General features: G+C 35.5%; 3 protein-coding genes across 3 annotated transcripts in view; 2 read left to right on the top strand and 1 right to left on the bottom strand.

Annotated features, from left to right (window-relative positions):
• The window catches only part of LOC121425979 (sodium/iodide cotransporter-like), a 15,430-nt gene extending 7,413 nt beyond the window's left edge, over positions 1-8,017 (bottom strand). The window contains exons 1-6 of the mRNA XM_041622108.1: positions 7,676-8,017; positions 7,161-7,226; positions 6,225-6,276; positions 2,941-3,008; positions 1,302-1,456; positions 621-758 (exon numbers count right to left, since the gene is read on the bottom strand). Coding sequence (XP_041478042.1) covers positions 621-758; positions 1,302-1,456; positions 2,941-3,008; positions 6,225-6,276; positions 7,161-7,226; positions 7,676-8,017 — 821 coding nt within the window. The remainder of the gene's footprint in view (positions 1-620; positions 759-1,301; positions 1,457-2,940; positions 3,009-6,224; positions 6,277-7,160; positions 7,227-7,675) is intronic.
• Positions 8,018-23,515: 15,498 nt separating this feature from the next.
• On the top strand, positions 23,516-49,896 carry LOC121426779 (sodium-coupled monocarboxylate transporter 1-like). Its single transcript, XM_041623177.1, has 15 exons — positions 23,516-23,864; positions 26,394-26,459; positions 27,213-27,264; positions 33,744-33,811; positions 34,496-34,650; positions 37,332-37,469; positions 38,997-39,126; positions 41,381-41,469; positions 42,113-42,225; positions 42,613-42,683; positions 43,547-43,633; positions 44,770-44,987; positions 47,275-47,375; positions 48,758-48,882; positions 49,554-49,896. Exons 1-15 carry the CDS (start codon positions 23,523-23,525, stop codon positions 49,689-49,691), a joined length of 1,893 nt encoding a protein of 630 aa, XP_041479111.1. The 5' UTR covers positions 23,516-23,522; the 3' UTR covers positions 49,692-49,896.
• Positions 49,897-58,710: 8,814 nt separating this feature from the next.
• Positions 58,711-72,089, top strand: part of LOC121425977 (sodium-coupled monocarboxylate transporter 1-like) — a 27,759-nt gene continuing 14,380 nt past the window's right edge. Inside the window, exons 1-6 of the mRNA XM_041622107.1 lie at positions 58,711-58,802; positions 59,967-60,328; positions 62,917-62,982; positions 64,603-64,654; positions 69,483-69,550; positions 70,214-70,371. Coding sequence (XP_041478041.1) covers positions 59,987-60,328; positions 62,917-62,982; positions 64,603-64,654; positions 69,483-69,550; positions 70,214-70,371 — 686 coding nt within the window. The 5' untranslated portion in view covers positions 58,711-58,802; positions 59,967-59,986. The remainder of the gene's footprint in view (positions 58,803-59,966; positions 60,329-62,916; positions 62,983-64,602; positions 64,655-69,482; positions 69,551-70,213; positions 70,372-72,089) is intronic.

Below are 72,089 nucleotides of genomic sequence, written 5' to 3'. Positions count from 1 at the left end.
GACATTTAATTTATAATCTTTGTGTTATTTTCTATTTTTAATGGCTAATTTGCATAATATGCAAATTAATTTTCAGGCATTGTGATGAATTATCATGCTTAGTGATAGTAGCAAAAATGTCTACATCAATGAAATGTTTTCAAGCAGTCTATATGAGAACAATCACAATATCTTGACATCCGGCTTGACATTTTTCCATATAAGGATGCTTATTTGCATAATATGCGAATTAGGTAGATTCGCTGGCGCTTTTGAATAAAAACATTGAATACAGTTATTTATCATTACCTTTCGCTCAAATTAAATTGTTTTGGACACTTAATGTGTAATTTTTGGACTATTTTCCTTATTTTTCTAACTTAATTTTGTGGCTAATTTGCATAATATGCAAATTTCAGAAATTTCCACTGCTTGGATTTTTGAGGACTTTTAGTATGTTGTTAAGGGGACCTTCCTGGAAATCATTGCAGTGGAAAATCAAGTGTTGCAATTAGTGGCGGGTCACCCCCCTATTCTGGCTAGATTGACTGGACTATTACTGCTTCTTCTACTATTACTGATAGTAATACTAAAAGTCTAGTCCATGTTAACCGCCGTATTTGAAGTTGATCAATACTAACTGAGCGGCTTTAGTCCGGTTACCGCAGGAGATCAACCGCTGGGCCATGATCTGAGTAATACCAAGTCTCGCCTGACCTACTGACAATCCAATCAGAACAGTCCAGACAGAGTATATAATAGTAGGATCCGGGTTAAGCCTACAGAAAAATATAGGGAATATAACTGATATCAAAACCATGTGGAAGGCGAATTCAACGCTTGATGATTTTAATGAGTTTTGTTAAAATTCGATGCCATAATCCCCTAATGAAAGAGATTGTATTCTTTAACGCTTTTCACAAATGGTTTAAAGAATTGTATACTGATACTAACATACAGTTAGTAAGCACGAAGATAGGGGAAAGTTCGAAAAAAAATTTATTCAATAACTTTGGTAGGAAGTAATTACTTTTTTGTGAGAGGAGATTTGACGGATTAAAGAAAGAATAATCTGAAAGCAGGTATATCATGGAATTATTTCTCTGAATGCATTAAAAGATGCATGTATGTGTATGAATATATTATATTGGATGGCTAAGAATGAAATATTATAAATATTCCAAGAGTTTGGGCAAAGATTTGCTCTACCGAGTTATATTTCTAGCATTCTATGAAATATTTCAATGGTATTTCAATAGTATTGAAATACCATAGGCGATTTCTGTAAGGGAATGAATGATACAATTTTGGAAAATACTTACTCGAGAAATCGTATTCTCTTTCCTTCCACCCCGCGTCTCCAGACTTCATCAATGCTACCGATATCAAAAGTTCCCTTGACAATCACTGCAACAACGCCAGCAATCATGATTACCGACTGCATTGTGTCCGTCCAAATTATTGCCTTTATCCCACCCTGGTACAATGACAGAAACAGTGTTTAGATAAAGTGTTTCATCATCCAGTGGCGTACCGTGGGTCACGGCATGGGGTGGGGAGCACCAGTAAAATTTTAGTCACCTAGTGAGCGCGCGAAGCGCGCTGAGTTGCTAGGTATGCTGACCTAATAGAGACATTTTAAGGACAGTGTCATTAAACGGATATGTATGTCACTGATCACATAATGCGAGCGCGAAGCTCGAGCTGAAAATTTTGTATATTCAGACCTTAAAAGGGACATTATAAGCAAAGTTTTGTAATTATATGTACCTGTCTCGCTAAACAAACAATGCGAGCCCGAAGCGCGAGCTGAAATTTTCGTATATATTGACCCTAAACATGGATATTTTAAGGACTATTTTTTAAAAATATCCATTAAGAGTACACATATCTCACCATAGTCATCTAATGCGAGTGCCAAGCGCATGCTTCTTTTGCTAGAAGTACACCTAAAGACATACTTTTTGTAGTCATTGTAGTCATGATTACCATACGCATCTCACTAGTCAAATATTGCGAGTGCGAAGCGCGAGCTAAAAAATTAGGAAATTCACACCATAAGAGGGGCATTCTAAGGCTTGTTTGTAGGAATTCACGTAGACCATGCGTACTCCACTAACCAAATGATGCGAGCGCAAGCTGAAATGTTTGATATTCAGATCAGAAAAGGGACATTTTAAGGACTGGGATTTTAGGAAATCATGGAGAGCAGACATATCTCACTAATCCACTAATGCGAACGTAAGTACGGACGGGAAATGAGCATAATTATTTGAAATTGATTTTATTGACCGATTTCAACAAATCCCCAAATAAGCTGTCAGAACAATATTTTAATTGTCCGCTGACAAAGTCAATGTGACTTACCATGTAAAATAGCAAAAAGTAAATTGCTTTAATTAACAGCTAAAGGCATGGTCACACCGCCCGAGCGTTATTGGAACGGTCGTGGAGCGATAGGGAAAGAGGATCGAATTTTGCTCAAAAAACTAGGGAAAAATCGAAAACAAAAATCGGAAAAAAATCGAAATCTAAAATGGTGAACGGAGCGAGCGGTGATGATTTTTTCTCTCCGCTCCACGACCGCGCCAACAACGCTCGGGCGATGTGCATGACCAGGCCGTAAGCATTGCTGCTCAGGGCCCCGCTCAGGGCAGTAAGTCTCCCTCATAGGTAATCCATATTGAAATGTATATTATTATTTTGATATATTAAAATGCCAGTGGTTGCTACTTCAACTTTTCCCGGTGATATGTTCAGATTAGAGAGTGTAATTTTGATCACTTCAAGGGATGGTCATTTAGGGAACCAACCGGTGGTGGTTTTATCACCTCAATTTTTTTTTAGAACGTTTGGTTTGCTATATAAGTCATCCACGTTTATCATGCACTGAGCGTTTAACGGAAATGGTTTGGCAAGTGTTGCAATTTATTGCACATTTCTTTGCGTGTATGAACTTACCAACGAAGTATAGAATGTGCATGCTGCTCCTGTCGTTAATATACTTGCCCACAAACTCATTCCAGTAACTTTTATAAAAGAAAAAAAATGCGTGAAAGAGAAGGGAAAGTAATTACTTATGATTATCTATTTTGTGCTTGTATATATTTACAGGCGCCGTAGAAGAGTTTTGTAAGTGGCAGTGTGGGGAGGCATATTATGCAATTCATCAGAAAAAGATGGTAATTTTGTATACGTTTTTGTACACGTTAATGAAAAATTTAAGGTATGAGGGGGAATATGACCCCCCCCTCCCCATTCGGTGGCCAACCATGGAATTCGACTTTTTCTGAAATCGTTCTCATTTTGTTATTTAAATTCTAAAAAAGGAAGACAGACATTTCATATTTTTAAGAGGTGTTAGTTATATATATATATATATATATATATACACTCACACACATTCCAAGAAAACAAAGCAAGAAAAAATGTTTGAGGAATATTCCATTTATTTTCAAGTTTACATGATATGTAAATTTGAATTTGGAATTTGTCTATTTTTAATACCCACCTGTTTTCGATATAATTAATTTGTTTCAGCTTAGACCAGAACACATCAAAATAGGAAAAATATTTAAATGTCTGCAGGTATATATATCATTTGTTTACCCAATACCACTGGCGTAAATCCGTATTGATGGGGGGGGGGGGGGTGACTGAAATATTTTGGCATTTTTTTGCAATCATGTTTTTAGATATACAAGAAATTGTCATTAATATGTCCACAGTGGCGTACCGCGCTCAGTTACCAGTTATACTGGCTCAATAGAGACATTCTAAGGACAATGACATTAAATGGATATGTATCTCACTGATCAAATAATGCGAGCGTGAAGCGCGAGCTGAAATGTTTTTATATTCACACCTAAAAAGGGACATTATAATCAAATTTGTGTAATCATTATTGGTATACCTGTCTCGCTAAACAATGCGAGTGCGAAGATTTTCGTATATTTTGACCCCAAACAGCGAGATTTTAAGGAATATATTTCAGGAATCCATTAAGAGTATGCATAGATCTCACCACAGTCATCTAATGCAAGTGCCAAGCGCTTGCTGATTTTATTAGAATTACATCTAAACACATGAAATACCTTTTTTAGTCATTGCAATCATGATCATCATGCGCATCTCACTAATCAAATATTGCGAGCGCGAAGCGCGAGCTGAATATTTTGACAATTCAGACCTGAAGTGGGGCATTCTAAGGTTTCTTTGTAGGAATTAACTAGGACCATACGTAATTCATTAACCAAAAGATGTGAGCGCGAAGCGCGAGCTGAAAAATTTTGATATTCAGATCAGAAGAAGGGACATTTTAAGGACTGATTTTAGGAATTCATGAAGAGCAGACATATCTCACCAATCCACTAATGCGAACGTAATCACGGACAGGAAATGTTTCATATACATGTATACGAAGACCTTAACATTGGGCAATCACTTTTGAGTCGTGTAAAAGAAGCATATGTTACTACATAAAACAATGATAACTCAAGTGCTAGGAAATATATTTGGTTTATATTGACTTGAAAGCGGGATTATTTTAGTACAACAGGATTATATATCTTGTTAAACAGACAATGCGAGCACCAGGAACAATGAAGACTTAGGCCCTGGGCAAATTTTGCTTCATAAAGTTATGACAAAAATGTTTCTTATGTAATGTTACATAATATAATTATAATATAACATTATAATGAATAATATTTCATATTCCCACTACGTTTCTCTTCCTTTCTCCCTCTTTTCTCCTTTTCCCCGTTTTTGTTTGTTTGTTTGTTTGTTTTTTTTGGGGGGGGCGGGGTCAGCCGATGGGGGGGGGGGGGGGCGGGGCATGTGCCCCCCATGCCCCCCCGTAGTTACCCCAATGTATGTCCATATGGCAAATACCCCTTCAATATTATTATCTTTTTACCCCATGATGGTTTAATGGTTTTATTAGAGATTATATTCAAAAATTTTTGACATTCCATCTTAATCCCTTCCCAAAGATCCCAACATTGATGAATTGGAAGAAACAGGGGTTTCACTTTGAATGTTATAATTAGGACATAAGTAGGCTTTTTCGTTTGGAAATGGTAAACTGGCTCTTTATTTGCATTTTATGATTCAATGATATTGTTTTATTTGTTAAGCGGTATTTTAGGAAGAAATTTCACCAATAGAACAATTATCTCTTGTGATTTTTTTCATTTCTTTCGTAAAAAATGGGGGGATGTTTGTACAGGCCACCCCCCCCCCGGGATTTACGCCAGTGCCCAACACCAAACATAGATTGAAGAGAGCCTTTATCGTAGGTCAATATCATATTTTCTATGCCCACATTTCAAAAACTCTACCCCAAGTTTACAAGCATGTTGACCTTGTACAAATATGTGCTCTGGAGTTTCTTCTCCCAATTTGCAAAAGCTACTGTACATATTTCAGATTCTGCAATTTTCCTTTTATATAATCTTATATTCAACAGGTAACGCAGGAGAATTAGGTTCGGTTCTTGTCTCTACTTAAATATGCTTTCACTTGCATAGTGTTCTTAAAATAGTTGTGGTGTTGTTGGCTCACGATCAAAGATGTTGAAAGTTTCCCAGATTAGATGAGTAGGTTTTTTTTTCATAAATTAGTTGATAAAATAGTTCATCGTGAGCCAAACGCGAACATCGTGTAAACGTATAGCAATACTATACGGAGCTATTTGCAGCAATGTGATTTTCCAATTGAAATTATATTTGTCACATGATCACGAATTGACCTATCGTTTATCGAGGATAATCTTATGAACATTGATACATTTTGTTTAATCTTCATCTTTCTGGCCAATCCTCTCTCTGTACTTTCTATCTATATCTCCGTTTAATTACCCTTTTCCCTTACTCACTTTTTCTGTCTGTCTCCCTATGCTTGCTTTATCCTTGCCCATCTTCTCTTTTCTAACACTTTTCATTCATGCATGTACAATGTGCCTCATTATAGTGGTTATAATTTGCATACTTAATATTTATTATGTTCAATACAATTATGATTTAATTTACTTCCAACAATTTATTTCCTTGTATTACAATAAGAAGTTCTAGTAATTTTATGTCGTTACATGTTTGTATTTAAGTATTTTTCTATTGTAAATTGTACACATGTTTTTTTTTATTCAGCCTTTGGCTGCGAGGCATGTTTTTAATAAACCATTATTGAATTGAACTGAATTGAATAAGAGGGATATGAATGTATAAATATGTTTATATTCTCACCTGCACTTATCGCAACAGCTGGGGCATAGGTAGCTATTCCCATATAGAGTCCCTGTGAGGAAAACAAATTAGGTATTTGGGTCTGTCGAGTGTAATGAATAAAACGTACTTATTCTAGAATGACTGATCTGATTGTATCTCGCGCTACTCATGCTCGTCTTCTTTAATGGTCACTGCATGTTATGTATTTATTTATTTCTTTGTTATGTATTTTTTAAAATGTAAACTCACATTGTTAGTCCTCGGACATTTTGATGAGTATTTTTTAATAAAACCGAATTGAATTTGAATTTGAATTCGTCTACCAAAAACGCCTTAACTTGCTTTGCGCCATTTGGCCTAGTTGGTATTTTTCGTTGAATAGGAATGTTTTCAATGTAAATTTTCAAAAAGTAGCGATTTCAAATTAAAAATCCTCTGCTATTTTTTTACGCCTATCGGTGCTTCGTTCCCTGTTAAATTTTACACAGGTACTTGTACGCCCTTTGATATATCGTTATTTGTATTGCAATATACTGTAGAAAATGCTTTTTGATACAGGAGTGGAAATTGTACCTCATGTAATATACCATTTATTTTCCTTTTTTCAAGTTTGTTGAAGCAACAAAATGCATCTGCCTTTTTTATATTGCTTCCCAAACATAGAATATGTTTTATGGGTTTGATATTGTGGAAGTTGGACGTCCCTATATGAAAACAACAAGAGGTGACAGGAAACAGGGAGCTCCTTGCAGGAACAAGTATATATTTAATCACGATGATTTCCTATTTAATAATAATAAGTAACAATACTTCTATCCCGCTTATCACAAAGAAGTATGAAAGAACTTAAGAAAGAAGAAAAAGAAAGGAAAAAGATCTTAACATCCAAGTGAACATGTAACTTACGATTTTATAAGTGTGTGTGTGTGTGTGTATATATATATATATACTTACGGTTGACAATAACAGGCTACAGGTGGCGAGAACCCTCAATGCTCTGTTGAATCGGAACTCCAAATACTGTCAATATGCCAAAATGCCAAAAACGGAAAATGGAAAAGTCAATTCAGTTATTCATTGTTTCATTATTGTTAATCGTATTGATTACACTGTTATGGTTCTTTTTATCCAGTCGAAACATTACACCAATTAAAATAATGGAAGAGGATACCATTAAGGCTATTTTAAATTTTAGTCTGTGCACAGAGGCCAATAATGAATCCCACAACGCAACAAATACATTGAAAAGGAAAGTACAGTGAAGTCTTTGTCGATGGTCGGTGAATCGGAACAGCAGATTCGTCCGACGTAGCAGAGCTGAGGAAAAATTGAAAATGTGTCGTTTACAGTGAGATATTTCGATTTACCGACCCTCGACAAAGACTTAATTGTGATTTGACTTTTCAACGCATTCACCGCGTCATACAGGATTCATTTTGCGCTGCTGTGCGAAAAGTCCCTATTGTTACCTCGTTAACGCTGGTAATTTGAATTCGAAAGTACAACGGTAGGAATAGAAGCGCTACGAGGATGCAAGCAGGAACATAGGCTACCAAGCCCCACATCAACATCGTGTTGTAGCTATAGATCTCGCCTGGTGTCCCAATGATTGCTACAGCAGAGATAAGCGTAGCCATGATCGAAAGTCCCACGGGGATGGGATTCAACTTGCGATTGCCCAGGATTATTTCTTCAGAGGTTCGTTGTCGTCCGTCGGTAAATGCCGAATAAACGCCGATTGCTGCCGAGAGCACGAGCATGACGCCGAACACGACATAATCCCACACGGAAAATCGGAGTACCTCGGCCATGTCTAGAACTGAAACAGAAACAATGGTTGCTTTAAAAAAGAAACCTGGAAACTGTTCATGCACCAACAATGTACTGTTGAATCGCTATTTACTTGAAGGATGTAAGACGAAATGCTCTAGAACAAAGACTGTATTCTAGTAACATTGTCGGAAATCAACCATTCTTTTCAATCTTTTGACATCACTTCGCTTGTATTACACTACTTTCGTTGACCCTCCTGTTTAGTAAGTATACTCCAAAGTTCAAATATCCACCCCTAAACCTATCAAATGATACAAAAGGAAAAACTATACAAGTGATGAACTTCCATCCTTCCTACATGCCCCTGGAAAAACATAGCTTGTGTACTATGGACCCTTTCATAGCTGCAAAAAGGACAAAATGCGAGAGTTTCTAAACATTGGGAGATTGGGGAGGGGTGGAATTGGGGTGGTACAATGCCGTATTTAAGTGGCAAAGGAACTTTAAAAAGCTAGCCAAGGGAAACCACAAGATGAGAGTGGAGTGAACACTGTTTTCTACCTTTTTTTTCTTACTTGTTTCTTTCTTTTGGTTTCTTGGCGCTATGTATATAGTCAATGTTCCAAGTTAAAGTTGACATAAAAAATTCCCACTTTTCTGTTCGAATTTGTTTAGAGTTTTATTATGGACAAGTCAACCAACTAAAACACCTGAATCGCAATACGTATACATTTTTTTAAATCCGGTTTACACATACTCACGCATACACGCACACCCACCCACCCACACATACAGATATACCTAGTTAATAAGGAAAGATGTACACCTCAATAGTTGCAAATTTCATAAAGCCCTTGTCATTAACACATAATTAGTATATTGTGTTCTGAAAGGGTATCTTCTAGCAAATTTGTTTTATGACATGAACAAAATGTTAGTTTACGATTGGATAGCCCGGTGGTATTTATGCTGTGATGTAAATTCGATTTCTGCCAAAGTAAGCCTTAGTCATCCAAAGAGATGCGATAAATTCATCGCAAACTAGTTTTCCTTAAAATTAGCATGATAATAGCATGCTACAGGCATCAAGCTAGGGTCATTCCCCATGTTAAGTTCATTGGAGGAGGCATTTGGAATGAAACCTTCTGCAACTCATTTAAGGTTATGACTTCATGAGGAGCTGGTTCATTCGGTTACAATAAGAATGCACAACACCTTCGACCCTCTACCCCCTCCCTCTCTCTCTCTCTCTATTATGTATGTACATACATACATACATACATTCATACATATATATATATATATATATATATATATATATATATATATATATATATATATATATATATATATATATATATAAATATATATGCATGTTTTTTTTATTGAGTAAAACTAACTAATACAGGCTGAGAGTTACAGCTAAATCAAGCCTTCATATACAGGAAAAGCACAAAACTTCATTGGCAGTATGTTAAAATTAATAAAAATGCACATGGGCCTGTCCATGAAGTTTGGGGAAAATTTATGACATTTCCGCATAACTCAATAATAAATATATTATACAGTTATTGTTTGTAGGCTTTACATTTGTATGAAGACCATACTGGAAATTTGGGGCCATTTAGAATAATTTTCCATGAATTTATTAAGCAAAACACTGTATAATGCTGTTTAATGGACACGGTGTCCGTGTATCATCGGGATACTTACATTTGGTCCAAAAAGCTGAATTAATGCAATTAGACTGACTAAAACTTGAAACATTATATTATTATTATTTACTTGTTAAGTCAGCTAAATACCTCAGATTTTTTGTGTATAGTTTCAGAATGTTATTTTTTATCATCGCGATGTCCATGTAGCATTGGAAAATGTCACATTTGGTGGACACCGAGTAGTATAGCGACACTTTATCAATTTTCTGTTGAAAATAGAACTGTATTCAAAGGAATCTGAGGTATTTAACAAGTAAATGACCATTTATTGTAACAAGTAAATGACAATTTATTGTAACAAGTGCTGGTCAACCTAATTGACATAATTTGACTTTTCTGACCTAATGAACATATCGAGATTCTGCACGGACACCGTGTGCCTGTAACAGTATCATTTTAAGGTTAGGGTGCATTAAAACCTTTAAAAAAAGTTGATGAACTCAATAATCACCACGGAAAAACTTTTGGATTTTGACATTACCCCACATTTCAAGGCATTGCATCTCCACGTGAACAATAATCATATCATGTAGAGTATCATTTAAAGAGAATTAAATGATCTATTCATTGATATTAATTACACATCGATATTTACTAAAAACCAAGGAGAGAAAAATCGATCAAACTCAGATTTCCAAACTTTTTAAAGATAAGATAAGATAAGATAAAAAAGATAAATGGATTTTATTCAAAACATCATGTCTCCCAGTAAAAACTGAAATGAACATGAATTACAGATTAAAACAATTACAAGACAAAAAGCAATATAAAGTATTAACATAGGAATTTAAATTAAAATTAAGGGGTCACTCTCACAGTGCACTTAATTTCGGCAAGGAGAAATACATATCCAGGCACCCCAAATGGGGTACCTGTAGAAAATTAACTTTGAATACAATCATCCAAAGTGCACCACGAAAATGACCCTGTAAATACTTGACATGAAAAAAATATATATATATAAAAATACTAAGTTCTTACTTCGGTATAACAAGGCATAAATTAAACTAGATTCGATTCATAAAAAATCATGAGTAAAGTTAAAACTATCAAAATTGTACAGAGGAAACCATTAGGACTTTACATTTATTATTAATAAAATACTTTACTACTAATAAAATAGGGAAAACTAGCATTTATATAAAACAGAATATCAAATTATATGGACCCTAATTGCACTTAAAATTAGTTACACCAGTGACTAGGCTTATTTATGTGAGATATTGCACGAAGAGAGAGAGAGAGAGGGGGGGGGAGGAGAGAGGGGGAGAGAGAAGTATTACATGTATATAAAGTCATCAAGCAATGGAAACATCTTATATAATGAATAAGTTAAAGTTATATAAGATATAATTACAATAATCAACGCCAATATTTAATTATAAATGCATTGTCAATGGTAACTTGTATTTTTTTATTATTGTTTTAATTTACATTCCATAAACCCAGTAGTTTCGCTTTTCATTTCATTGATTATATGGTAAATATGTATGTAGTAAATAAAGGATTATATATATAAATAATATGTATATATGCGTGTGTGTGTAAAGTTATACATGTTATACATGTACAACAGCTTTTGGTAACTCTTTTTTATTTAAATATTGTAAAGAAATGGATGAAAAGAACAATGGTAGGCGTAGCTTAAATCAAGGTTCCCCAGAGCTATCTAGTATACCCTAAGGAATAATTGGTGATGCCGAAAAATAATTTTTGCCGGGAATCGAACCCGGGCCCCCAGCTTTGAACGCCGGTGCCTTAACCACTAAACCACATACACGTACAACAGCTTTTGGCAACTCTTTTTTATTTATACATACATGTACTGTATCGAAGCAATAGCTTTGATCCAGCTGAGGCATGGCGGCTTGTCATCGTTCTAAACCCACCTTCACCCGACAAAGGAAATTATAATTGGTTTAGTGTCGAAAATCTGTCTATCTGACGGTCAATCGGATTGGGTTCGCCCTAGCCATTAACCCGTCTCTGTGGTCTAGTGGTTAAGGCACCGGCGTTCAAAGCTGGGGGCCCGGGTTCGAATCCCGGCAGAGACATTTTTTCGGCATATATATATATATATATATATATATATACACACACACATAAACACGATTAATCTTAATGATAATATCTATGTTCGACGAGTTTGAACATATTTGGTTGAAACAGATTAACTTACCATGCGCATCTGGGAAGAAAATGATGAATTGAATAAATCTTAAGACATTTACTGACGCGGCAGGTAGGTCTTTCTCTCTCGCTTTGAAGTCGTCAAATGAAACCTCATAAAATAAAATAAAAAATATTATAAATTCACTAAGTTACGACTGCTTACCAAATAATATTTGCAGCACCAAATTTGTAATAAAAAAAATAAAGTCATCGAAGGTGGTATCTCGCATCGGTGACTGCGTTGGCAAATAGATAAAGCTTTGATTCTATCTACACTATTCGAAATTGACGAGCTGTCAGCCCTTTTCATGAACATGATGAACGAAGATTTATAGTCTTGCTTTGGTGTAAAGACAGTAAAGTGAATTGTATCCAGTAAAACCCTTTTAAAAATGCAATAAAGCGCTTTATGGACAATTATTTAAAAAAAACACGTATACAATTGTCACTAAATTCACACTATGTTATGCGGGACTTATTTTTAGGCGTATGCACTCCGAGGTTTTTTTTCGAAGCAGACTTTGACATAGAATGTCACTAGCTTGGATCAAAAGTGACTCAGACTCCGAATGAATTCGACTTGGAAGGGTACATGTATGACATCATCTAAAAAAAATAGGAATCAGAATCGAGTCACTGAAACTTGTTAAAAAAACTTCAAAGGTGGCGCCAGAGTCAAATTTTAAATCTCAGAAATAAGAGAATATATACAAAGTATTATTTTAAACTAAAATTATAATCGTCGTCATCAATTCGCCCAGCTGAGTTTGAAACATAGAGAGGACATTAATCTTCTCTGTTCTTTCCCATCGTGTCACTCACCACTATTAACAACATTTAAAAAAAAAACTTCTAAATTGTTAGAAAGTAGCTGCAACTCCTGCATTTTATTGAGATTTCATTGATGGGTTCTGAAGCTGATGGGGTTGAAAAGTGGTTAAGTTACTATAGAAATTATACAGATCATTAAGGGTGTGTGTAAGGACACCAAGCGTGTTACTGAAATTTAGCACGATGCCATTTAATTGATTTGTTTACCAAGGTTGTCGATCCAAGGGAAATAAAATTCTTACAAAGTATTAATATTTTAGTAGGCTACCATCCTTTCCATTGAATTCATGTCATTCAACCCTTGATTTAAGAATATTCGATATCACGTATTTTGCTGGTGCGTGTTTCCGCTTTTTGTTTTCTCTCTTTATCGTTTTGTACTTTGCAATTGAAAATAGTATAATATTACAAAAGGAGGCGTTCGCTCACGAAACACAACCTTTAACGTTGATAAGAAGGAATTATATTGAGCAATGAACAGTTGCATAAACAGGATGTCCTGATGAATTGATTTATAATTCATGCGTGCTATTATTTGGAAAGTTAGTTAACAGATGCAGATAAGCGCATAACAGATCGGCGGTGTCGAACATGACATCAAAGGAAAGCAGCGTGCACACATTTCTTCGTTTATACCTCTCTGCTTTAACAATCTTACAATAGCAACAGTCGACGTGGTTTATTGAGATGAAGGCTAAACCTAATATAATAACAGAATAAAAATCACACAACTGATACTCCATCGCTTCATGATATCCCTCTACATTATTATTTAAAACACAATGCACATAAATAATAAACAAGATGATTTTTAAACTCCATCAGTTTCATGACCACAAAACTAAAATCTCTAAAGCCAGCAGAGAAACCAGGGGATATAAAAGGATAGGAAGCTACACCCTTAGGGGGAATGAAACCTTTGAAACAACGAGGCTTGTGTCAAGACAGAAAATCAAAGAATAATCACAAAGAAAGTTAAGAAAAATCGGACAAATAGTGAGAAAGTTATGAGCATTGAATACTGCAATCACTATTGCCAAGGCGATCCTCCCATTGGCAAATGCGACAAGGATGTATAATGTCACATGTGAACTACTTTCCCTTCGATGGACTATGAAATAGCCCCCAAATGTCTCTTTTTGCTTTTCTTATAGTGATACAAACTCTTTATCCATGACGTATTCTTTAAAAATCTGTATTAAATGCCCTCCTGTAGAAAGAACACATGATCTACTGACAGATATGACAAAAGAGGCAGTTTTAATGAAATATATACTAAAGTAATGGGGAGAGTTGTTCACAAGTGATTTTTCTGATTTCACACAAGCTATCTTGTTCCAAAGGGTTCATTCTCCTTTAACGTCGCGTGACGAAAATCATGATATTTCTGAAACGCAATTTCAAACAACAATTAAAGAAGTTCGTCATTGTTTCTTTTTTGTTGTTCTTTGTATTTTTTTCTTATTGTTATAAAATTATATCTTATTTTATCGCCAATGTCTTTATCATTCAGTAATTTATTTGATTTGATATTCAAAATACTCCTCATTTAGGAATTGTAACCCAATCGGATGCCATTTGAAATATTATAAGACTAACTTATTGAACCAGAATCAGTCAGTTTAAAGTCTGTATACTATCATTAGAAAACGCATAGGTTTCGGCCCCTAACCTAGTACTCCCGTGGTATTGCAAAACTTGTTATTACCAAGGAGGGGCCATTATACCCTGTCACGTGGGAGTGATTTTTTTATATTCATTTATCTACTGCTGCTCGACACCAAAATAAGGAATGCGTAAAACTGATAAATACGGTTAATAAAAGATTAAATCAAATCTCATTTATTATGTTGTGTTTCCTTTTGATTTGATAACATGTCAATAAACAATAATATTGATAACTAAATATAACTTAACTTAATAATAATAGTTGACTCGAGCCCCCATCATCTTTTCTGGCCTGACATGCCCCACGCGGCTCTGGTGGTCGGTCCAGTTCCTGGCCTCCGCCTAGCGATGTCTCACTTCCACTCGGCCTCCGCAGACAGTGCTGCCCCTTGATGGGTACAGCCTCTAGATCAGAGAGATGTGTCTTCAACGAATTAGTGGACGAGATCGAACCCCCGACGATGACATGAATTTTGACCAATCATGTCGGTGGAGAACCGGCGGCAGCTTGGGTCGTTCCCGACCTTTCGTTGGAGAACACGGACGCTTTTTTAAGACGGTTGATTTTGGAAGAGACTTCTTGGGTCCGTCATTATGGTCATAAAACTCTCTCCTGCAATGCAAATTGTGTGGCATTAGATTTTTTTTCGTTTCGCATTTGGAATATGCGTCTCGTGTGCAAAATTCTGGTTGCTACTACGGTAACAGCGATATATCCGATTGAGGACGATTTTCCAAAGCCACATTTGGCTCCTCCTAGAGCTCGAGAGGCCGCCCGGGGGCCCACTTCCATTGATTAGTGGATACCAGGAGCGACCACGCGTAAGTGGGGACAGAGTGGGCATGCATGTTACGTATAGGCCTATATAACTTTATAAGGGTATCAAAACGATGTTTAAAATACTGGAAAAATTGATATATATCCAATACTTGTAGGGTTTCACAAGTCAATTAGTTGATAAGAGATGCATTTTCATAATCTGGAAAAGACTTGCTTCCCTTTTTAGGATACTTTTCGAAACCCCATGGTCGAACCTGGCATCCACTCATCAATGAAAGTGGTTCCCCCCCCCCCCCGGAATTTGAATCTAATCCGCCATTTCTGGGGAAAGTAAAACATAATGCCCATTACATCGTGTGCAAGAGGCATATCGTTTGTGTAGGAGTAAACAAACTAAACAAAAGAAAAAAAACGCAAGTTCAAACGTATTGCGTATGTTGTGTACATATCAACGCATGCGAAATGCTTTCGGATGGAGTGGTTGAACTGTCCATGGAATCTATTGCCAGTAATCCACCAACGATCCACATTAAATGCAATATCGATTCGATGGACTGTAATGATCTATATCTAAGCCTTAATTCAGTAAGTTTTCCCTCACTCAATTATGTACTCGATTTGTTTGAAAAACCACTTTCTTATCTCCATGTCATAATTTATTTTAGGTCCTGCATTTCGAACATCTCCAGCCATCAGTCGTAATGTACTGCGTGTATGGTGCGGGTGTCGCGGGAAAGAATTTTGCACACGAAAAACAGATCTGTAGGGCCTGTAACCCCCCTGTAACACAAAGCTTAGCATTAATTTGTAGAGCAGTTTTCTACGTTTGATTCTATTGACCATAATGTACAATCAATCTTTAAAATCAAGTGTATGATTGAGCGTTGACTTTTGTGTTATAAGACCCTAATATTAGCGTCCTTGAGGATTGCGAAAGGTCCCAGTTATCTCGTCACCGACGTAATCCCTCAGTTTTAACTTCGACTGCCTACACTAACAGCTTTGATTTATTCTAACTTTGGTGGTTCTCCCTGAATTACTAAAATTAACCCCCTAATATACATTACCATTACTAGGACTAACTGTAAAATTTCTATAAAGTAATTTCAATAACAGATGAGTGCATAAAACACATTCTTATTAATAAAAGACACTTCCTGTTCATCTGAACACCTACATTAATCAATTCCAGAGCACTGTATTGGCTATTTGTGACACCTGTATGAAAATGCTTCACCTAATAAGAAATATTTCTAACATATGTACAAAATATGACATCAATCTGGTACACTTGTACTCTAAGGGGGGGGGGGTGGTATCAAACGTTTCCAACGCTTGCTTTTGAAATATTAAAACATATGTAAATGCTTGTCTATAAGCCTACCCTAATCTGGACCATGTAAATATGTTTGACACATGTTAAAACTTTAACTGAAACATATCTATATTCAAAATTCTTTCCTGATATACCCCCCCCCCCCTCGGATCTCGGCCATGGGTCGCCCGATTGCCTCAAAAATTTGCACAAGGGTAAAAAATACGTAATCTACAAACCTGTATAGCTAAATTTGCAAGGTCCTGTATTTTTTCAATTAATCAGTTTATGCTAATGTATGCGAGAAATCCTACATTTTAGTATTTATCACAAAGTAAACCCTCTGGAATGTCATTTTCTGGTACAAATGTCTATCATAACTCCCTCATCAATTCCTGAAACAAAAAGATAGGTTGTATCACGCATTTCATTGTTTTTCATTTTTTATGTATTTCTTTGTTTTCGTCAAGTTTTTTTCAGATGCGCATATGTGGGTGTGTGTGTGTGTGTGTGGCAATTATTTACACTATTTGAAACAAAGATGATACCTTACCAAAAAAAATTGTCCTATTTACATGAATTGGAAAAGCTCCTGATTTTGGTCCATATAGGGTTATACACAGTCATATGGATAAATAGCAAAATTTCAGTGACACGTGTTCGGGAAACGTAATCTGACACCCACACGGTAATTCTGATCGCCGTGAATTTGGTATCAAAATGTGCGGGAAGGATTAGAAAAAAAGTCATGACATTTTGAGACATTAGGAAGTACCGACAAAAATGACAGAAGGGATGGGGCATTTTGCCCCACGGGAATATTAGAATATTGATTGTTTGTGTTGCATGATTGAAACATTTTTATTTATGTTTATGGTTGAACGTTCATGACTGAATTTACCCTAGGCACCTTGGTTAATATCAAACCACAATTAAAGTCGCCCCTAAAACTCAAGGTGATTCGACAAGTCCCTATCGGGACAATTGAAGCACATATGGAAGAAGTTTCTATTGTTTAACATACACAAATCACTCATATGCATGAACTAGTCAACGCTCACAAAATATGTAGACAGACGGATTAATAAATCACTTAATAGAATAAGCAAACATGTGAATATTATGGTCCGTCATGTGACATTTCGTACTAAACTGAAGCCCTAATCAGTTGTCAACTCATCTTAACCAAAGCTCATCAAATGCCATTAAGATGTTGAGACTCTTAATGAGAAATCTGCACTCTTGCAGCACTCGTATTAATGACATTGCACACAACTATCTAATACGTCCAAGGTTGGAACACTGCACAGTAGTTTGGGATCCACAACACAAATCAGACCAGGGCAAATCAGAACGGGTTCAGCAAAGATTCACTTTGAACGAATACAGCAGGGAGCTTAGTGTCACCAAGATGCCACAAAAACCCAAGTGGGACACACTGAAAGTCCGCAGAAACTGAATAAGGCTAGACCGGCTGACTACCTTGTACAGAGAGACACATGGATTTGTGGCCGCCCACCTTCAATCTCAAAACACAACCAGTTGTCAAACTAGACAAAGGAAACCTTTCCCCCTTTGGCTGCTATTACTCAAGCACTTATTTTGCTTATAAATATAGTTTGCCCCTGCATTAGTTTTTCATTACTTTGTCTTATCCTTAAATTGTATTCATGTCTAAATTTTGTTATGACACTACTATAAATCTGTCACATTACAATGTGCTTTCATGTCATACTACGATTATGTTTTATGTATTGTAAATTTATTTTTACTATACAATAAATGCAGTAACTCCTGCAAAAAAACAACAACTCAAATACAACGTTATAAGCCAAGTTAGGACTGCTACCGACACTCCCAGTATCTCAAGACCATCCCACAATGGAACCTTCTTGGTAGAGATGTTTGAAATTCCAAAGACATAAAAGTATTCAAACTCAAACTTGAAAGTTTGGATATCAACACCCTTGTCTCAAAAGCACACTACCAAAAGTTTAGCGTTTGGCCCCTAAACTCAAACGTACGAGACAACCAGATGCTGGTGATTAAACGTCAAGGGACGGAAACAGATACATCTTAATCATTTTTTACACTTTATTGAAAGAAATGTACTTCCTACTACCAGCGTCAAAACTTAATTGTTTAATTTATACTTTTTGTGAGATTATTTAGGTCTTCCGCTCACATAGATAAGAAGATAAATATCAATTTTTGAATATAGGTATACATGCTCTACACGTATCATCTTTAAAGAGGGCGCTACATTGGATCTAAGTACGCGGTCAAAGAAAACCCACCACTCTCGCGGGGGGGGGGGGAGGGGGGGGGGATCAGCCGCGTATTATATTAGATGCAATTTTGTCATGTGTATTGTTCTTTATTTTTGGTCGGATGGGTATGATCTTTATCATTATTATTGTTGTTATTTTGTCATCATTGTCATTACTACTGAAACACTCATTAAAGCTTGTGTATAGTTTTGGTAAATCCACCAAAATGCACCTATCACTATTCTAATTCATTGCTAGCTAATATGAATGGATATGCCCTATAACAGTTAGGATGTGGAGGATATGAAATGAAAATGTGTTTTTACAGGATAAATTTTGCGATTTTACATGGAAATTTAACTTGATCGGGTCACCAGATCAAATTAAAATATCTGTGTGTTTTTGTCTTTCAATTAAATCCTATTCCAAATCATGGAATGGGCTGAAACTTTCAAGATATGTTCTTTGTCTGTAACTTTTAGATATCTTATCACTACATTTATAAGATAAGTGCTTGAATGCCCATTTTTTTAATTTAAAACAAGCATCGCCGAGAGAGGGCGATATATATTCAAGATTTGAATATTTGAAATTTTCTCAGAGAAGTGCAGTTGAAAAATATCTAACGGTCTCTACGCTTCAGTAAGACTGTCATATTAGATGGTATTCAATTATCAATCACATTATTAACCCTTTACCAAAGCTATACACAGGCTTTAATTTTATTTCTGTTCTATTGTTATCATTTTATCATTATTAATGTTATTATTGTCTTCATTATTATAATTGTTGTAGTTGTCCCTGTTATCATTAACACTGCAGAAGTGAAATAATATTTTTTAAGGCAGAGCTGAACCTAAAGACATTTTTTTTTATTAAAGCAGAAAGTGTCAAAATAAAATCATTTAGTAATTACCCACGGGATCCACTTCAATTTTTATCAACTCTTTTCCTGCAATAATGATTGGATTATATAAGGAAAGAGAGAGAGGATGTAAATTTGCTTACCATGTACACTTGCCACATACAGGAGAAAAAAAAAATTATTTAACACTTCAACTTTCAGGTTTCAAGTTTACTTTCTATTTTTTTAAAGAAAAACATGACGTAAATGAAAAGACTTTCGTTTTGTTTTGAAATGGCAACTAATCTCTGTCAATGTGCAAGTTCAATGCCTTCATCAAGTAGGCCTATATACGTTAAAAACAAGGTAAATGATAGGGCATCATTAAACTTCCTGCAAATCTGCAATTGAAATAAAAACAAAATAAGGTCATGGGCGAAAACTTCTCTCTTAATTCCGTTGCCCTAAATGCCACCTTTTACCTAGCCTCTTTAAAGGACTCGCGACGTGGCTCTATTCCTCGTCAATCAGTGGCTGAGACAAGACTAGTGGCAGACGAAGAGAATTGGCGATACCCGAGTGAGCGCGAGAGCGAGCGACTTAAGTCGCGAGGCCTTTTCGATTCTGGTGAAGACATGAAATGTGAGCATCCCGATGCGGCCGTTGCGCCAATCCGCACCGTCGGTAGCTATGACGTCAAGGGACCGAGTTCGTTCATTTCTGCGGCACAGGGTCGTACAGGGTTCGCTGATTGGCCGCTACCTCTCAGGTAGCGATTCGGATTCGGAAATAAGAAACCAAATCAGATTCCTATTAAAGGACAAATCCACCCCAGCTAAAACTTGATTTGAATAAACAGAGAAAATTCAACAAGCATAGCTCTGAAAATTTCATCAAAATCGGATGTATAATAAGAAAGTTATGACATTTTAAAGGACAAGTCCACCCCAACAAAAACTTGATTTGCATAAACAGAGAAAAAATCCAACAAGCATAACACTGAAAATTTGATCAAAATCGGACGTAAAATAAGAAAGTTATGGCATTTTAGAGTTTCGTTTATTTTCAACAAAATAGTTATATGAACGAGCCAGTTACATCAAAATGAGAGAGTTGATGACATCACTCACTCACTATTGCTTTTGTATTTTATTATATGAAATATTTTTATTTTCTCGTCATTGTCATGTGAAATGAAGTTTCATTCCTCCCTGAACATGTGGAATTCCATTATTTTAACATTTTGTGCTTCAGGCAAGGAGGTCCTAATCGTCAAATTCGTAAAAATTGAAACATTGTATAATTCAAACAATAAAAAACAAAAGAAATAGTGAGTGAGTGAGTGACATTATCAACTCTCTCATTTGGATGTAACTGGCTAGTTCATATAACTATTTTCTTGAAAATAAGCCAAACTTTGAAATGTCATAACTTTCTTATTTTACATCCGATTTTGATGAAATTTTCAGCATTGTGCTTGTCTGATTTTCCTCTATTGATTCAAATCATCATTTTTCTGAGGTGGACTTTATCTTTAAAGTTTCGCTTCATTTCACAAAACAGTTATATGCACATCTCGGTCGGTATGCAAATGAGGAACTGATGACATCACTCACTCACTATCTCTTTTGTATTTTATTATATGAAATATTTTTATTTTCTCGTCATTGTCATGTGAAATGAAGTTTAATTTCTCCCTGAACACGTGTAATTCCATTGTTTTAACATTTTGCGCTTCAGGCAAGGAGGTCCTAATCATCAAATTCATAAAAAATGAAACATTGTATAATTCGAACAAATAATTCGAACAATAGAAAAAAAAAGAAATAGTGAGTGACATCATCGATTCTCTCATTTGGATGTAACGGGCTCGTTCATATAACCACTTTGTCAAAAATTAAGCGAAACTTTGAATCTGATTTTGATGAAATTTTCAGCATTGTGCTTGTCTAATTTTTCTATATTGATTCAAATCAACATTATTCTGAGGTAGAATTGACCTTTAAAGGCCCTGTGACTGAGCACCAAATCGTCGTACTCAGTCGGCTTTTTGCGAATAGTCTTTTTCCAGTCGGTAGGTATGTAAAATATCACAACAGACACAAGGCCTTGTTTAGAGTCTACCTGTTACCTATTTTAATATTTTTATGATCCACCTTATCTACTGGACCATTAAAACGTATTTGATGTGGGCGTAGTCCATGCATATAAAATAAGTAACGTGTTTACATTCGATGTCATTCACGTATGAATGTAGACAATATAAGACAGGGACTGCAGCAACTTAGTCAAGAAATTCCATCGAACTGAGGTTCATCACTTGCAAGTTTTATCGTAAGTAAAACAAAATGTTTATCTTTCTCAAATTTGATTTCTTTGCACAATGGACCTATACACTCTTAAAAAGGTTGGCAAAACAAGGCCCAATTCTTAACCATCCCTGGGCAACATACTGTCCACACAACTATTGGTTAAAATCTGTCCAAATTGGGTAATAAAACTAATAATTGGTTAATAAATTAGCTCGATTGGATCATTATTTCCCAGAATTATAATCTATTTTTTTACCAACATATATTACCCAACACCGTGGAAAGTATGTTATCACACAATTAGGGCCTAATACAAGAAAAAAGGGTGATTTTCGTCTTCCAAAATTTACAAATCCTTTTTGCAAAATAGATCATTTAGATTTCAGGAAAAAAAATGAATTCTTTAAACTGTAATTTAAAGGGTACTTCGAATTACACTTCATTCAAAAATAAATTAAAGAGCATAATGATTGCCACTTGGATTATTTTAATGATTGTGATTATTTCTTTAATGTTCGTTAAATTCCTAAGTTTTCATACGACTTTTTGGTATATTTCTATTGTTATCTAGTTTATATTATTTTGTATGTAAATTTATTATATTCTCGTTGTATTTCATTATTGTTCATGTCGAGGCTTGCTTGTTTTCAAGTTTTTAACTTTTTGTTAGCAATCCTGGTATTTCATGCGCTACATTGTTTATATCAATTATTCTGTTGTCATTTTTATCTTACCAAATAAATTTTAATCGGTTAATCTGTATGTTGCCAAACATTTTAAGTGTGAATGTTTTGTACTAAAGTAGCTTACCATTATAGTTTATTGATGTTCAATATGGTGTCCTAACACTGGAAAGAACCTGTAACTCTTTTTTAGATCAGAATTGATTGCGAAAATAAGTGAAATGATTGGAATAAAGGCTGTAACCGGCTTGCATTTTTTTATTTCGATGTTACTACGAGAATCATATCATAAGTGTGTGAGATTAAGAATATCTGAACATTATATTGATGCGATTGTGTTCACGAATATGTAAATAAGTAAGCTATGTTAATCGGCGATTAGAACAAAAAATATTCGTGATAAAACCCTGAAACTTGTCAAAATATGAGTGTGAAATTTTCGACTTTTTTTCGCATGGATAAATACATCTGCTTTTCAAAAATCCTAGTTTGAACCATCCAGTTAGCATTCAAATTGATAATGATTATGCCAAACTCTCACATTTTCATCTCCTTATCAACCTGCCATTTAATTATTTTATATATTTATATTTCTTCTGTATTTTGTCTCCAGCCTTATCATTCTAGCATCATTGTGTATATCTCAGAATAAAACAATAAAGACATGAAAGTAATGATAATGCCAACTGTGATTAGGATGATGATGGTGATAATGATACCGATATTAATAGCTGCCATAAATACACCCCCCCCCCCCCCCGCCTTCTTCCTCTTCGCCAAACTCGGATAGAAGTCAGTTCTGTGCGACAGGCTATTATACAAAAGAGGGGTAGGTTAAAACCAAATTTATATAATTGAATGACTGACTGACTCCGAGCAGAACAATATCCATAATTTATATGTATATATTTGATTGTTTTCATTCCCAGTAACATATTCTTGACCTACGATGGAAACCGCACGTCATTTTGCAATATGGGATTATGTCATCTTCGGGGTGATGCTACTCTTCTCGGCAGCGATCGGCATCTATTTCGCCTTTTCCGGTGGACGCCAGCGTACGGCCGAAGAGTTCTTTCTAGGAGATCGGAAAATGGGCATGATACCAGTTGCGATGTCGGTCGTTGTCAGTTTCGTGTCTGCCATATCGGTCATCGGAACTCCAGGCGAGATCTATATGTATGACACTATGTTTGCTTGGTCACTGGTGTCATACGCGGTTTCAAACTGCCTCGTCATACGCCTCTTTCTTCCAATTCTCTTTCGTTTACGCATCACCAGTGTTTACCAGGTATAAAACTGAACAATAATTAATGGAACTATCCCCCACTATGTAGATATTGTTTCTTAATTATTGGTAAATGACAGGTGTTATATCAATTAATGTCCTAAAAATACAGTTCGCTATTTATGTATAAAGCTTATGCCACAGTAGTCCAATACGATTCCGGACGACGCTAAACTTGATTATGCCACATCGTACGATCTCCCTACCATGCCTATTGACATCGTGTCCCTTATTTTAGCTTTACATGTATTATCGCTCGACAAATTGTCGATGCTCAAAAGTCTTTTTTATATAATTTGAATTCGCTTCTTCAGTTCAATTCGATTCAGGGACGTCGATCCATTTTTCAGATGGGGGGGGGGGCAAAATCATTAACGTTCCAAAGGCGCTCGATCGTACAAAACACACACACCCACCCACACACATACACACACACACACACACACATATATATATATATATATATATATATATATATATATATATATATGACTCATCAGACACAGACACGCATCTCACCAACAAATTAATGCGAAGCGCGAACTGTTTTTTTTTTTTAGTATACTGACAGGAAAAGCGTGCCTGTAGCCCTAGTAAGTCATGAGGAGCATACACAGATAGTACGAGTGCCGAGAGTGAGCTTAAATTTCTTTATATTCTGACCTGAAAACCTGATATTCTAAGCAGTTTTGGTACCAATGATTAAGATTGGTGTCTAAATAAAGAATAGATGCGAGCGCGAAGCGCGAGCTGAAAATTTTGATATTTCGATCTGAAAAAATGACAGCTTAATTGACGTTTTTGATAAAGAACAAGATATATATCCAAGAAAAGATGCTTGCAAATTGAAGCAGGAGTTCTTTCGAGGCTTATCTGAAAATGGTACATTTACATTCACGTATTTAATCTTGAGAAGTATGGGGTTTTGCTACAGAAATAATGCGAGCGCGGCGGATATTTGATCACGATTTTAAATAAAGAACGAGTTGTGTATCTCAATCTTGCTTGCTGAACATTACATTTTTTTATGCATATTCGGAATTATTGGGGGGGGGGGCAAAATGATATGTTTGCCCCCCCCCCCCAGGTTCGACGCCTCTGTTCTTTATCATTTACATTTCCAATTTGATTGGCAGAGATGACCAGTTTAATGACCAGTTTGACGAAACATGAGACATGTTTCTTTAATAGAACCTACCCTTGATCAAAATAAATTCCATGTAAACTAGATAGGCATTGTAATTTTGCGCATGCGCTGAGTCCCTCCACCTACTTTGTTTCGTGAACGCAAAACAGACTTACTATACTTCCGCTAGTGTACGTGTAGATCGAAGTCTTGATTAACGACTTTGTCGGACTTTACTATGCAGTTTCCGCTCAGGGAGGGTTCAAGGACAAATAAAATGTATTGTCAAATGCTATTCATGAAAACAAAAACAAAACGACAGCTCTCAAAGCTTGTGTATAGTTTTGGTAAATCCACCAAAATGCACCTATCACTATTCCAATTCATTGCTAGCTAATATGAATGGATATGCCCTATAACAGTTATGATGTGGAGGATATGAAATGAAAATGTGTTTTACAGGATAAATTTTGCGATTTTACATGGAAATTTAACTTGATCGGGTCACCCGATCAAATTAAAATATCTGTGTGTTTTGTCTTTCAATTAAATCCTATTCCAAATCATGGAATGGGCTGAAACTTTCAAGATATGTTCTTTGTCTGTAACTTTTGGATATCTAATCACTTAATTTATTAGATAAGTGCTTGAATGCCTATTTTTTTAATTTAAAACAAGCATCGCCGAGAGAGGGGGCTATATATCCAAGATTTGAATATTTGAAATTTTCTCAGAGAAGTGCAGTTGGAAAAATATCTAACGGTCTCTACGCTTCAGTAAGACTGTCATATTAGATGATATTCGATTATCAATCACATTATTGACCCTTTACCAAAGCTATACACAGGCTTTAAACGATGACGAAACTAGCTGCTGTTCCGTTCACCGACTTTCGACAAAGAATTATCAGTTGTCTTTGTCATATGACAATACACTTCACGGTGTTCTTAAATCCGCCGTGCATCGCAGAAACGAAAACTTCATGATGGAGTTCTTATTTTTAATTTTGCTCAGCGACATACGGATGATTCAGGAACAATTTAGATCTATTGTGAAATGCCCATCATTACAAAGAAGTGTTTGTCGACAATTGGCGAATCCAAACAGTAGTCTCGTCCGAAGTTTCGGACAAGGACAAAACTGCTGTTTGATTCACAAATTTTCTACTGTTTAGTTGCTCATTGCTATTATTTAGATATGGTTATTGTATATCGTTATATCAAAAAGAGCTTAATATACTTTTTTTCTAATAAACATGCAACTGTAACAGGAAACAAGATAATCTTTCTCTACACGAGTATTGTCAGACTTCCTCCCCCTGTGCAGCCCATCTAGGTTTCTCGTCGAATGAAGTTCTGACCGAATTCCAGTTAATATTTCATGACATTTCTTTTCTTTTCATACAGTATCTTGAGATGAGGTTCAATCGAACAGTAAAAACTGCCTGCACAATTATATTCTCCATCCAAACAGTAAGCTACAGTCTAGGCTAAATTGGTTCTTAGATAGTTCTGTGCTTGTCCCGTATTTGTACCTTTTAGGGGTTTCCTAACATATTCTAAAAAGTCACTTTGGAACCTTAGTTTTAAGGTTCTTTCTAGAGCTATTTAAGATTCTTAAGCCCGTAGAAAATAATTTAATCCCCCTTTTTTCTTGAGGGTTCCCAATACGGGACAAGAGAGTTATAATTCGCACATCTCAGTGAAGTGTTTGTTGTTTGTCGAAAGAGCATTCAATTAGATGGCATACCCTTGTTGAAAATTTTAACCAAAATAGGAACTATTGTCTTTTCGCCTGTTTATAAATGTAATAGATAAAAATGGTGCATCATAATGTTTGCAAGGGAATGTCAATTGAATCAAGGACTGGAGTTACATTCTTGGTTGAATCCGCACAGTTGGAACAAACATCTCATGGGCTGCTTTTCAAGATCTAGTAGTACAGACAGGGTGATGGATAGCTCCTAGCATGTGGTTATCTCAATTCAAATTGTATTTTTTTTATCTTATATATATAATGATAATTGAAAATAGCTTACGGTGCGAACTCAGCTGCTATCATGGTATTTCATACCGAGGGTAACGTCCTCGTCACTTCGTCGTGAATCTGAAAGCATTCATTTCATTTATCATTGTTGATCAAATCGGTACGACAGGATGCCAAGGTCAGGTTTGATTTTGGATGAGTTTTAATCGTATTTTTTTTGGCAACGATTTTATTTGCAGGTACTCTACATGGGGATTGCAATGTACACACCCGCACTCGCGATCAATGCAGGTCAGTTGATTGAGATATTAAAGCCATAAATTAACGGAAATAAACGAAGTCGCAAAATGGATTATCTTAAAAAGGGTCATATAAAAACGACTTTGTCAAATCCGAACACCATTAGTGCATGATTTAGCATACACCATTTCGTTTTTATTGCATGTTGTTTTATTAGTGCATAAATGGCCCAAATCGCTCTGTTTAAAAACGACGGTCTCATAAATCAAACAAATCAATATCATAATAATGATATATCATATCATTTCCCTATTATGATTTCATGAGTGTCTTATGTTATTTGTCGTAAACAAAATGTTTCAAGCGCTTCCTCAGTCATGTTGCGTTTAAATTGTCTGCGCAAAGTCCACAAAGATATCTGATAAAATTTTATGACAAGAAAGACTTAAGCCCCAGTTTTATTTCCTTTTGCAGTGAAAAATATGCGAAACTTATTATGTTCTTTTTAATTTCATAGCCTACCATCTGTTGGTTTGGACTCTGTTTCGTTGGTATGACTCTACCATTAATAAAAACCAGGGTCCTGGGAAGATTGTTAATAGGGGGTGCTGAGGACTTGTTTAACAGTTAAACATTACATGCATAAAAATACAAAATTAAAAAATGCATAATTAAATAAATAAAAATGAATACACAAATAAATATATTCATAGATAAAAAAATAATACGAAATAAAAAAACATATATTAAATTTATTTAAGAGGAATAACATTTTTTGTTCTGTTCTTGTTTGTTTGTTGTTTTGTTTTGAGGGGGGTGAGGAAGGGCTTATCAACCAGTGGCGACCGCACAGAAGCGTTATTCCCGACCTTTCGTTTGAGGATGCGGACGCTAATTTACAACGGTAGTTGATTTTGGAAGGGACTTTTTGGGCCCGTCATCATGGCCGTAATACTCTGTCCTGCAATGCATATTGTGTGACATGAGATTTTTTTTTCCGTTTCGCATCTGCGACGGAAACATTCAATATGCGTTTCGTGTGCACAATTCTGGTTGCTACTATGGTAACAGCGATAGATCCGATTGAGGACGACTTTCCAAATCAACATTTGACTCCTCCTAAAGCTCGAGAGGCCGCCCGGGGGGCCCACTTCCATTGATTAGTGGATACCAGAAGTGGATACCAGTGGATACCAGAAGCGACAACGCGGATCTCATCATGTTGACATCTTTTAGAAGAGATGTTGAGATGACAAGATCCCGGATCTCATCATGTTGACATCTTTTAGAAGAGATGATCAGATGACATGATCTTGGATCTCGTCATGTCTACATCCAGTGGAAGAGATGATCAGATGTCATGATCTCGTAACTCGTCATGTCTACATCTTTAAGAAGAGATGATTAGATGACACGATCATGGATCGAAGATCTTGTCATCTCAATATCTCTTCTAAAAGATGTCAACATGATGAGATCCGGGATCTTGTCATCTCATCATCTCTTCCAAAAGATGTTGACATGATGAGATCTGGGATCTTGTCATCTCATCATCTCTTCTAAAAGATGTTGACATGATGAGATCCGGGATCTTGTCATCTCATCATCTCTTCTAAAAGATGTTGACATGATGAGATCTGGGATCTCGTCATCTTATCTTTTGCTATCAAGATGTCGACTTCCCGAGATAATTATCTCAACATCTCGGTGGCACTTTTAAGCTTCCATACCATTACATCGTGTGCTAGAGGCATATCGTTTTTGTAGAAGGCGTAAACAATAGAACAAACAAACCCGTTAGCTCAAACCATGGACCCTATAGGGTCCGTGCTTGAACGTATTGTACATGTATCTGCTGTGTACAGAAATGGTTTCGGGAAGAGAGGTTGATCTGACCCATGAAATCAGTTGCCAGTGATCCACCAACAATCCACATTAAATGCAATATCGATTCGATGGACTGTAATGATCTATATCTAAGCCTTCACTCAGTAAGCTTTTCCTCATTCAATATGTACTCGATTTGTTTGAAAAACCACTTTCTTATCCATGGCATAATCTATTTTAGGTCCTGCATTTCGAATATCTCCAGCCATCAGTCGTAATATACTGTACATGTGTGTATGGTGCGGGTGTCGCTAGAAAGGATTTTGCACACGAAAAGCAGATCTGTAGGGCCTGTAACCCCCCTGTAACACAAAGCTTAGCATTGATTGTACAGCAGTTTTCTACGTTTGATTCTATTCACTATAGTGTACAATCAATCTTAAAAATCAAGTGTATGATTAGGCGTTAATTTTTGTGTTAGGGGACCCCAATATTAGCGTCGGTGAGGATTGCGAAAGTTCCCAATTAGCGTACCAGAACACCATTAGGGTCAGTCACACCTTTCACGGGCGACCAACGCTAGAAGCATTGTTTTTACTAACAGAGCGCTAGAAGTAGGCCTATACCGGTACCGATAAACTCACAGAAGTTTAGTCGAATTCCTAATAATCTTTAGCAGAACTTGACAAACAGTGGCGCTAATGTTAATACAAATCACTAATAGTGCCAAGGGCACCAATAGTGATGATGTTAGTGAATAATTTCTCTCTTTAAAACTTGTCTCCCTTTCTTATACAGTTGTAATATACCTCGACCGAATTAAAGGGGTATTCTGAGCCTAACAATATATGAATGAATTGAGTAACATTAGATGAGGAAACAGTTGAAAATTCATCAAAATCTGGTAAAAAATACTGACAAAATTCTTGAATATTAGAAATTAAACACTGTATTTTGCAAATGATATTATTGAGCAGCATGTGGCCATGAATATGCAATGATTGAACGACAATGCCATATCCTCTAGCTCTTTCCCCTTTTCTGATTTTATTGAAAGGAACTCGTAATTGTCTCAAATGTACATGTATGTATGTCGCCCGAGTAACAAAACGATGATCTTTGAAGCAATATTCTGTGTGGACAAAATTTATTTAAACCTAACTTTGTATGAAACAACAGACCCTCATTGCAAATTCCTGGAGACATGAATTAAATTTCACCGAAATATAGGGCCTAATGCAAAATTTTAAGAATCCATATTTTTTTTTTACTAATTTCCAATTTCTATCAATTTGTCTGTGTTTTGTTTGTCTCACTTTACTGTTCAAACCGTATTTTTTTTTCAGCCTGCAGTACGCCTTTAGGAATAAGTATATAGCAGGGGATGTTGATTAGTGCCAAGATAAATGTTCTATTCAGATATTTTTCTTCCAAGATATATCATTTACTTAGGTGTTAATTGAAGACATTTTTATGAACAGAACCTTCATTAGAAAGAAGAAAAATAGCTGATGAAATTTATCGCATGATAACCATCATTTGCAAATAGTCTATCATGAGCATGATGGGTGGAAGTCTGTGAAGAGCATTTTCAAACAAAATAAATTGATAAAAAGTGGTATTGCATTTTTTTTGTACAGAATCTCCATCGTAATATCATGATAGGCAATTTTGTTGATCTTTTTTAAGCTTATTCGATATTTAAAAAAATTAAATTAGTAATACTACCTGATGCCATTTCATGTTTAATATGTAATGATAATTCAATTGTGTAGGCCTATATTATGATAATGAAAAACCTCCCTTACCCTTTCCTAAAAAAGATTTTAAACTTGTAGGATGTGCAAATAATTATAACTAAATCTAAGTTAAAACTAGATCGCTACCAAGACTACGCACAAATTATAGATTTTGCCTAACTCTAATCCCTAACAACAGCTTTCTTCGCCTTCTGTGTGGTAATTCTACCCATGTTGTTAAGAGCTGATTTGTTAATGGATAATAGTATACAGATTGTGATGTCAAGCGTTGATCTCAGATTTAAATAATGCAGTATATCCATCACGGCTTGATTACCGTTGTAACAGGGGCCGATTATTAGCGCAGTGTTGGTGAAATGTTACGCTTACAGCATTTCTGTGCGGTCGATACTGATTTCCAGGAGGTGCTGCATATTGTTGATAACACCCTCATTATCGCCTCTTCCCGCCATGATGAACACGGTGTATCAAGTTTTAATAATTGTGGCAAATACAAATAAAAACTCGATTTTTATTACACATGTAATGATATTTATGGTACTCTTTAAAATGATATTTCCCGATTTCATGATAATAATTAATCTCCATCATTTAACATGTTTAAAAAGGAGGTGAAATTGGAATTCTTTATTAGTTCCTACCCGTTGTTATGTCAGTCACGCTAACTATGCCACGAAACCTACCAATTATGTAATAAATTGTAATAATGCAATGGATTTTGGTCTTTTTCGGAGTCGAATTTGCTGGTGTTATCGTAACAAAAACAGTAACGAATTTATGTAAAGAAAATTTAAAAACCAAAAGCAAACAAAAAGTGAGCCCTATGTCCACTATTAAAAAACATTACTCTAAAATCTCAAAATATTATTGATGTTTCTTTGACATGTTGGCATTTTTCTTCCATGTTCTCTTGCATTCATAAACAAACAGAATTTTCGCCAACAAAAAAAAATGGGGAAACAAATAGCTCCAATGCAGCAAAATATTAAAATTTGCTGGTGTCATCGTAACAAAACCTTACTAACAGTAACGAATTTATGCAAAGAAAAAAAACAAAAAAAAAACAAACAATAATTGAGCTCTATGTCCACTATTTAAAAAAACCCAAAAAACTCTAAAATCTCAAAATATTATTGATGTTTCTTGGACATGTTGGCATTTTTGTTCCATGTTCTCTTGCATTCATAAACAAACAGAATTTTCGCCAACAAAAAAAATGGGGAAACAAATAGCTCTAATGCAGCAAATAGATAAAATCGGCCGATATGCACTAGGAAATAAAGGTTCATATTTGTACCCAACACCGACTGCACCATTTGGGGCGTAATCTTGCACCTTATGTAGAAAAGGTGCAAAAATACATCTCTATGATTTTTTTTATGAAGAGATGGAGCCAGGATGAATAATAATGAAGGTGATAACTTTAATACACTGTATAGCGGAGAAGCCAATAATTCGCTTGGGAATGTCTATACAATCATAATCAGTACCAATTATGGTTCAATGAAGAAATTTATATAGATTCATAGAAAACATCATAAAAATCATATTTTTTCCTTTATTTTCTCTTTCTTTTACTTTTCAGCCCCCTTTTCTCGCCAGTTTCACCATTTTCTTTTAATCCCATTTGATTTGTATTTATCATTTACTTTTAGTCACACAGCATATTTGTCTCATACTGACCCATGTTTTTTTAACATAAAATATTGAAAATTAAAGACTTATATTTGTTTAATCTCGGTCAGTTTATTTACAATTATAACAACAGCAACCTCCCAAATTCATTTAATTCAATGTTTCCAAAAAAATCAATCCATTCATAACTATCCAACAAGGCGATTGGGTGAATTCCATTTAGCACTTTTAAGAACTTTGCTGGCTCAGAACACATTTATATATGACGGACCGAAGTTATGGAACTCACTTCATAATGATATACATGTAAGAACTGCAAAAACTCTTTTAAGACTAAATTCAAATTATTTCTATTAAAATCTTATAATGTATCCTCAAATTAAATATAATTCATCAACTCTGTCAAGTCATCATTTTTACTATCAAGACTATAATTAAAACATAAATCATCTTTTTTTAATTGAAAAAAAAAATCTGACACAAGTCCTTCTCAGTTGTTCTCGGTATTGAACCTCATACATTATTCGTGTCTATCCTCATCTATTTTCTCTTTCTCTCCTGTCCGCTTATCCGCCTTCCTACCGCTTATTTATTTGCGGCATCAATCACATTTTTCGCGCATTATATTCTTTCCAGGTCATTTTATATATATTTTTTTCTCCTTTTATACACATCATTGAATCCAGTTTGCTTGAGTCCACAATGGCATGTGTTCTACCTACATTCAGCAGCACCCATCCATCTTCTCAGGGCATTCTCCCCTTTCTCTTTTCTTTTTCAGGGGGGGGGGGTGGGGAAGGGAGAATATATTTTAGGACGGGTTGTTTTGTCCTATACAAGCTATATTTGTTGATAACTTCGTATTTATTTTGTGAGTATTATTTCTCTCTCATTTATTTTTTTCTCATTTGATTACATATGTCTGTATTTGTACTTTGTTATTGATTTTGTTATCTATTTTTGAGGGGCCCACATTGTACAAGCATTGCTTTTTAGTTGGTCCCTCCATTTCCATCTTAATTTAATTTCTATTGAAAAATAGTATACTTATTTAAAACCTCCAATGTGTTGCCCAAATTGTGTAAGTGTTTTCACAACATATGTATTATTATTTTTCTTTCTTTGCAACGGATACAAATACTTATGTTTATATATGGTATACAATTTGTTTTTGTTTGATGGAAGTGAAATGAATAAAATTGAATTGAATTGAATCTCATTTGATTTGTATTTATCTAGTATCTATAATTTAATTTAAACTTTAATTTCAATTTAAAACTTAAATTCAATTACATGTACAAAATGCAGTTACTGGAATGGATCTGTGGGCTTGCGTTGTTTCTACTGGTGTCATTTGCATATTTTACACATCAGTGGTAAGTTATAAGTATTTTCTTCAGAATACACTCATGTATTTTGTATGCTTTCATACAGATCAGAAAATTAAAGAGGATTGATAAAGAAGGTAGCATATTTGATTAACTTGTGCTTATAGAAAATGTGAGTGATGGTCGAATAATCTTATTCAATTTTACTATTATGGTACTACGTTTTTAATTTCTTCTAAATTCTACTTCGTGTTCTTCCTTGTTTTCTTCCTAATGGCGCCACTCTTCTCGCTATTGTTATCATGATCAAATTATGCTTGTTCCTAATAATTCGTTTTACCATTGTAGCATTTTTGTTCGGTTTTATATCATAGATAAATATAATATCAAATTCCATGCGTATAAATGAAATCCTCATAATCACCAACATTATCATCAACAACGTTGCTAATATCATCATCTTTCTCAGTATCACCATCACTATATCACCAACAACAACAGTAATATCAGCATCATCATCAACATCATCAACATATCATCATCATTATCATCAACAACAACATTAATGTCAGCATCCTCATCAACATCATCAACAATAACAATAACAACATCACCATCATCTTCTTCATCATCACATGTTTATTTTCCTGTTCCTTATCATCACCATCATCACAAAGCCATAGCATCGTGATTATTATTGGCATTTTCCAATTTGCGTTCAATATTTACTAGGGCGGCATGAAGGCCGTGTTGTGGACCGACACACTACAGACGGTCATCATCCTGCTCGGCGTGATCGCCGTCATCGTCAAAGGATCAATCGACGTCGGTGGCGTAGGGGAAGTCTTCCGCATTGGTCATCAAGGGGGAAGGATCAAGCTTGATCAGTGAGTGTTTAATATTATATAACAAATACTTGGCCACCCCTGCCGGAAAAAAAGGCGCCGTACACGTGTTCAGTGTGTTACATGTTGGACTTATTCACACGTAATCGATACTCACTGTCAAAGGCTCGGTTCCATATACGGACGCAAAGCGGATATGAAACCTAAACAAAAATCTTACCATCCTGTGTTTACTCATTGCATACGTGTTACATGCGCTCTATCCATCGAGCATCCGTTCACTGTGAAAAAGTTTGAGCTGCACAAAAATTATGGAACGACGGTACAATGCACATCCCAACAAGCACTGGCGTAAATCCCGGGGGGATGGGGGGATATATCCCCCCCAGTTTTCGAGGAGGGTGGGATGGCCTGTACAAACATTCCCCCCCCCCACTTTTTACGAAAGAAATGAAAAAAAAATCACAAGATAATTGTTTTATTGGTGAAAATTCTTCCTAAAATCCCGCTTAACAAATAAAACAATATTATTGAATCATAAAATGCAAATAGAGAGTCAGTTCACCATTTCCAAAGGAAATACTTATGTCCTTATTATAACATTGAAGAGAAACCCCCATTTCTTCCAATTCATCAATGTTGGGGTCTTTGGGAAGGGATTAAGATGGAAGGTGAAACAATTTTTAATGTAATCTCTAATAAAACCATTTAACCATTGTGGGGAAAAAAGATGATATATTGGAGGGGTATTTGCAATATGGACATACAGTGGGGTAACTACGGGGGGGGCATGGGGGCACATCCCCCCCCCCCAAAAAAAAAAAAAAAAACCGGGAAAAGGGGAAAAGGAGAAAAGAGGGAGAAAGGAAGAGAAACGTAGTGGGAAATAAGAAGATATTATTCACTATAATGTTATATTATATTTTTATTCTGTTATGTTACATTACATAAGAAACATTTTTATCATAACTTTATGAAACATAATTTGCCCAGGGCCTACGTCTTCATTGTTCTGGTGCTCGCATTGTCTGTTTAAAGAGATATATAAACCTGTTGTACTAAAACATTCCGTTTTCAAGTCAATATAAACCAAATATATTTCCTAGCACTTGAATTATCATTGTTTTATGTAGTGGCGTATGCTTCTTTTACATGAATCAAAAAGTGATTGCCCCATGTTAAGGTCTTCGTATGTATGAAACATTTCCTTTCCATGATAACGTTCGCATTAGTGGATTGGTGAGATATGTCTGCTCTTCATGAATTCCTAAAATCAGTCCTTAAAATGTCCCGTCTGATCTGAATATCAAAATTTTTCAGCTCGCGCTTCGCGCTCGCATCATTTGGTTAATGAAATACGTATGGTCCTAGTTAATTCCTACCAAGAAACCTTAGAATGCCCCACTTCAGGTCTGAGTTATCTAAATTTTCAGCTCGCGCTTCGCGCTCGCAATATTTGATTAGTGAGATGCATATGATAATCATGATTGCAATGACTACAAAAATGTTGCATGTGTTCAGATGTAATTCTAATAAAATCAGCAAGCGCTTGGAACTCGCATTAGATTCTTATGGTGAGAAATGCATACTCGTAATGGATTCCTAAAATATATTCCTTAAAATCTCGCTGTTTGGGGTCAAAATATACAAAAATTTCAGCTCGCGACTCGCGCTCGCATTGTTTAGCGAGACAGGTAACTATCATGATTACACAAATTTGATTATAATTTCCCTTTTTAGGTGTGAATATAAAAAAATTTCAGCTCGCGCTTCGCGCTCGCATTATTTGATCAGTGAGATACATATCCGTTTAATGACATTGTCCTTAAAATGTCTCTATTAGGTCAGTATAACTGGCAACTGAGCGCGCTTCGCGCGCTCACTCAGTGATTTAAAAAGTTGCTGGTGCCCCCACTATGCCGTGACCCACGGCACGCCACTGTGGACATATCAATGACAATACCTTGCATATCTAAAAACATGATTGCAAAAAAAGCCAAAATATTTCAGTCATCCCCCACCCATCAACACGGATTTACGCCAGTGCCAACAAGAAACATTGCATGTCGGTTGTCATCTGTTAAACGTCCGCTGTATCCGCTGTGCATCCACGCAAATCAGACCCACTGAAGCTGAACCACGGAAAGAGGGAGGAAAGATGGAGGGTGTGTTGTGTGTGTGCGTGCGTATATACATACAAATGTATATACATACATACGCACACACGTACATACATACATACATATACATATAAATATATATATATATATATATATATATATATATATATATATATATATATATGGGGAGACAAAAAGAAGGGCGGCGGAGCAAAGTAGAGTAATTAAAGATTTCTGATTATGGTAAGATATATATATATATACATGTATGCTTTATTTTTCAATAGAGAGTGTAACAAGCGAGCGATTTTGTAAAATATTTCAAAATGATCTTGTTAAACTCGTACTTTTGTCAACTGTAAATAGTGCATCCTTGGAAGGTGTTGTGAGCGTGAATCGCAAGCTCAAAGAACAGGCAATGAGAAAACGAAGAGTGAGCAAAAAATAATATAAATAGTGACTCGAAACATGTGGGGGATTTGTTATTGTGCCCCCTTCCAAAAAGTAGGGGGATGCCCCACCCCTGGGGTTTTCCACCCATGGGCTTATCCAGTTTTAGGTTAATTATGAACAATTGTTACCGTTCAATGATTCTTCATGCAGGTTTAGTGTCGACCCACGAATCCGCTACTCAGTGTGGAGTATGATGTTGGGGATGTTAACAACGAATATTGGGAAAGGTGTACACCAAACCGTTATCCAGAGACTCTTTTCATGTGGATCAAGAAGGAGGGCTGCACAGTGAGTACTGTACTTTTAGGGCTGTAGGGCGTTGCATGAGATTTGCATAAAATAAAAAATATAGCCCGATCTCAATCAGTGTAAATTTACCCGGTTAGAAAGAATTACGAACTGGCTGCCCGCTGGGAACGATTCTTTTTCTCTTTTTTGTTTTGCTGCACTGCAGAAACTCCGGTGTTGATTTAACACAAGACCGGAATATATATATATGTGTGTGTGTCCACACGAGAGAAGCATTAAAACATCGCCAGTTTGGAATCAAACCGATGCTGTTTTAACACTAATTGGTGTGGTATAAACACATAGGGCCTATATGGTGTTAGACCATAACCAAATTGGTGTTGTTTAACACTTCTCTAGTGTGAACATTTTTTAACATAGATTTCAGGCTGGTGTTAAATAAACACCGGAGTTTTTGCAGTGTGATGTAAATTTGACAAGCAATCCCTCCCCCACCAAAAAAAAGTTTCACTACAAAGGAATGTTATTGTGTTCCCGAGAAATTTGACAAGCAAGAAACGGTTTCACTACAAAATGTATGTGATTTTGGTTACATTCCATCGTTTAAATCACCTACGAGAATTATTCCAGGTGTGCTACCTATGTAGAATAATATACGCGGCCGCCCGGCAAGCAAAATCTTTTTGGTACCACTTCCAAGGGCCATTACCACTTTACAGCACACTAAATTCAATGAGGCCTATATGTAGGCATCTATTTATTTGATAACATCTCCGGACCCCATGAACTAATTCCAAGTTTGGTTGTGGATTTCGATTGGTATAGTACTCTACCGAAATATGATAATGAGCATGCTGAATCGGAAATAAAAAAATGATAACGTTTTGTTTCTTAAAGGGATGATCCGGGCTGAAAATATTATCTTAATACATAGAGTAGAATTCACTGAGCAAAATGCCAAATATTTCATCAAAATCGGATAACAAATAATAAAGTTATTTAAGTAATAAATTTCATCAATATTTTGTGGAAACAGTCGTCATGAATGTTCATTAGGTGGGCTGTTGATGTCACATCTCCACTTTCCGTTTTCTTATGTTATTACATAAAATCATATTTTGTTCATTATTTTCTACTTGTGTGAATAATATGTCTCCCTTATAATGAAATGAGTTGCAGCAATAAATATCTAATGCACTAATTCAGTTGTCAATCCAATTTTTCTACTGGCTTTCTAGTAGTTCTTGGAGGAAAACATTTGAATAGACCTAATCTCATAATAATAAAATACAAAAAAACAATTGCAGATGTGACATCATTAGCCCACCCAATGAATATTCATGACGACTGTTTTCACAAAATATTGCTAAACTTTAAAATTCAATAACTTTGTTATTTGTTTTCCGATTTAGATGAAATTTTCGGCATTTTGCTCAGTGAATTCTACTCTATTTATCAAGCCATACATACTTTCAGCCCGGACCACCCCTTTAATAAGATGCAAAGTACATTTCGAATAACATATATGATGGTACATTATTAATTGTAATGTTGGATCATTCGTAGGGCGCTTATACTAGCTACCATCATCAAATTCATTACTGTGGGACTATGCATCTTCTCCGGAGTAGTTATGTACGCGTACTACGTAGACTGTGACCCCTACACACAAGGACTCGTAAAGTCAAGGGATCAGGTAGGTTTGATGAAACTGATCCTTCCTTAAATGCATTATATCCGTTTTCAATCAGGAGCCCATGTCATGAAACTTGTTATAAAAACAACTATACTACAATCATCTGAAATGCCAAGTGGAAAAATAAGTTGTCTTAAAGATTCTTTCGTTCAAGGTGGAAAAGTGTGGGTTGACCTCCATACCACTAAAAATGATTCTAGGCCACGGCGGGATTCGAACACACGACCCTCTTGAGTCCGAACCGCTATTACATCACGACGCGTCGCTTCCACAGCTCCCCTATTTTAAGAAAATATCCCCCTTCTCACAACATAAGTTACATCATTCCTATATACTTTTACATTCTTGGAGAAAAGATAAGAATAAATAAAAACAAAAAATTATGGCCTACCTTAGGCAATTTATTCATGTCAATAAAGGTCGATATTATTAGCCATTCGGGATGGACCCGTCGGAACTACAAAGGTCCTTGCTATTATAGCGGAGTCTGTATTTGGCATCACATGTTCGGTTTTATATATTCACTTAAGGCGGCTTGTCAAAGGTGTGCGTGCGTCTTTACCTTTATATTCTACGGCAACCCGCTCAGCGTGCCATTGTCCATTTTTCTTTCCTACGGGTTAGTGCTGCTGCTCTTGCCATTCAAGACGCCAGCGTGCCCTTTTGCAGCGAAAACGGAAACGTGCGCTTTTATCTTTTCTTTTGACACCCCCGGTTGGCTCTCCGATAAGATGTTTCTGCATGAGCGCCCTCTATGTCCACGATATCGGCGTCTTAGGCAAACTATTAAACGAGCGATCTCTGGTCACTGATCTGAATATCGTTGTGTCCTTGTATCGGTGTGCGCAGTCCAGTAGGGTATATATTTTCGGACATTGACGTTGAGGGACATGGAATCGCTCATCTGGAGAAACCCTCTCAAATTTCTGAGTTTTTTCCGCTCTTTCAACTGCATTTCCTCCATTTTTTTCACCTTCCTCTTATTCCATCCCAATATTATTTTCTTATTTCTCTCTGCTTCCACTTTCTTTTCTCTCCTTTTGACTTCTTAGTTTTCTTTTTCCTCTTTTCACAATCCCGTTTGGTTCCGCTTTTTTAAAACATGGAGATAAAGAAAATTTAGAGACAAGATGTTATCCTGGGGAAATGGTTGCCCGTCAAAAATTTGAAACTATTTAAAACAGTTTCTAATAATTCTTTGTAAATCTTTGATCTTTCTATGCCTAATAGCGTCAAGCTGTTCCAGTCATGTATATTTTATCATTCTATTTCCTTTTTTTTTTTAGGAGGGGGGGGGGGCTCTCGACACTTGTTTTAGATGCGAGCAATAATTAATATTCAAAGTCGACGTGATTTCTACGAATGGCTTGGGCCTACGAAACGAAAATATGTGGAATCTTATTTTCCCACCTAAAACATCATGAATTGACTCTCTAATTCCAATTGCAAAAAAGAGGCTTTCATGGTTATTGCAGCAAATTCGAAAGATAGTAACGATTTTGGACACGTGCGTGATTTTTGATTAAGCTACCGTGGCTTTATGAATGCACCCGATAGATGCGAACCACAGTTCAGATCCAACAGTCAATATGACCCGAACTCTCGATCTAACAGTCAATATGAACATGCATGATGAAGGCACACATTTGTTCTGGTCGTAGAGGGAGCTATTTAGAATAGATTATTCGGCCTTTCGACAGAAATTAAGACTTGCAGGAAAGACGAACAAAAGAACGGTGGCATTAAAGGGCCTTTGATGGCGGCCGTTCCTTTGAAGACAAGGGAACGTTGGGCGTGAAAGCCGAAGAGAAAACCCGAATGCGGGAAGAACGATGAAGAACAGTGCATGGACTTTTGACAAGCTCCCTAAATTCTACTTCTGAGAAATACATTCATTTGGCCAGATGGCCACAAGCCATTTAGTCTATTACCAATTGTTTTAAATTGACATAGGCAAATTGGGGTAGTGTAATTCACAATTTTGTGATAAATCGTGTAATTAATATTTTTACTTTGTCAAATAAACATCAAGTTCATTCAACTAACCCTTATAGAATAAATTGCGTCAAATCAAGTTGACGTGAGACGAAATAGGTATAGCCGAACTGAAATAAGTCAAAGTGCAGTAGGAATAGACCATATCTGAAGATGCACAAGCAGGCGTTGGCCCATCGGCAATGCACCACATTTTCCATGAAGTGGTCAGGTTATTTTTAAAGCACATTTTTTTTTCTTATGCCAACATCTTTCTTAGATCATGCCATTGATGGTTATGGATTTGCTTGGTGATATGCCTGGCCTCCCGGGACTCTTCCTTTCAGCTGTGGTCAGTGCTTCCATCAGGTAATTTACATCAATGCACATAGTATCTAATATCCCCCGGGGATCTCAATAATAGTGAATGTATATGCCTAATTTCATATGAGATCCACGATCGAAGTCCTTCCTATTTCCTTTGCTTACAGTGTTAATGGCAATAATATTGATATTGCTCGGTCACAAATAACGCCGTACGAACGATTTAGCCCTTTCCGCAAGATCTTTTTAAGAAGGCCGTATATACGAAACTAGTATTTGCAGACCGTCCGTAGACCTTCGTAAGTTTGCAGCTTGATCAGTCCGTGGTCTTATCCAAGATTTGTTTCCTTTTTGTAGCGTCGTGCGAAACTCTCTTGATGTAAGGCGTCCGTATGTGAACATCGTAAAGAGAACCATACAATATTATTTTTCTAGAGCCATTAAATTTCTTGCAATAATGGTAAGGACTCCTCATGCAAGCTGTTTTTAGAGGTCTCTTACGGAGTTCGTGAGAACGCATTACGAATGAAGATTCGCACGGCTCTCTCACGAATGACCCTTGGGGTCTGGGAAAAGTAGATAAATAGAAGAAAAATAGGAAAAATAAACATAAAAAGTAAAAACATAAAAGTAAAGCAAACTGAAATTTACATAGATGTAAACAATTTTTTTTTTTATCTTTTGGCAGCACGTTGTCTTCTGGTGTGAACTCATTGGCAGCTATATCCGGCGAGGATGGCGTGAAGGTCTTCTGGCCTAACATCAGCGAGACGAACTACGCCAGGGTTATCAAATGCCTCGGTACTTAAACACAGGAATAGTTTTGATGTTCCCTTACGCTCTTTTTATGTAGTTTTTTTCAACTATCATCACCATCACCATTATTATTTTTATCATTATTATTATTGTATCATTATCATTTTTTTTTATCATTACCACAATCATTATAATTATCAATATTATAATAATTAATATTTATATTATTATTATCATTATAGTATTATTGTTGTAATCATAAGTATTTCCATTTAGAATACACACGTTGAAGTGATTAGTTGTAGATGTATTTCAATTGTTCTTTTTATAAGAGATATAATTTCCTGCTCCTAAATCTATTCCAAATAATGTGCTACTTAAAAAAAACTTTCATCTTAAGTTACACGTATGTTCTTATGTCTTATGTTGCAGCTGTACTGTACGGTGTTGTGAGTATTGGATTCGCCTTCATTGCAAGTAAATTAGGACAAGGTGTATTAGAGGTAAGGAATAAAAAAACAATGATATAAAATACAAACTGTGATGTCATACAGGAAAAACAGTGTGAAGCACAAACGAATAAGCAGCTTTTCATTGCACCACCTACAATCCTTAACTCCTCAAAACTGAGTACTGTAGTCTCGTAATATATATATATATATATATATATATATATATATATATATATATATATATATATATATATATATATATATATGTATATGTGAAAAATTGTACATGTATAACAGCTTTGGCAACTTTCTTTCACAAAATATATATATTCATATTCATTGTTTGATTTTAAACAAGTGCACACCTTGTTACCATATAGCATTTCCATTTAATATAGAAAGCAGGATAAAAGAGCATTGTTGATTAAATGCCTTGCTCACGGGCAAAGGTGCCGCGGCCGGGGATAGAACCCCAGACTTTCCATGTATAACCAGGCGCCTTAGACCAATTGGCCACGGCACCTGCACAAGCTATGCCCACTTGAATGATAGCACATTATTTGAATTCATTAATCCTTAAATTCATACCTCAATGATCATGACATTAAAAAATGCCTTCTTAATCAAAACTTTTAGTTTCCATTTGGAAATAAAGATCTATGCTCATTTACTCACTCTATTATTGATAAGTATCTTTAAAAAGTATATTTGAGACTAGCTTTTTATAACATGCATGCATACACTTAAATTTATTTTCGCTGGCTCAGTGAAAACCCTTGGAATTATAGCAAAAACGTATTTAAATACAAACGAAATATATTTACCATTATTTTTTTATCATAGAACAAATAGTTTATAACATGTACTCTTAATATAATTCAATATTATTTCGTCTTTTTCTTTTCTTCTTGTAGCTGTGTCTTTCGCTCATCGGTATCACATCTGGTTCAATAATTGGAGTATTCTTACTGGGTATTTACATGCACCGGAGCAACGCCAAGGTGAACACTGATTTTTTTGGGGGGTATCTCATTTGGTTCAAAACACCAATAGATATGATATATATTCCATTTTATCGATCAAGTACATTAAAAACAAAATAAGTGGAAGGATTGAAGTATTGGAGTGTCATAAAAATGCAATCTCTGACAATAATTATAATCAAGTTTCCACGAACAAGAAGTTTAACCCCAGCAATGGATCAATTCTTTACTTGAGAAATACGATAAATTTTGACCCCCCCCCAAAAAAAAAAAAAGAGTCTGCTTAAAAATCTGATTACTTTTTCAAGACAAATGACCGAGTAAGCATGCATTAAATTGTTTAATTGTCGCAGGTTATCGGAACGCATTTAACATACTAAAATATTGAGTTTTTGTAAAGAAATATTTTTAAGCTAACGAACAATATGGGAAGGCCTATAGTACTGAATTTGATAAGGTGTTTGATGTCTGATTTCAGCGCCAAACTGCACAACTTATTCATAAGTTTCAGATTTTCTCCTGTGATTTAAGCTGATCCGCATTAGGCGGCTAATTCGAGGATAAGTAGGACGGCATGTCGCATGGACTTGAAAGCCAAGTGCCATATACCACCATTACATTTAGACCAGCAGTTCTCAACCTTTTTTTTACTCGAGGACCACCTTGACTTTCAGATTTTTTTTAGGCCAACTACCCAAAATTTTCAGATAACCTCCATTTTAATGAAAGATCGCGAAATTTGAACACAAATCTCTGAAGCACATTCGATATAACAGTTTGAGAACAAATCTGCATTCGCAAAATTAATGTCCGGTAAATGGACGACACTAATGTGCATGCACACGAGGTTCACATCAAAGTTAGATTGAAACAATCATGCATGATACCTATAACTGTGCTTTAGTTTTGTTTGACACCCGTAGACCGATCGAACATAACATGTTCGGACAAGTCTGTGAAGTATACTATAGTTTTTTCCCCTATTTTATTCTCCCTCTGGAGCTTTTCGCTGGCACTCGGATGAGAAGCGCTGCTTTAGACCACTTTTGCGTGTTATATAAATTACAAAAATAACGGCTCATTCCTAACAGCCTCCTGGATTGACTAATATTGAAAATCCACCCATCATGGTTTGCGTGTTTTATCTCTTGTAGGGTGCACTCACGGGTCTCATTACTAGCGTGCTTTTCGTCGGTTGGATAAAGGTCGGTTCCATACTTTATCCGTCATCTAGAGGAAAGAATTTCCTCTCCGTAGAAGGCTGTCCGGTCCCAAATAATACCGAGTCAATGGTTACCGGCGAACCGGTTACCATGATTACAACACAGATTACAGACGTGTTTTCATTGCAAGATGATAAACCAGAATCAAGGTAAGCCCGACGCCCACCCTCTCCCCCTCCTGGATCATTCGGCAAAGATCATTCAGCAAGATTGTGGTTCACTCAACCCAGGTGAGGTGTCGTAGTAGGAGTAGCAGTAGTAGCAGGGCAAGCAGGAGTAGTATAATTAGTGGTATAAGTAGTAGTAGGAGTAGTAGTACTAGTAGTAGTAGAATAGTAGTGGAAGTAGTAGTAAAATAGTAGTGGAAGTAGTAGTAGTAGTAGTAATAGTCGTAGAATTAGTAGACGTAGTAGTAGTAGTAGATTGAGTAGTAATAGTAGTAGTAGTAGAAGAATGACTAGTAATAGTAGTAGTAGTAGAAGTAGTAGAAGAAGTAGTAGTAGCAGTAGTAGTAGTAGTAGAATTATTATTAGTAGTAGTAGAATGAGTAGTATAGTAGTACTAGTAGTAGTAGTTGTTGTTGTTGTAGCAGAGGTCCACCTCCAGCAGAGCCCGACACCCACCCATCATTCAGCAAGATTGTGGTGCACTCATCCCAGGTGAGGTGTCAGGAGTAGCAGTAGTAATAGTAGTAGAATGAATAGTAGTAGTAGTAGTTGTTGTTGTTGTAGTAGTAGTAGTATAGTAGTAGTATAGTAGTAGTAGTAGTAGTAGTAGTAATAGTAGTAGTAGTAGAATGAGTAGTAATAGTAGTAGTAGTAGTAGCAGTAGTAGAAATAGTAGTAGTATTAGTAGTAGTAGAATGAGTAGTAATAGTAGTAGTAGTAGTAGTAGTAGTAGTAGAAGTAGTAGTAGTAGTAGTAGAATGAGTAGTAATAGTAGTAGTATTAGTAGAATGAGTAGTAATAGTAGTCGTAGTAGTAGTAGAATGAGTAGTAAAAGTAGTAGTACACTGTTAAAAAAACGTGATTTTACAGAAAATAAACAGAAGATTATGCAGAAAGCAATAACAGAATCATTCTGTAAATTCATTAAACAGGAACTTTTCTGCAATTCAACAGAACAGGTCTGTTTAAAAAGGGGAAAAGGGTGTTTTATTCAAGGAAATTTGTAAGTTTCCATACACCAAATACCAATTTCCTGTAAGATTACGCAATTCGCTAAGATTACAGGTGTTCTCGAGACTCTGCTGCAGGAACTTCTTTTATTTTAAGGATAAAATTTCTAACAGTGTAGTAGTAGTAGTAGTGGTAGTAGAATGAGTAGTAATAGTAGTAGTAGTAGTAGAATGAGTAGTAATAGTAGTAGTAGTAGTAGTAGTAGAATGAGAAGTAGTAGTAGAATGAGTAGTAGTAGTAGTAGTAGTAATAGTAGTAGTAGTAGTAGTAGTAGTAGTAGTAGTGTAGTAGTAGTAGTAGTAGTAGTAGTAGAAGTAGTAGTAGTATTAGTAGTAGTAGTAGTAGTAGTAGACTGAGTATTATTATTATTAGTAGTAGTAGTAGTAGTTATAGTAGTAGTAGTAGTAGTAGTAGTAGTAGTAGTAGTAGAAGTAGTAGTAGTAGTAGTAGTAGTAGTAGTAGTAGTAGTAGTAGTAGTAATAGTAGTTGTAGTAGTAGTAGTAGTAGTAGTAGTAGTAGTAGTAGTAGTAGTAGTAGAATGAGTGGTAATTCATCAAGCTGTTCGTTTGTTACGAATGACTTTGCGAATGACTAGTGACCCTTTCTTTTGCTATAAGATACCATCCCAGTGTTACAGTAGCTGACTGAACAACCAAGAAAATGATCCGGTGAAAGTCGTGCGTAAAGTTGTGCGTAACTTTTGCAACACCTCATTAAGGCCACCGCACACTTAACGACTGTCCTTGATCCGATTTTGGAACCAAAAGAAAATGTGAATGGAACATATCATTTTATTTGGGGTTAAAATTAATTGAAAGAATAACCATTTTGAAAGATCGCAAGCCTTTATTTTGGAGTAAATTCCAAATTGGTTTCAAATCGTAGCCAATCGTACTACTGCTATGACGTCATTACGACTAGATATTGAATTCGCTGTTAATCTAATAAGGATGAGAGCATACACTGTAAAAAAATGAAGTGCTATTTTAGTACTTAAAGTGCTTGTATAGTGACTGCACCACAAGTGCTGATTTTCTAGTTTAAATTTGAACTAAAAAATCAGCAGTCGTAGTGCAGTCACTATACAAGCACTTTAAGTGCTAAATTAGCACTTCACTTTTTACAGTGTAGTCGCAGATTTGTACGTAGGAATTCGTACGATTATTTAGAACATTAAACAGTAAGATATTTCAAGTGTCAATATTACCATCAAATTCGCTTTTGTATATAGTTCAATTCTTTTTTGTAAATAATACAGGCCCGGCATAGCTGATTTGTACGCTATATCGTTTCTTTACTATTCCATCATTGGCCTAATCATCTGCACTGTTGTAGGAGGTATAGCAAGCAAGATCACAGGTACCATTTTCTTTATTTTTCAGCTAGTTTAAAGAGGGAGCGAACTGTGTGGTCTCTCATTGACTGTGTGTGTGTGTTTGAGTTTTGTCAGACGTGTATCAATCAGAAATGATTATTTACGTTTGGGACTGACCTTTAACGTCACCATCCGAAAGACGTGACCAGGGCTCGAGCCTCTGCATCAATTTGTAACTTCCCCACAGCTTAGATTTCAGGTGCGCTACAACGCCCGGTTGTGTGTTATGAATACATAGTCTTAGAATATACGTTTTCAGATATCTTCTAATACTACAGAGAATAAATGGACCTAAAATTGTATTTGTGTGGAGAGACAAAAAATGCTTTGAGAGGAAAAGTAATTGTTTTCCTACTTGGTAACATAATTATTTCGGTATAAATGTATTGAGTAGTTAGTACGCATGTTATCATTCAAGTGGGTCTATATTGCTAGACTACACTAGCATTATGGGTCGGGAAACTGGCCAGGTATGAGTACTTGAGGACTTGAGATGGCGCTTTTGGTTCGTATCTGCTATATTAAGGTTCCAGCTTATAGTTGCTTCATTGGCTCATGCGGGAATATCCTACCACAGTCAGCACGAAGCTCTGCAAAAAGGACAGCATTCGCCGTTCTGTGGCCGTTTTAAAGGCCGTTCCATGAATAAAAAAATAACCGCTTTTATATAGCACCTTTATCATTAGGGCTACAAAACTGCTTCAGCATGGCTTCAAAAATAAATGGCTACCAAAATGGCAAGACGCCCAATATGTACAGTAGCACTTCATCTTCATAATTTTATTTTATTTTTACATTTCCTTTATATTCTTTTTATTCTTTTATTATCTAATTATAACTCATTCTTTATGGATTTTATTCATTTTTTTCCATTTATTTATTTTCGTTTATTAATTTATTTATTTATTTTTCTTTTATTAATATTATTATTATTTCTTGGGGGGAGTCACTTTTCATTTTAGGGCATCGTACATTGTACCTATAGGTAATTATGTACAAAGGCTTGATAGTGAATTATAATCATCGAATGGGGTTTCAGTGCTGGATGCGATTTGTTGCTTTTATATTTTGTAATATGTACCTAAACGGATTTCATATTAATATAATGTTGTGGGCTCCAACACAGGGTGAGTTATAACGACTAGAGTACGTTTTTGATGGGGATTGGACACGTTCTATAGGGCTACTTTAACATAACAACACCAGGTGACACCCATTGCGAGATTCATGAAAATTAGCAAACGAAAACGATTGTGTGGATTTCCAAATTCATTTTTTTTATTAAAAATTAATCCCTAAATGGCCGAGTAAAAGCTAAAGTGAAAATCGTTCTCTTCCCCCTCTCATTTCATAATTCTCCTTACAGGTTTCACTGACCCAAATACCATTGACCCAAGACTAAAGAACAACTTAACAGACGCCCTCTTTTGGTGGTTTCCAGAATCAATGAAAACTAGGATGCGATGTGGAATGGAGAAAGTCATTTATGATGTAAGCAAAGTTTATCTTTGATTCATTCTATTTTTGTCCATGCATAAGACAATATTGTGGGGTTTTTTTAACGAATGCGTTGCTCAAAGGCTCAAGTGCCGGGCCAGAAATCAAACTTCGGACATTGAGAGCAATGGTAAAGTCACTAAGGAAAACGTAAAAGAAAATTGATAAAAGTTGGTACAAATGATGCCTGAATCACTGCCATATGTTTATGAAAGAGCCATTAGGACAACGTTTCGTAGATCTATTTGCAACCATGTGGGGGTGTTTCACAATTATTTAAGTGTGCCTTAATATTCGAAATTAACTTTCAGAATATCACGATATTGGTCAGATAATACGCACAGGACACAATTACGTTTGCATTGGAACATTTCAAAAGTAAAACACGTCCTAGCTTTCTAGGAGGGCGAAATAATGAATAAATATCTATATTGGCCCCATTTAATCTTGACATAATTTCATACAATTATACAAACGTTTTATACAAAGCCAATCGTTGTGTTTCATAGTATTAAGAGACTTTTTTTATAGGCCTGTGCACAAAGCATAGTGATGAGCTCTGCGCGCATGAATTACCCTTGTGTGCCCTACATAAACTATTTTTGTTTTATCATAACAGCCAATGATTTTTGCGGTTGTCGTTGTTTTTTATTCCACTTTCGAAGGACGAAGATGACACTGAGGAAGTCAAGGATAGTGCTGACTTTAGCGGCACAAATGAGAAAATGAAAGAAATAAACGCCGATGAGAACAAAATGAGGTTCGTGCCAGATGACCGCAAACACTCCGGTACACCAGTGTAAAGCATTAGTTTTCATTGAAAACTAATATGAATTATTCATTACCAGCTGACGTCATTAAATGCAACTGTAAATTGCTTTTTTGTACATTCATCTTACTTTCTATGGACATACATCGTGGCGTAAATATCGGCTGACAAAAAAAGAGAGAAAATGAAGAGAGGAAACTAAGAAAGTGGAAAAGAAGAAATTATTGTTCATTATAATGTTATATTATAATTATGTTATGCTACCGTATATTACATAAGAAACATTTTTTTCATAACTTTATGAAACACAATTTACCTGTCTTCGTTGTTCCTGGTGCTCGCATTTTTTACTAGATATAATAGATCAAATATTTTTTCGAGACACTATAGTTTTCAAATATATTTGAGAGACCCGACGTTATCAAATCAAGTCAATATACACCAAATATAATTCCTCGCACTTCGAGTTATCATTTCTTGATGTAGTGACATATGCTTCTTTTTCATGACTTCTTTAACAGAGATTGCCCCATTTTAAGGTCTTCATATAAAACATTTCCTTCCATGGTTACTTTCGCATTAGTGGATTCGTGAGACATATCTGCTCTTCATGAATTCCTAAAATCAGTCCCTAAAATGTCACTTTTTATCTGAATATAAATATTTTCCAGCTTACGCTTCGCGCTCACATAATCTAATTAGTGAAACGCGTATCGCCTTCGTGAATTCCTACAAACAAGCCTTAAAATGCACCTCTTCGGGTCTGAATCTCTTAAAGTTTCAGCTCGCGCTACGCGCTCGCAAAATTTGATAAGTAAGGTGCGTATGTTAATCATGATTACAATGACTACAACTGCTTCCTGATGTAATATGATGTAAAGTTTTATTCGCGCCAAAGTAAGGCATGGCTGCAGTGAATGAATTCAGATGCCAGTAATGTCATAATCCCACAGGAGTTAGTAAACCTATTTGCAAATCCCTTTTCGAGGAAAATAACTTGAGAAATGATATCAAAAAGTATTTTTTAAAATGTTTTTAATGTTAATTATTGAAAAGGTGTTTTGCAATGCATCCTTGACATATGGAGTTAATAATTGCAGTCATGTCTTACTTTGGCGCAAAGCAACATTTACATCACTGCAAAGAATACCTACTGATTATCCAAGCGTGATGATATACCACATAAATACGGTATCAAAATATTTGGGAGAATATAAATATGATATGTGTTCATATATTCCCCTTTGAACTGAGGATTTGTGATGTGTCAGGATTATTTTTCTTTTATTCACGTGGTATCTGGGGTGTGGGTGGGAGTATGTGTGTGGGTGTGTGTTGTATTGCAAATTTGTTTCTCCTGCTATTGTAATGCTATTTCCATGGTGAATATGAGAAAAATGGAAATAAATTTAACTGTATATTTATTATACCTTTATTTATTCTTTATATGCTTCTGAAGAAATGAATACGATAAACTTTGTCTTCATATTGAGCTAAATGATGTTCAAATATCCACAAGTAAAAAAATGGACATACGCAATGAATAAATGAACTCAACGAATAACAATACTTCAAATTTCTGTAAGGTAAATAAATGCTGATTTGTTAAACAAACCCGATATGGGACTCGTATATCTTTCAAAACTTAAACACTCTTTACCATTGAATATATTATTTACTATTTACAATTCACTAATTTTATCTTATTTGTCCTATGGCAATATCGTTTGGGCAAATTCAACCCCTTCAAAAGTTGAAACCATTGTTTTTATTGCAAAAATGTTGCTTGCGTATTTGTACAAACTCGCTTTATTTAGCACATTCTAAACCTCTATTCAAACAATGAAACGCATTAGATATTACAAATTGAACACTTATCAAATTGCCATTTTTATATTCAAGTGTATTAAAGGAACCGTTTTGCCTCTTCTTGTCAACATGTTTGAAGCTAATTCTATGATTCACAAATATAACACTCGAAACAGTTAAAAATTACATATCTGGATTATTGATAAGCAGTATTTGCAAAAAACAGATATACAGGGCCCACAGTATGGAATTCATTACTAACTTCGATTACGGAGAATGTCTTTTTAAATACTTACAAAAAATCTTAAAGTTTATTTAATGTCTTATTAATTTAATTTAAATTTAGATTTTAGCCTATAATATCAATTTTGAATTCTACCTGAGAGGGAGAGATGGGTAGGGGGTGGGGGAGTTGGGACAGGGGGCAGGTGGGGATAGGGGCAATTCAAATACATGCGCCATCTAATATCATCATTATTTTATTGGTATTTTGTTAACTTTTGGACCCTTGCCATTTACAAGCTTTCTTAAAAGCTTTCTACAGGTGCTCCATTTTCTATTTATTTCTATTACTTACAATATTAGTTTACTATGCTTATGTATTTGATCTATTTTTGTACATGCGTATTTCAAATGTACATATTTTGTTGTTTTTTAATGGAAAAGAATAAATGAATTGAATTGAATATATCTCATCTTCATAATACCTTGAATACTGTGTCTCAAGAATTGATTGCCTTATCAAAATACCGCTTTCCTCTTCTAAAATACGAATTTATTCTACAAATATTTTTTAGCTCTTTAAATAAAAAATCCTAGATCCGTTATTCACTATACCATGTTGTATCCCAAGTACAGGCGTACAATCCCAGTCCATGAATTAGGATAGGAAGCTACACCCTTTAAAGTGGAATGAAACCTTTGAAACATTGAGGCTTGTGTCAAGACAGAAAAATCAAAGAATAAGCACAAAGAGAGTTTGAGAAAAATTGTACAAATAATGAGACAGTGATGAGCATTTGAATACTGCAATCACTATTGCCATGGGGATCCTCCCATTGGCAAATGCGACAAGGATGTGTAATCATGGTAATGTCACATGTGAATTACTTTCCCTTCGATGGACTATTAAATACCCCCAAAATGTCTCTTTTTGCTTTTTCTTATGGTGATACAAACTCTTTATCCGTGATGTATTCTTTAAAAATCTGTATTGAATGGCCTCCTGTAGAAAGAACACATGATCTACTGAGAGATATGATAAAAGAGGCAGTTTAAATGAAATATATACTAAAGTAATGCGGAGAGCTGTTCGCAAGTAATTTTTATGATTTCACACAAGCTATTTTGTTCCAAAGGGTTCATTCTCCTTTAACGTCGCGTGACGAAAATCATGATATTTCTGAAACGTAATTTCAAACAACATTTAAAGAAGTTCGTTATTGTATATATTTGTTTATTTTATTATTCTTTGTATTTTTCATTATTGTTATAAAATTATCTCATTTTATCGCCAATATCTTTATCATTAGGTAATTTATTTGATTTGATATTCAAAATACTCCTTTAGGAATTGTAACCCAAATCAATTTGAAATATTTTAGTCTAAATTATTGATCCAGAATCAGTCAGTTTAAAGTCTGTATCTATGATTTGAAAACACGTAGGTTTCGGCCCCTAACCCTAATACTCCCGTGGTATTACAAAACTTGTTATTACCGAGGAGGGGCCATTATACCCTGTCACGTGGGAGTGACTTTTCTCTATATTCATTTACCTACTCTTGCTTCCAAAATAAGGAATGAGTAAAACTGATAAATACGGTTATTTAAAGATTTAATCAAATCTCTTAATTCATTATGTTGTTTCCTTTTGATCTGTTTTACAATAATTGTACATGGAAATATACATGAATATTGATAACTAAACATAACTGAACTTAAAAATAATAGTTGACTCGAGCCCCCATCATCTCTTCTGGCCTGACATGCCCCACGCGGCCCTGGTGGTCGGTCCAGTTCCTGGCCTCCGCACCTGGCGATGTCTCTTCGCCTCGGCCTCCGCAGAGAGTGTTGCCCCTTGATGAGTACAGACCCCTAGATTAGAGAGATGTGACTTCAACGAATTAGTGGACGAGATCGAGCCCCCAATGATGACATGAATTTTGACCAATCATGTCAATGGAGAATCGGCGGCAGCTGGGATCGTTCCCGACCTTCCGTTGGAGAACGCGGACGCTTACTTACGACGGTAGTTGATTTTGGAAGAGACTTTTTGTGCCCGTCATCATGGTCATAAAACTCTGTCCTGCAATGCAAATTGTGTGACATGAGATTTTTTTTCGTTTCGCATCTGCAACGGAAACATTCAATATGCATTTCGTGTGTAAAATTCTGGTTGGTACTATGGTAACAGCGATATATCCGATTGAGGACGATTTTCCAAAGCCACATTTTGTTCCTATAGCTCGAGAGGCCGCCCGGGGGCCCACTTCCATTGATTAGTGGATACCAGGAGCGACCACGCGTAAAAGGGGACAGAATGGGCAAGTATGTTACGTATAAGCCTATGTAACGTTATATGGGTGTCACAACGATGTTTAAAAGGGGATATATATATACACAACAAAAAAAGGAAGCCCCCCCCAACAAACATCAATAATTTCCGAACCAATGCGAGTTTTTGATATATTTTTACAGGGGGTGTAGGTAATTTTACAAGCTACCCTCTGAGTAAATGTTGTGGACGTATCTTACGTCATGCTTCAGTGAGCACCGTCAGAAGGCAAAAATGTCACTTTTCTAAAGTCACAAGCAAAATATCATGACTTTGATCCATTTTATTGGAACTAATTCCACATTCTCATCATGAAAAAAAATCATAAGGCCTGTAAATGGTACTTTCTAAAAGACGATACAACTTTTTTAGTTTCACGGTTCAATAAACTCAAGTCCAAATTTGCTATAATTGGATTTTTACACATTTCTATCGAAAATGCTAAAATATGTTGACAGTTATTTGGGGGAAGACTATCTTCAACAATATTAATCGTTTCACGGTTCAATGAACGTTTATTGGAAACAAAAAAATGCGATTTTCAAATATCGTAGGCAAGTATTGCTTCATTTTGGTAACTAAAAATGATCTTTTCTCAACTTTTTCGTTATGTTCATGACCAATTAACATGCTTCAATGATTCAAAGGTGTCAAATTAAACATTTACGCTTGAATGAACATGTGGAATGTTATTAGCTCTTTTTTAAGTTATTTGGAAAAAATGCAATTTGTAACTATGGATATCTGTCATAAAACTCCTTGCACAGTTCATTTGATTTGATTTTTATGAAAATCCCTATGTTTAATGCATCAGTGAGCACACAATATTCAAAAAGTGTGCAAATGAGAAGAAAGTTCAAGGCCTTGTCCCCACTCTATACCGTAACGAATGGTTATTTTGGTGTGCGCACCTTTTGGATAGTGTTACTCTGAAGCCATGTGCGAAATTTCATGAAATAACTGTTGGCAGAAGTAACAAAAACCGTCCATGAAACAAAACCTCATTTCATATTTGTTAAAATTTTGACTTCCTCTCTCATAGACTTGTGTACATTATGGGTGCATATGTTTAAGACATACGTAACCCCTTATGCAATATGGTGGAACTTTTTTCCAAGGCTGTCTTTAGCAATGTCTTTTGGCAGTAATGTTTATCAACCTATGGGCAGAATTCTGTGCAAAAATGAAATCGATTTGTTCATTTATTGATGAGTGAGCACGCATGTGGGACAATTGGTATTTTCAATGTCACAGACTAATTTTAAAGGGTATTAGTGAACATTGGGGGCAAATTTGGTTTCAAATGTGTCTTTAATTGCTGTTGTTTTTATCATCCATCATTTCTATCACCAAACACTTTCCGAACTTTAACCATTTTCATGGTTGAGCGAACACATAAATTTTGAAAACTTAGGAATGAATACTCTTTATGCATAAATGTATTCTTTTCCTAACAATTTCTCTGGATCAGTTGAATGTATGGACAGATCAGTGGTGGATCCAGAATTTTAAATGGGGGAGGGGCCTATAATCGGGGGAGCCATCAAATTTTTCAAATTTTAACATGATCTAACAAGTTGTAGAAGATACTACCAAAAAAACCCTATGATGATACGTCACAATACAGGGGCAGCAGAGCAGTTTTCAAAGTGGGGGGGGGGGGGGGCTGACCATGCCAAAAATCACAATCGTATTACATTTTTGTACTTTCTTATGGAAAAAAGTGGGGGCTGAAGCTCCCAGCCCCCCCCCCCCGCTTCCGCGGCCCCTGCAATACATCGTGCTCACTCAACCATGAACATACGATATCAAAATAAGGTCTGAAGTGGTTAAATGATGTATAGTAAAACATCATAACACCATAAAATTCATCTAAAAACAATTTTTGCCCAAATTTGTATTTGCACAATCTGAAAAACCACTCTAGCGACTTTCAAAAATGGTAATTTTTACTTCTTTAATTACTCATGCATGACCCAACCGATCAATCTCATTTTCCCCCCGGAGTTGCTTATTGAGTGTAAGAAAACACCCATGAAATATCATATCTCAAAATAATTCGGTTCAAAAGTTACAGCAATTTGATTTAGGGGGGACTTACTTTTTTTGATGTGTATATATCCAATTCTGGTAGGGTTTCACAAGTCAATTACTCTTTAAGAGATGCATTTTCATAATGTGGAAAAGAATTGCTTCCCTTGATTATGGAACTTTTCGAAACCGCATGGTCGTACCTGGTATCCACTCATCAACGGAAGTGGTTCCCCAAGAATTTGAATCTAATCCCCCATTTCTGGGGAAAGTAAAACATAATGCCCATTACATCGTGTGCTAGAGGCATATAGTTTGTGTAGAAGGAGTAAACAAAAGAAACAAAAGAAACCCGCAAGTTCAAACGTATTGCATATGCTGTGTACATATCAACGCATGCGAAATGGTTTCGGCTCGAGAGGTTGATCTAACCCATGGAATCAATTGCCAGTGATCCACCAATAATCCGCATTAAATGCAATATCGATTCGATGGACTGTAATGATCTATATCTAAGCCTTAATTCAGTAAGTTTTTCCTCACTCAATATGTACTCGATTTGTTTGAAAAACCACTTTCTTATCCATGTCATAATCTATTTTAGGTCCTGGATTTTGAATATCTCCAGCCAATCAGTCGTAATGTACTGCGTGTATGGTGTGGGTGTCGCGGGAAAGAATTTTGCAGATCTGTATGGCCTGTAACCCCCCTGTAACACAAAGCTTAGCATCGATGGTAGAGCAGTTTTCTACGTTTGATTCTATTGACTATAATGTACAATCAATCCTAAAAATCAAGCGTATGATTAAGCGTTAACTTTTGTGTTGTACGACCCAAATATTAGCGTCCGTGAGGATTGCGAAAGGTCCCAGTTATCTCGTCACCGACGTAATCCCTCAGTTTTAACTGCGACTGCCTACACTAACTTCTGTGGTTTAGGCCAATTCTAGTTTAGGTGGTTCTCCCTGAATTACTCAAATTAACCTCCAAATATACCCCCACTGTTACAGGAATAACTGTAAAATTTCTGTAAAGTAATTCAAAGAATTTCAATAACAGATGAGTGTATAAAACACATTCTTATTAATAAAAGACACTTCCTGTGCATCTGTACCCTACATTCATCAATTCCAGATAACGGTATTGGCTATTTATGACACCTGTATGAAAATGCTTCACCTAATAAGAAATATTTCTAACATCTGTACAAAATATGACATCAATCTGGTACACTTGTACTCTAAGGGGGGGGGGGTATCAAACGTTCCCAACGCTTGCTTTTGAAATATTCAAAACATATGTAAATGCTCGTCTATAAGTCTACCCTAATCTGGACCAAGTAAATATGTTTAATACATTTTAAAACTTTAACTGAAACATATCTATGATTAAAATTCTTTCCTTCAAATCTGCCATTCAAATAAAAAATGAGGTCATGGGCGAAAACCTCTCTCTTCCGTTGCCCCAAATGCCACCTTTTACCTAGCCTTTTTACAAGGGCTTACGATGTGGCTTTATTCCTCGTTAATCAGTGGCTGAGGCAAGACTAGCGGCAGACGAAGAGAATTTGCGAATTTAGTCGCGAGGCCCTTTGGATTCTGGTGAAGACATGAAATGATCATGTGAGCATCCCGATGCACCCATCCGCACCGTCGGTATCTATGACGTCATGGGACCGAGTTCGTTTGCTTCTGCGGCACAGGGTCATACAGGGTTCGCTGATCGGCCGCTACCTCTCAGGTAGTGATTCGGATTCGGAAACAATGGTTAACATAAGAAATCCAAATCAGATTCATATTAAAGCCGAAGTCCACCCCCCCCCCAAAAAAAAAAAACTTGATTTAAATAAACGAGGAAAATTCAACAAGCATATCATTAAAAATTTCATCAAAATCGGATGTAAAATAAGAAAGTTATGACATTTTAAAGTTTCGCTTCATTTCACAAATTGGTTATACGCATATCTCGGTAGGAATGCAAATGAGGAAACTGATGACATATGACATCACTCACTATTTCTTTTGTATTTTATTATATGAAATATGAAATATTTTGATTTTCTCATTTTTAATTTCATGTGAAATGAAGTTTCATTCCTCCCTGAACCCGTGGAATTCCATTATTTTAACATTTTGTGCTCCAGGCAAGGAGGTCCTAATCATCAAATTCGTAAAATCGAAATATTGTATAATTTAAACAATAAAAAAAAACACAAGAAATAGTGAGTAACATCATCGACACTATCATTTGGATGTAACTGGCTCGTTCATATAACCATTTTGTCAAAAATAAGCGAAAATTTGAAATGTCATAACTTTCTTGTTTTACATCTGATTTTGATAAAATTTACAGCATTGTGCTTGTCTGATTTTCTCTATTGATTCAAATCAACATTTTTCTGAGGTGGACTTGACCTTTCAAGGCCCTGTGACTGAGCAGGAAATCGTCGTACTCAGTCAGCTTTTTGCGAATAGCCTTTTTTCCAGTCGGTAGGTATGTAAAGTATCACAACAGACACAGGGCCTTGTTTAGAGGCTACCTGTTACCTATTTTATTATTTTTATGATCCACCTTATCTACTGGATCATTAAAACGTATTTGATGTGGGCGTAGTCCATGCATATAAAATAAGTAATGTGTTTACATTCTATGTCATTCACGTATGAATGTAGACAATATAAGACAGGGACTGCAGCAACTTAGTCAAGAAATTCCATCGAACTGAGGTTCATCAGTTGCAAATTCTATCGTAAGTAAAACAAAATGTATAACTTTCTCAAATTTGATTTCGTTGCACAATGGACCTATACACACTTAAAACTGGTTGGCAAAACAAGGCCCAATTCTTAACCATCCCTGGGCAACATGCTGTCCACACGTACAACTATTGGTTAAAATATGTCCCAACAGGGTAATTAAACTAATAATTGGTTAATAATTTTGCTCAATTGGATAATAAGTGCCAAGAATATATATATAGATATTACCCAGGCCAACACAGTGGAGATTAAGTATGATATCACACAATTAATACAATAAAACAGGGTGACTTTCGACTTTCAAAATTTACAATTTCTTTTTTTGCAAAATAGATCAACTAGATTTCAGGAATAAAAAAAATTAATTCCCTAAACTGTAAATTAAACTTATTGCGAATTACATTTCATTCAAAATAAATTAAAGAGCACAATGATTGCCACTTGAAATTATTTTAATGATTGTGATTATTTCTTGAATGTTCATTAAATTATTAAGATTTCATATGAATTTATTAATATATTTCTATCGTTATCTATTTTAAATCATTTTCTATGTAATTTTATTGTATTCTCGTTTTATTTTATTATTGTTATGTCGAGGGTTGCTTGTTTTCAAGTTTTTAACTTTTTGTTAGCAATCCTGGCATTTCATGCGCTAAATTGTTTATATCGATTATTCTGTTGTGAATTTTATCTTACCAAATAAATTTTAATCGGTTAATCTGAATGTTGCCCAACATATTAAGTGTGAATGTTTTGTACTCAAGTAGCTTACCATTATATATAGTTTATTGATGTCCGATATGGTGTCCTAAGACTGGAAAGAACAACTATCAATTTAGCCTGTAACTCTTTTTAGATCAGAATTGATTTCGAAAATAATTGAAATGATTGGAATAAACAAAGGCTTTAACAGGCTTGCATTTTTTTTTTCATTTCGCAGTTACTACGAGAATCATATCTTAAAGTTAAGAAGTGTGTGAGATTACGAATACCTGATCATTATGTTGATGAGAATGTGTTCGCGAATATGTAAATATGTAAGCTATGTTAATCGGCGATTAGAACAAAAAATATTCTTGATAAAACCCTGAAACTTGTCAAAATATGAGTGTGGAATTTGTATGCATGTATTTGATTGTTTTCATTCCTAGTAACATATTCTTGATCAACGATGGAAACCGCACGTCACTTTGCAATATGGGATTATGTCATCTTCGGGGTGATGCTACTCTTCTCGGCAGCGATCGGCATCTATTTCGCCTTTTCCGGTGGACGCCAGCGTACGGCCGAAGAGTTCTTTCTAGGAGATCGGAAAATGGGCATGATACCAGTTGCGATGTCGGTCGTTGTCAGTTTCGTGTCTGCCATATCGGTCATCGGAACTCCAGGCGAGATCTACATGTATGACACTATGTTTGCTTGGTCTCTGGTGTCATACGCGGTTTCAAACTGCCTCATCATACGCCTCTTTCTTCCAATTTTCTTTCGTTTACGCATTACCAGTGTTTACCAGGTATAAAATGAACAATAATTAATGGAACTATCCCCCACTATGTAGATATTGTTTCTCAATTATTGGTAAATGACAGGTGTTATATCAATTAATGTCCTAAATAAATACAGTTCGGTATTCATGTATAAAGCTTATGTCACAGTAGTCCAATACGATTCTGGACGACGCTCTTAAACTTGATTATGCCACATCGTATCTCCCTACCATGCTTACTGACATCGTATCCCTTATTCTAGCTTTTTTTCGCTTGACAAATTGTCGAGTCTCAAAAGTGTTTCTTAAAATTTGGAATCACTTCTTTCAATTCAATTCGATTCAATTCCTTATCATTTTCATTGGCAGAGATGTCCAGTTGAATGACCAGTTTGACATGCGACATGTTTCTTTCATGGAACCTACCCTTGATCAAAATAAATTCCATGTAAACTAAACCCCTCAAAAAAGTTTGGAATTCTGAGTTTGGCCGTTGATTTCTCCCCACTATCAATTCTACACAATCATGACAATGCATATTTGACATCATTCGAAAGATCATTTAATTCTCTTTAAAAGATACCATGCTTGTTATGATCATGGCACCACAAAAAGGACAGGATTCAAAAGTGTTGGATGAGGTCTGAGTTGAAAAGCTGCAAAACGGGCGAAAAAAGGTTTGAAAATCTGAGTTTGGCCATTGAAATCTCCCAGCTCACAATTTTACACAATGCATATTTGATAGGGTTCGAAAGATCATTTAATTACTTTTAAAAATGATCATACCATCACGAAGAGCAGGATTCAAAAGTGTTGGATGATGTCTGAATTGAAAAGCTGTGAAACAAGCAGAAATAGTCATGGAGGGTCAATACACAACATGATTATTTTGTCTGTGTCAGTAGAGATAGCCCCTGCTTCTTCTTTTTCATGCTTTGGTGTGGTTTATGGAGTGATGGTTCTGTGAGATAATATGGTTTGAGTCGTCGTTGAAAATACCCATGCATGTTTGTTTGTTATGTGTTTCCTTGTGCAAGTGTTTTGAGGTGTGTTTGATTCCATGTTAATGTTAAGGTACATGAAAACAAAGGAAACAGCTGAGAAAATCGCTCATCACCACGGAAAAAGAACAGTGACTTTCAATATCGTGTCATTTTGCAACAATTTTGACATTGCCTCACATTTCAAGGCACTGCATCTCCATGTGAACCATAATCATATCCTGTACTGTATCATTTTAAAGATAATTATATGATATATTCATTGATATTAATTACACATCGATAGTAAAACCGAGGAGGGATTATCGATCAAAATCAAAAGAAACCGCTGAGAAACTCACTGATCACTACGGAAGAAAGAACAGTGACTTTCAATATTGTGTCGTTTTGCAACTTTTTAATTTTGACCTTGCCCCCACATTTCAAGGCACTGCACCTCCATGTGAACCACAATCACATCATGTAGGGCATCATTCTAAAGAGAATCAAATGATATATTCATTAATATTAATTACGCGTTGATATTTACTAAAACCGAGGAGAAATTATCGATCTTAATCAGATTTCCAAACTTTTTTGGAGGAGTTAGATAGGCATTGTAATTTTGCACATGCTCTGTGTATCGCAGAGTGTCCCTCCACCGACTCCACCAAAATTATGACGTACTTGCGTTTTATATTACTTCCGCTTCTGTACGTGTAGATCGAAGTCCTGATCAACGTCTTTGTTGGATTTTACTATGCAGTTTTCCCTCAGGGACGTAGGGAGGGTTCAAGTACAGATAAAAATATACTGTCAAGTGCCATTCATGAAAACAAAAACAAAACGACAGCTCTTTAAACGAATACGAAACTGCTGTTCCGTTTCACCAATTTTCGACAAAGAATTATCAGGGGCCCGTTGCAAAAAGAGTTGCAATCAATCGCAATTCCAAAAATGATGCACAACTTGTTTTTCAACCAATCAACAGTGCGCATTTTTGACTTGCCATTGATTTTTTGATTTGCGTTTAAACGCAACTCTTTCTGCAACGGGCCCCAGTTGTCTTTGTCATGTGACAATACACTTCACGGTGTTCTTAAATCCGCCGTGCATCGCGGAACGAAAACTTCAAGATGGAGTTTTTCTTTTTAATTTTGTTCAGCGACATACGGATGATTCAGGAACAATTTAAATCTATTGTAAAATGCACATGATGACAAAGAACAACAAAGAAGTGTTTGTCGACAGTTGATGAATCCAAACAGAAGTGTCTCGTCCAAAGTTTCGGAGGTGGCGAAAATTTGCAAACTCGTTGTTTGTCCATAATCAACAAGGACAAAACTGCTGTTTTGATTCATAAATTGTCTACATATTTTTTAGTTGTTCATTGCTATTATTTAGATATGATTAATATATTTTTATATCGTAATATCAAAAAGAGCTTGATATACTTTTATTCTAATAAACATGCAGCTGCAACAGAAAGCAAAATATTTTAAGATAATCTTTCTCTACATGAGCATTGTCAGACCTCCTGTGCAGACCCATCTAGGTTTTTCGTTGACAGTATCGAACGAAGTTCTGACCGAATCCCAGTTAATATTTCATGACATTTCTTTTCTTTTCATACAGTATCTCGAGATGAGGTTCAATCGAACAGTAAAAACTGCCTGCACAATTATATTCTCCATCCAAACAGTAAGCAACAGTCCTAGCCAAATGTGTTCTTAGATGGTTCTATGCTTGTCCCGTATTTGTATCTTTTAAGGGTTCCCTAAAATATTATAAAAAGCTACTTTGGAACCTTATGTTTTAGATTCTTTCTAGAGAAGATTCTTCAGCCCGTAAATGATACTTTAATCCCCCTTATTTCTTGAGGTTTCCAAATACTGGACAAAAGAGTTATAATTCGCACCTCAGTGAAGGGTTTGAATTATCATAAAACTGAAGAAAAAAATGTTGTTTGACGAAGGAGCAACAATTAGATGGCATATCCTTGTTGAAAATTTTAACCAAAATGATATTTTTTTCTATTATCATTTTGCCCGTTTATGAATGCAATAGATAGAAAAATAAACGAAAAAAAAAATAAGTCTGAGAATAGCAGGTGAGAATGACTGGTAAATATGCTAGTCCTGGGGCCCGTTGCAGAAAGAGTTGCGTTTAAACGCAAGTAAAAAAAAAATGTCCCAAATGCGCGCTGTTGATTGGTTGAAACTCAAGTTGCGCATGAGTTTTAGAGTTGTGATTGATTGCAACTCTTTCTGCAACGGGACCCAGCATGGTTAATTTCAACAAGGAGGGAGTTTGAACCACAGTCATGCATGCTTCACGTAGAATCAGCTGGGTAATTTGCATGTAGATGGATAATTCACACAGCAAAAACTGTGGTGTTAACCGGTGTACATAGAGGACCACACCAGTTAGTTTACACCGGTGTTAAATTGGTTGTGTTAGTTTTACACTTATAGGTGTCATTACAACACCTATGGTTGTTACATTTACACTCGTTGGTGTTATGTTCAATCTCTAGGGTGTTATTTTAACACCTCAGGGTGTGGTCCTCTTTTAACACCAATCGGTGTCAGTTTTAGCACCACAGTTTTTACAGTGCATCCACCTCTATGTTGCTCAGCCAAATGTGACAGGCGGTTGTAATATTTAAATATATAAAGTTTCTTCTGATTTTGTTTGAAAAAAAAAAGAAAAATGGTGCCCCATAATGTTTGCAAGGGAATGCCAGTTGAATCAAGGATTGGAGTTACATTCTTGGTTGAATCCACACAGTTGGAGCGACTCAACACAATGACGAGGGTTCCGTAACACAAAGGTTAGCGGTTGATCGTACGCTTGATTTTCACGATTGATTGTACAGTGTGGTCAATGAAATCAATCGTAGAAAAATGTTCTACGATCATAGCTAAGTCTTGTGTTACGAGCCCCAGATCGATCAAATGAATTAGTAATAATTAGAATAAATAAATTTTAAAAAGTCTATAACAAACACATCTCATGGGCTGCTTTTCAAGATCTATGAGTACAGACAGGGTGATGGATAGCTCCTAGCATGTGGTTATCTCGATTAAAATTGTATTTTTGTCGTTGTTTATTTTATCTTACATATAATAATAGTGCTATCACGGTATTTCATACCGAGTGTAACGTCCTCGTCTGCTCGCCGTGAAACTGAAAGCATTCATTTCATTTATCATTGTTGATCAAATCGGTTCGACAGGATGCCAAGCTGATAAGCCAAGGTCAGGTTTGATTTTGGATGAGTTTTAATCGTATTTGTTTTGGCAACCATTTTATTTGCAGGTACTCTACATGGGGATTGCAATGTACACACCCGCACTCGCGATCAATGCAGGTCAGTTGATTGAGATATTAAAGCCATAAACGGAAATAAACGAAGTCACAAAATGCATTATCTTAAAAAGGGTCATATAAAAACGACTTTATCAAATCTAGACACCATAGTCTTAGTGCATGATTTAGCATACGCCAGTTCATTTTTATTGCATGTTGTTTTATTAGTGCATAAATGGCCCAAATCGCTCTGTTGATAAGAAATAAAAACGACGGTCTCATAAATCAAACAAATCAATATCATAATAATGATATGTCATATCATTTCCCTATTATGATTTCATGAGTGTCTTATGTTATTTGTCGTAAACAAAATGTTTTAAGCGCTTCCCCAGTCATGTTGCGTTTAAATTGTCTGCGCAAAGCCCACAAAGATATCTGATAAAATTTTATGACAAGAAAGACTTAAGCCCCAGTTTTATTTCCTTTTGCAGTGAAAAATATGCGAAACTTATTATGTTCTTTTTAATTTCATAGCCTACCATCTGTTGGTTTGGACTCTGTTTCGTTAGTATGACTCTACCATTAATAAAAACCAGGGTCCTGTGAACATTTTTAATAGGGGGTGCTGAGGACTTGTTGAACAGTTAAACATTACATGCATAAATAAATGCATAATTAAATAAATAAATGAATACACAAATAAATATATTCCTAGAAAAAAAAATAATACGAAATAAAAAACATATTGCTCCAAATTTATTTAAGAGGAATAACATTTTTTGTTCTGTTCTTGTTTGTTTGTTGTTTTGTTTTGAGGGGGATGGGGAAGGGCTTATCAACCAGTGGCGACCGCACAGAAGCGTTGTTAGCGTACAAGAACACCATTAGGGTCAGTCACACCTTTCACGGGCGACCAACACTAGACGCATTGTTTTTACTAACAGAGCACTAGAAGTAGGCCTACCGGTACCGATAAACTCACAGAATTCCTAATAATCTTTAGCAGAACTTGGCTAACAGTGGCGCTAATGTTAATACAAATCACTAATAGTGCCAAGGGCACCAATAGTGATGATGTTAGTGAATAATTTCTCTCTTTAAAACTTTTCTCCCTTTCTTATACAGTTGTAATATACCACGACCGAATTAAAGGGGTATTCTGAGCCAAACAATATATGAATGAATTGAGTAAAATTAGATGAGGAAACAGTTGAAAATTCCTCAAAATCTGGTAAAAAATACTGACAAAATTCTTGAATATTAGAAATCAAACACTGTATTTTGCAACTGATATCATTGAGCAGCATGTGGCCATGAGTATGCAATATAAATTGAACGACAATGCCATATCCTCTAGCTCTTTCCCCTTTTTCTGATTTTATTGAAAGGAACTCGTAATTGACTCAAATGTATGTATGTCGCCCGAGTAACAAAACGATGATCTGTGAAGCAATATTCTGTGTGGACAAAATTTAATTAAACCTAACTTTGTATATGATAACAGACCCTCGTTGCAAATTCTTGGAGACATGAATTAAATTTCACCGAAATAGGGCCTAATGCAAAATTTTAAGAAACCATATTTTTTTTTACTAATTTCCAATTTCTATCAATTTGTCAGTGTTTTGTTTGTCTCACTTTACTGTTCGAACCTTTTTTTCAGCCTGGAGTACGCCTTTAGCAATAAGTATATAGCAGGGGATGTTTATTAGTGCCAAGATAAATGATCCTATTCAAATATTTTTCTTCCAAGATATATCATTTATTTAGGTGTTTAAAGAAATTTTTATGAACAGAACCTACATTAGAAAGAAGAAAAATAGCTGATGAAATTTATCGCATGATAACCATCATTGGCAAATACTCTATCATGAGCATGATGGGTGAAGTCTGTGAAGAGCATTTTCAAACAAAAGAAACTGATGAAAAGTGGGATTGCATTTTTTTTACAGAATCTCCATCGTAATATCATGATAGGCAATTTTGTTGATCTTTCTTAAGCGTATTCGATATTAAAAAAATTAAATTAGTAATACTACCTGATGCCATTTCATGTTTGATATGTAATAATAATTCAATTGTGTAGGCCTATATTATGATAATGAAAAACATCCCTTTACACGTTCCTAAAAATGATTTTAAACTTGTAGGATGTGCAAATAATTATAACTAAATCTAAGTTAAAATTAGATCGCTACCAAGACTACGCACAAATTATAGATTTTGCCTAACTCTAATCCCCCTAACAACAGCTTTCTCTGCCTTCTGTGTGGTAATTCTACCCATGTTGTTAAGAGCTGATTTGTTAATGGATAATACTATACAGATTGTGATGTCAAGCGTTGATCTCAGATTTAAATAATGCAGTATATCCATCACGGCTTGATTACCGTTGTAACAGGGGCCGATTATTAGCGCAGTGTTGGTGAAATGTTACGCTAACAGCGTTTCTGTGCGGTCGATACTGATTTCCAGGAGGTGCTGCATATTGTTGATAACACCCTCATTATCGCCTCTTCCCGCCATGATGAACACGGTGTATCAAGTTTTAATAATTCTGGCAAATACAAATAAAAACTCGATTTTTCTTACACATGTAATGATGTTTATGGTACTCTTTAAAATGATATTTCCCGATTTCATGATAATAATTAATCTCCATCATTTAACATGTTTAAAAGGAGGTGAAATTGGAATTCTTTATTAGTTCCTACCCGTTGTTATGTCAGTCACGCTAACTATGCCACGAAACCTACCAATTATGTAATAAATTGTAATAATGCAATGGATTTTGGTCTTTTTCGGAGTCGAATTTGCTGGTGTTATCATAACAAAAACAGTAACGAATTTATGTAAAGAAAATTTAAAAACCAAAAGCAAACAAAAAGTGAGCCCTATGTCCACTATTAAAAAACATTACTCTAAAATCTCAAAATATTATTGATGTTTCTTTGACATGTTGGCATTTTTGTTCCATGTTCTCTTGCATTCATAAACAAACAGAATTTTCGCCAACAAAAAAATGGGGAAACAAATAGCTCTAATGCAGCAAATAGATAAAATCGGCCGATATGCACTAGGAAATAAAGGTTCATATTTGTACCCAACACCGACTGCACCATTTGGGGCGTAATCTTGCACCTTATGTAGAAAAGGTGCAAAAATACATCTTTATGATCTTTTTTATGAAGAGATGGAGCCAGGATGAATAATAATGATGGTGATAACTTTAGTTAAACTGTATAGCGGAGAAGCCAATAATTCGCTTGGGAATGTCTATACAATAATAATCAGTACCAATTATGGTTCAATAAAGAAATTTATATAGATTCATAGCAAACATCATAAAAATAATATTTTTTCCTTTATTTTCTCTTAATTTAACTTTTCAACCCCCTTTTCTCGCCAGTTTCACCATTTTCTTTTAATCCCATTTGATTTGTATTTATCATTTACTTTTATTCACACAGCATATTTGTCTCATACTGACCCATTATTTTTTTAACATAAAATATTGAAAATTAAAGACTTATATTTGTTTAATCTCGGTCAGTTTATGTACATTTATAACAACAGCAACCTCCCAAATGTATTTCATTCAATGTTTCCAAAAAATCAATCCATTCATAACTATCCAACAAGGCGATTGGGTGAATACCATTTACCACTTCTAAGAACTTTGCTGGCTCAGAACACATTTATACAGTGCGTCCCACAAAAAACGAAACCGAGATTTAATGATCATTTATCATAACTTAATCATATATAAAATAGACAAATGACCTACCAATTTAAAGCTTAGAATCTCCTCTTTCATCTGATATTACTTAGATTATTTCTCATTCACGCATGAGTGAGCAAAAACAATTTGAAGAAAGGATACCAAAAACTCATTTGGCGGGGGTATCTAGGTTTCAAAAAGAAAACCACATTTTTGAAAAGATCAATATCTGCTCTTTAATTTGATACCTCAATTACAGAAAATGGTCAAGAAATAACAAAGTTCTGGTCATTTGAAATAAGGCTTGAATTTCAATAATTTGATAAAATGAAGAGGTTCTCCAGGCTAGCGTTGAAACTCACTTGACACTCCGTTTTGTTGACGATCAGCCATGCATTAAATCTTTTGTTCACCATGCGGTGAAAACACGTTTATCTAATGAAATTATGGAAATACAAGCCTTATTTTCTTTATATTCTTTCCAGGTCATTTTATATATATTTTTCTCCTTTTATACACATCATTGAATCCAGTTTGCTTGATTCCACGATGGCATGTGTTCTACCTACATTCAGCAGCACCAATCCATCTTCTCGGGGCATTCTCCCCCTTCTCTTTTCTTTTTCGGGGGGGGGGGGGTGGGGAAGGGTGGATATATTTTAGGACGGGTTGTTTTGTCCTATACAAGCTACATTTTTTGATAACTTCGTATTTATTTTGTGAGTATTATTTCTCTCTCATTTATTCATTTTTTCTCATTTGATTACATATGTCTGCATTTGTTATTGGTTGTGTTATCTATTTTTTGAGGGGCCCAAATTGTACAAGCATTGCTTTTTAGTGGGTCCCTCCATTTCCATCTTAATTTAATTTCTATTGAAAAATAGCATACTTATTTAAAACCTACAATGTGTTGCCCAAATTATGTAAGTGTTTTTCACAACATGTGTATTATTATTTTTGTTTCTTTGCAACGGATAGAAATACTTATGTTTATATATGGATACAATTTTTTTTTTGATGGAAGTGAAATGAATAAAATTGAATTGAATAAAATTGAATTTAATTGAATCTCATTTGATTTGTATTTATCTATTATCTATAATTTTATTTAAACTTTAAATACAATTTAAACCTTAAATTCAATTTCTTGTACAAAATGCAGTTACTGGAATGGATCTGTGGGCTTGCGTTGTTTCTACTGGGGTCATTTGCATATTTTACACATCAGTGGTAAGTTATAAGTATTTTCTTAAGAATACACTCATATATTTCGTATGCTTTCATACAGATCAGAAAATTAAAGAGGATTGATAAAGAAGGTAGCATATTTTATTAACTTGTGCTTATAGAAAATGTTAGTGATGGTTGAATAATCTTATTCAATTTTACTATTATGGTAATACGTTTTTAATTTCTTCTAAGTTCTACTTCGTGTTCTTCCTTGTTTTTTTCCTAATGGCGCCACTCTTTGAACTTCTCGCTATTGTTATCATGATCAAATTATGCTTGTTCCTTATAATTCGTTTTACCATTGTAGCATTTTTGTTTTTATAAATATAATATCTAATTCCATGCGTATAAATGAAATCCTCATAATCACCAACATTATCATCAACAACGTTGCTAATATCATCATCTTTCTCAGTTTCACCATCACCATATCACCACCAACAACAGTAATATCAGCATCATCATCAACATCATCAACAACATTAATGTCAGCATCCTCATCAACATCATCAACATACCATCATTATCATCATCATCATCAACAACATCACCATCATCTTCTTCACCATCACACGTTTATTTTCCTCTTCTTTATCATCACCATCATCACAAAGCCATAGCATCGTGATTATTATTGGCCAATTTGCGTTCAATATTAACTAGGGCGGCATGAAGGCCGTGTTGTGGACCGACACACTACAGACGGTCATCATCCTGCTCGGCGTGATCGCCGTCATCGTCAAAGGATCAATCGACGTCGGTGGCGTAGGGGAAGTCTTCCGCATTGGTCATCAAGGGGAAGGATCAAGCTTGATCAGTGAGTGTTTGATATTATATAACAAATACTTGGCCACCCCTGCCGGAAAAAAAGGCGCCGTACACGTGTTCAGTGTGTTACATGTTGGACTTATTCACACGTAATCGATACTCACTGTCAAAGGCTTGGTTCCATATACGGACGCAAAGCGGATATGAAACGTAAACAAAAATCTTACCATCCTGTGTTAACTCATTGCATACGTGTTACATGCGCTCTATCCATCGAGCATCCGTTCACGGTGAAAAAGTTTGAGCTGCAAAAAATTTATGGAGCGACGGTACAATGCACATACCAACAAGAAACATTGCATGTCAGTAATATCATCTGTTAAACGTCCGCTGTATCCTCTGTGCATCCACGCAAATCAGACCCACTGAAGCTGAACCACGGAAAGAGGGAGGAAAGATATGAAGGTACATGGAACGTCTATACATCGTTGGTAGCACGGAAATATAAGGGGTGTAAGCCTATGCATCTCGTAAACAAAGTATTCCCCCCGTAACCTTATTGATTTATATTTTAAATCATTTTATTCATCACTTTTTGTTGTATTTTTATCTTTAAATATATATTTGGGGGGAGGGGTAATCATTGAAAAAAACAAAACGGTAGCACCCGCCCCGTTTTGCTAGCGTGTATGTCTCTTGGTCGTAATGAAAATAGCGATCAATTTTCTTGGTTTTATATTGCCTCTAATGGTGTAAGTTGATTCACTGTCATGTTCCCGTTGATAAATACAGTAAGGTTGAGGGAAATGTGATTCTACGAGGCAATTTCCTTTTCAATTGGGTCATCTGTTTATATTTAATGACATTGGCATGAATAACCCTGATATCGTACCGCAATACCCTTGAACTTTTTCCGAACACACTGAAACATTATTTTACCGAGTGAGAGTCCAATATATATCCATGATATTCAAACATACTAGAGTTCGATTCCTGCATGGCATTTCCAGGGGATTTGTCTTCGAATATATTTTCTTTCGATCTCTTTATTTGATAAAATTAGTACGCAACATAACATGGCCCTGGGAAGAGGGGTGAGGGGTGCTGGGGTGCTGAAGCAGCCTTGAACTTTACCTAGGGGTGCTACGTGTATATAGGCAGCACTCCCTGGAAATCTATATAGTAGGAATGACAAAATGGACAATTTAACTAAAATGGCCTAAATTTTGTAAAGAAACTTTGCTTGTCACATTTGTCATGTTTGTCAGGACCAAGATGACCTTCATTTTGACGTGAAACCCCTTTTTTCATTTAAAATTTACATCAGCAACCCCTTTGAAATAAAATCGTTCCCATGGCCATGCAACATAAACTCACATCACCGAAATTATTATATATTTTTTTTAATCTTTAGTCAGACATGGGCATATTCTTGAACGGAAATTCCTCCTCAAAGGTGAGGGGACACAATCAAATTTTCCATTGTTTTTACTCTTATACACTTACGCACACCAACCCATGTGTGGGTGTGTTGTGTGTGCGTTCGTATATACATACAGACAAATATATATATACATACATACATATGTCTAATTTCTATACACAAATATAAATCATTTTTAGCCTTCTTAAACAACAACATACATATATAGACCCCTAATTAAATGGTTACACTTCGTAATTCCGAAGATTCCTTTTATGGAATGTTCGTTAGTCCAAAAAACAAAATAAAATTCGTTGTTCCGAAGGTTCGTTCTTCCGAAAACGAAAT

This window comes from Lytechinus variegatus, chromosome 13, assembly GCF_018143015.1.
Source record: "Lytechinus variegatus isolate NC3 chromosome 13, Lvar_3.0, whole genome shotgun sequence".
NCBI lineage: Eukaryota > Metazoa > Echinodermata > Echinoidea > Temnopleuroida > Toxopneustidae > Lytechinus > Lytechinus variegatus.
Note: the sequence above shows the minus strand (reverse complement) of the source record. Positions and strands in the feature narration are given on the sequence as shown.

Bases quoted from the DNA above. Each gene is read 5' to 3' on its own strand.
- LOC121426779 (XM_041623177.1), top strand. From the start codon at position 23,523: ATGGAAACCGCACGTCATTTTGCAATATGGGATTATGTCATCTTCGGG. The intron at 37,470-38,996 runs GTGAGTACTGTA...GATCATTCGTAG, and splicing joins TCAAGAAGGAGGGCTGCACA to GGCGCTTATACTAGCTACCA. The intron at 44,988-47,274 runs GTAAGCCCGACG...TAAATAATACAG, and splicing joins GATGATAAACCAGAATCAAG to GCCCGGCATAGCTGATTTGT.